Source organism: Struthio camelus, chromosome 3 (genome assembly GCF_040807025.1).
Source record: "Struthio camelus isolate bStrCam1 chromosome 3, bStrCam1.hap1, whole genome shotgun sequence".
Lineage (NCBI taxonomy): Eukaryota > Metazoa > Chordata > Aves > Struthioniformes > Struthionidae > Struthio > Struthio camelus.
The window spans coordinates 1-66,211 of record NC_090944.1 but is presented as its reverse complement, the minus strand read 5'-3'; the positions used below and the strand labels follow the sequence as shown (position 1 = coordinate 66,211).

At 58.2% G+C, this 66,211-nt stretch overlaps 3 long non-coding RNA genes across 4 annotated transcripts; all 3 read left to right on the top strand.

Annotated features, from left to right (window-relative positions):
- The first annotated feature begins 43,906 nt into the window (after positions 1-43,906).
- On the top strand, positions 43,907-46,404 carry LOC138066636 (uncharacterized). Of its 2 annotated transcripts, XR_011139919.1 has the most exons (7): positions 43,907-43,969; positions 44,064-44,116; positions 44,184-44,234; positions 44,334-45,463; positions 45,558-45,592; positions 45,677-45,727; positions 45,828-46,404. It is a non-coding gene; the product is annotated as an uncharacterized lncRNA (long non-coding RNA). The 2 variants fall into 2 exon arrangements; XR_011139918.1 differs by having other exon boundaries at positions 44,334-45,592.
- Positions 46,405-48,234: 1,830 nt separating this feature from the next.
- Positions 48,235-49,046, top strand: LOC138066637 (uncharacterized). The gene is made up of 4 exons (XR_011139920.1): positions 48,235-48,617; positions 48,695-48,747; positions 48,843-48,906; positions 48,996-49,046. It is a non-coding gene; the product is annotated as an uncharacterized lncRNA (long non-coding RNA).
- Positions 49,047-50,795: 1,749 nt separating this feature from the next.
- On the top strand, positions 50,796-53,305 carry LOC138066638 (uncharacterized). The gene is made up of 4 exons (XR_011139921.1): positions 50,796-50,847; positions 50,937-50,992; positions 51,085-51,125; positions 53,244-53,305. It is a non-coding gene; the product is annotated as an uncharacterized lncRNA (long non-coding RNA).
- The last annotated feature ends 12,906 nt before the right edge of the window (positions 53,306-66,211 follow it).

The following is a 66,211-nucleotide window of genomic DNA, read 5'->3' as shown; positions in this document are numbered from 1 at the left end:
GTCCCTTGCTCGTGCCGAGCCCTCAGGAAAGGTCTAGGTGGCCCAGACCCCCTCCAGAGGTCTTCCTTCTCCCCCAGAGTCTCCTTTTGGCCTGGCACACGCCTTGAGGGTCCCCTCTGGTGCCCTCGGCACTACTCTGGCAGGTTTCCCTGTGCCCCAGAGCTGTCTTCGGGCCCCCCACAGCTCTTAGCACTGCTCTCTCCACCTCAGAGCCCCTGCAGAGACCTTTGGGGTGCCCCAGAGCTGTCTTTTGGCTCTCCGGACCCCTTAGGCACTGTCTAGGTGGCCCAGACGCCGTCCTCAGCTCCTCCTCCTTCCCCAGACTTGTCTTTTGGCTAGGCACACGCCTTGAGGGCCCCCTCTGGGGCCCTCGGCACTACTCTGGCAGGTGTCCCTGTGCCCAGAGCTGGATCTTGGCTCCCTAGGCCCCTTCGCACTGCCCTAGAGCACTCCGCACCACACTCTGGCTCCTCCTTGCTAGCCAGAGCTGGCTCTTGCTCGTGCTGAGCCCTCAGGAACGGTCTAGGTGGCCCAGAGCCCCTCCTGAGCTCCTCCTCCTTCCCCAGAGTCTCTTTGTGGCCATGCAGAGCCCTTAGAAGCCCTCTCGTGACTTCTGAACTACAATTGCAGTACTCGTTGTGCCCCAGAGCTGTTTTTTGGCCCCCCAGATCCCTTAGGCACTGTCTAGGTGGCCCGGATCCCCTCCTGAGCTCCTCCTCCTTCCCCAGAGTGGTCTTTTGGCTAGGCACACGCCTTGAGGGCCCCCTCTGGGGCCCTCGGCACTACTCTGGCAGGTTTCCCTCTGCCCCAGAGCTGGATCTTGGCTCCCTAGGCCCCTTTGCACTGCTCTAGAGGGCTCTGCACCACTCTCTGGCTCTTCCTTGCTAGCCAGAGCTGTCCCTTGCTCGTGCCGAGCCCTCAGGAAAGGTCTAGGTGGCCCAGACCCCCTCCAGAGGTCTTCCTTCTCCCCCAGAGTCTCCTTTTGGCCTGGCACACGCCTTGAGGGTCCCCTCTGGTGCCCTCGGGACTACTCTGGCAGGTTTCCCTGTGCCCCAGAGCTGTCTTCGGCCCCCCCAGAACTCTTAGCACTGCTCTCTCCACCTCAGAGCCCCTGGGGAGACCTTTGGGGTGCCCCAGAGCTGTCTTTTGGCTCTCCAGACCCCTTAGGCACTGTCTAGGTGGCCCAGACGCCGTCCTCAGCTCCTCCTCCTTCCCCAGACTTGTCTTTTGGCTAGGCACACGCCTTGAGGGCCCCCTCTGGTGTCCTCGGGACTACTCTGGCAGGTGTTCCTGTGCCCCAGAGCTGGATCTTGGCTCCCTAGGCCCCTTCGCACTGCCCTAGAGCACTCCGCAGCACTCTCTGGCTCTTCCTTGCTAGCCAGAGCTGGCTCTTGCTCGTGCTGAGCCCTCAGGAACGGTCTAGGTGGCCCAGAGCCCCTCCTGAGCTCCTCCTCCTTCCCCAGAGTCTCTTTGTGGCCATGCAGAGCCCTTAGAAGCCCTCTCGTGACTTCTGAACTACAATTGCAGTACTCGTTGTGCCCCAGAGCTGTTTTTTGGCCCCCCAGATCCCTTAGGCACTGTCTAGGTGGCCCGGATCCCCTCCTGAGCTCCTCCTCCTTCCCCAGAGTGGTCTTTTGGCTAGGCACACGCCTTGAGGGCCCCCTCTGGTGTCCTCGGGACTACTCTGGCAGGTTTCCCTGTGCCCCAGATCTGTCTTCAGGCCCCCCACAGCTCTTAGCACTGCTCTCTCCACCTCAGAGCCCCTGGGGAGACCTTTGGGGTGCCCCAGAGCAGTCTTTTGGCTCTCCAGACCCCTTAGGCACTGTCTAGGTGGCCCAGACCCCTCCTCAGCTCCTCCTCCTTCCCCAGAGTGGGGTTTTGGGCCATGTAAACCCTTGAGGCCCCCCTCTGGGGCCCTCGGCACTACTCTGGCAGGTTTCCCTGTGCCCCAGAGCTGGATCTTGGCTCCCTAGGCCCCTTCGCAACTCTCTAGAGCACCCCGCAACACTCTTTGGCTCCTCCTTGCTAGCCAGAGCTGGCTCTTGCTCGTGCTGAGCCCTCAGGAACGGTCTAGGTGGCCCAGACCCCCTCCTCAGCTCCTCCTCCTTCCCCAGACTTGTCTTTTGGCTAGGCACACACCTTGAGGGCCCCCTCTGGTGCCCTCGGCACTACTCTGGCAGGTTTCCCTGTGCCCCAGAGCTGTCTTCGGGCCCCCCCAGAGCTCTTAGCAGTGTTCTATCCATCTCAGAGCCCCTGCGGAGACCTTTGGGGTGCCCCAGAGCAGTCTTTTGGCTCTCCGGACCCCTTAGGCACTGTCTAGGTGGCCCAGACGCCGTCCTCAGCTCCTCCTCCTTCCCCAGACTTGTCTTTTGGCTAGGCACACGCCTTGAGGGCCCCCTCTGGGGCCCTCGGCACTACTCTGGCAGGTGTCCCTGTGCCCAGAGCTGGATCTTGGCTCCCTAGGCCCCTTCGCAACTCTCTAGAGCACCCCGCAACACTCTTTGGCTCCTCCTTGCTAGCCAGAGCTGGCTCTTGCTCGTGCTGAGCCCTCAGGAACGGTCTAGGTGGCCCAGACCCCCTCCTGAGCTCCTCCTCCTTCCCCAGACTTGTCTTTTGGCTAGGCACACACCTTGAGGGCCCCCTCTGGTGCCCTCGGCACTACTCTGGCAGGTTTCCCTGTGCCCCAGAGCTGTCTTCGGCCCCCCCAGAGCTCTTAGCAGTGTTCTATCCATCTCAGAGCCCCTGCGGAGACCTTTGGGGTGCCCCAGAGCTGTCTTTTGGCTCTCCGGACCCCTTAGGCACTGTCTAGGTGGCCCAGACGCCGTCCTCAGCTCCTCCTCCTTCCCAGACTTGTCTTTTGGCTAGGCACACACCTTGAGGGACCCTCTGGTGCCCTCGGCACTACTCTGGCAGGTTTCCCTGTGCCCCAGAGCTGTCTTCGGCCCCCCCAGAGCTCTTAGCAGTGTTCTATCCATCTCAGAGCCCCTGCGGAGACCTTTGGCGTGCCCCAGAGCTGTCTTTTGGCTCTCCGGACCCCTTAGGCACTGTCTAGGTGGCCCAGACGCCGTCCTCAGCTCCTCCTCCTTCCCCAGACTTGTCTTTTGGCTAGGCACACGCCTTGAGGGCCCCCTCTGGTGCCCTCGGGACTACTCTGGCAGGTGTCCCTGTGCCCAGAGCTGGATCTTGGCTCCCTAGGCCCCTTTGCACTGCTCTAGAGCACCCCGCACCACACTCTGGCTCTTCCTTGCTAGCCAGAGCTGGCTCTTGCTCGTGCTGAGCCCTCAGGAACGGTCTAGGTGGCCCAGAGCCCCTCCTGAGCTCCTCCTCCTTCCCCAGACTTGTCTTTTGGCTAGGCACACACCTTGAGGGCCCCCTCTGGTGCCCTCGGCACTACTCTGGCAGGTTTCCCTGTGCCCCAGAGCTGTCTTCGGCCCCCCCAGAACTCTTAGCACTGCTCTCTCCACCTCAGAGCCCCTGGGGAGACCTTTGGGGTGCCCCAGAGCTGTCTTTTGGCTCTCCGGACCCCTTAGGCACTGTCTAGGTGGCCCAGACGCCGTCCTCAGCTCCTCCTCCTTCCCCAGACTTGTCTTTTGGCTAGGCACACGCCTTGAGGGCCCCCTCTGGTGCCCTCGGCACTACTCTGGCAGGTGTCCCTGTGCCCAGAGCTGGATCTTGGCTCCCTAGGCCCCTTCGCACTGCCCTAGAGCACTCCGCACCACACTCTGGCTCTTCCTTGCTAGCCAGAGCTGGCTCTTGCTCGTGCTGAGCCCTCAGGAACGGTCTAGGTGGCCCAGAGCCCCTCCTGAGCTCCTCCTCCTTCCCCAGAGTCTCTTTGTGGCCATGCAGAGCCCTTAGAAGCCCTCTCGTGACTTCTGAACTACAATTGCAGTACTCGTTGTGCCCCAGAGCTGTTTTTTGGCCCCCCAGATCCCTTAGGCACTGTCTAGGTGGCCCGGATCCCCTCCTGAGCTCCTCTTCCTTCCCCAGAGTGGTCTTTTGGCTAGGCACACGCCTTGAGGGCCCCCTCTGGTGTCCTCGGGACTACTCTGGCAGGTTTCCCTCTGCCCCAGAGCTGGATCTTGGCTCCCTAGGCCCCTTTGCACTGCTCTAGAGGGCTCTGCACCACTCTCTGGCTCTTCCTTGCTAGCCAGAGCTGTCCCTTGCTCGTGCCGAGCCCTCAGGAAAGGTCTAGGTGGCCCAGACCCCCTCCAGAGGTCTTCCTTCTCCCCCAGAGTCTCCTTTTGGCCTGGCACACGCCTTGAGGGTCCCCTCTGGTGCCCTCGGCACTACTCTGGCAGGTTTCCCTGTGCCCCAGAGCTGTCTTCAGGCCCCCCACAGCTCTTAGCACTGCTCTCTCCACGTCAGAGCCCCTGCAGAGACCTTTGGGGTGCCCCAGAGCTGTCTTTTGGCTCTCCGGACCCCTTAGGCACTGTCTAGGTGGCCCAGACGCCGTCCTCAGCTCCTCCTCCTTCCCCAGACTTGTCTTTTGGCTAGGCACACGCCTTGAGGGCCCCCTCTGGGGCCCTCGGCACTACTCTGGCAGGTGTCCCTGTGCCCAGAGCTGGATCTTGGCTCCCTAGGCCCCTTCGCAACTCTCTAGAGCACCCCGCAACACTCTTTGGCTCCTCCTTGCTAGCCAGAGCTGGCTCTTGCTCGTGCTGAGCCCTCAGGAACGGTCTAGGTGGCCCAGACCCCCTCCTCAGCTCCTCCTCCTTCCCCAGACTTGTCTTTTGGCTAGGCACACACCTTGAGGGCCCCCTCTGGTGCCCTCGGCACTACTCTGGCAGGTTTCCCTGTGCCCCAGAGCTGTCTTCAGCCCCCCCAGAACTCTTAGCACTGCTCTCTCCACCTCAGAGCCCCTGGGGAGACCTTTGGGGTGCCCCAGAGCAGTCTTTTGGCTCTCCGGACCCCTTAGGCACTGTCTAGGCGGCCCAGACCCCTCCTGAGCTCCTCCTCCTTCCCCAGAGTGGGGTTTTGGGCCATGTAAACCCTTGAGGGCCCCCTCTGGTGCCCTCGGCACTACTCTGGCAGGTTTCCCTGTGCCCCAGAGCTGGATCTTGGCTCCCTAGGCCCCTTCGCAACTCTCTAGAGCACCCCGCAACACTCTTTGGCTCCTCCTTGCTAGCCAGAGCTGGCTCTTGCTCGTGCTGAGCCCTCAGGAACGGTCCAGGTGGCCCAGACCCCCTCCTCAGCTCCTCCTCCTTCCCCAGACTTGTCTTTTGGCTAGGCACACACCTTGAGGGCCCCCTCTGGTGCCCTCGGCACTACTCTGGCAGGTTTCCCTGTGCCCCAGAGCTGTCTTCGGCCCCCCCACAGCTCTTAGCAGTGTTCTATCCATCTCAGAGCCCCTGCGGAGACCTTTGGCGTGCCCCAGAGCTGTCTTTTGGCTCTCCGGACCCCTTAGGCACTGTCTAGGTGGCCCAGACGCCGTCCTCAGCTCCTCCTCCTTCCCCAGACTTGTCTTTTGGCTAGGCACACGCCTTGAGGGCCCCCTCTGGGGCCCTCGGCACTACTCTGGCAGGTGTCCCTGTGCCCAGAGCTGGATCTTGGCTCCCTAGGCCCCTTCGCACTGCCCTAGAGCACTCCGCACCACACTCTGGCTCTTCCTTGCTAGCCAGAGCTGGCTCTTGCTCGTGCTGAGCCCTCAGGAACGGTCTAGGTGGCCCAGAGCCCCTCCTGAGCTCCTCCTCCTTCCCCAGAGTCTCTTTGTGGCCATGCAGAGCCCTTAGAAGCCCTCTCGTGACTTCTGAACTACAATTGCAGTACTCGTTGTGCTCCAGAGCTGTTTTTTGGCCCCCCGGATCCCTTAGGCACTGTCTAGGTGGCCCGGAACCCCTCCTAAGCTCCTCTTCCTTCCCCAGAGTGGTCTTTTGGCTAGGCACACGCCTTGAGGGCCCCCTCTGGTGCCCTCGGGACTACTCTGGCAGGTTTCCCTCTGCCCCAGAGCTGGATCTTGGCTCCCTAGGCCCCTTTGCACTGCTCTAGAGGGCTCTGCACCACTCTCTGGCTCTTCCTTGCTAGCCAGAGCTGTCCCTTGCTCGTGCCGAGCCCTCAGGAAAGGTCTAGGTGGCCCAGAGCCCCTCCAGAGGTCTTCCTTCTCCCCCAGAGTCTCCTTTTGGCCTGGCACACGCCTTGAGGGTCCCCTCTGGTGCCCTCGGCACTACTCTGGCAGGTTTCCCTGTGCCCCAGAGCTGTCTTCAGGCCCCCCACAGCTCTTAGCACTGCTCTCTCCACCTCAGAGCCCCTGGGGAGACCTTTGGGGTGCCCCAGAGCAGTCTTTTGGCTCTCCAGACCCCTTAGGCACTGTCTAGGTGGCCCAGACCCCTCCTCAGCTCCTCCTCCTTCCCCAGAGTGGGGTTTTGGGCCATGTAAACCCTTGAGGGCCCCCTCTGGTGCCCTCGGCACTACTCTGGCAGGTTTCCCTGTGCCCCAGAGCTGGATCTTGGCTCCCTAGGCCCCTTCGCAACTCTCTAGAGCACCCCGCAACACTCTTTGGCTCCTCCTTGCTAGCCAGAGCTGGCTCTTGCTCGTGCTGAGCCCTCAGGAACGGTCTAGGTGGCCCAGACCCCCTCCTCAGCTCCTCCTCCTTCCCCAGACTTGTCTTTTGGCTAGGCACACACCTTGAGGGCCCCCTCTGGTGCCCTCGGCACTACTCTGGCAGGTTTCCCTGTGCCCCAGAGCTGTCTTCGGCCCCCCCAGAGCTCTTAGCAGTGTTCTATCCATCTCAGAGCCCCTGCGGAGACCTTTGGCGTGCCCCAGAGCTGTCTTTTGGCTCTCCGGACCCCTTAGGCACTGTCTAGGTGGCCCAGACGCCGTCCTCAGCTCCTCCTCCTTCCCCAGACTTGTCTTTTGGCTAGGCACACGCCTTGAGGGCCCCCTCTGGGGCCCTCGGCACTACTCTGGCAGGTGTCCCTGTGCCCCAGAGCTGGATCTTGGCTCCCTAGGCCCCTTCGCAACTCTCTAGAGCACCCCGCAACACTCTTTGGCTCCTCCTTGCTAGCCAGAGCTGGCTCTTGCTCGTGCTGAGCCCTCAGGAACGGTCTAGGTGGCCCAGAGCCCCTCCAGAGCTCTTCCTTCTCCCCCAGAGTCTCCTTTTGGCCTGGCACACGCCTTGAGGGTCCCCTCTGGTGCCCTCGGGACTACTCTGGCAGGTTTCCCTGTGCCCCAGAGCTGTCTTCGGCCCCCCCAGAACTCTTAGCACTGCTCTCTCCACCTCAGAGCCCCTGCAGAGACCTTTGGGGTGCCCCAGAGCTGTCTTTTGGCTCTCCGGACCCCTTAGGCACTGTCTAGGTGGCCCAGACGCCGTCCTCAGCTCCTCCTCCTTCCCCAGACTTGTCTTTTGGCTAGGCACACGCCTTGAGGGCCCCCTCTGGTGTCCTCGGGACTACTCTGGCAGGTGTTCCTGTGCCCCAGAGCTGGATCTTGGCTCCCTAGGCCCCTTCGCACTGCCCTAGAGCACTCCGCAGCACTCTCTGGCTCTTCCTTACTAGCCAGAGCTGGCTCTTGCTCGTGCTGAGCCCTCAGGAACGGTCTAGGTGGCCCAGAGCCCCTCCTGAGCTCCTCCTCCTTCCCCAGAGTCTCTTTGTGGCCATGCAGAGCCCTTAGAAGCCCTCTCGTGACTTCTGAACTACAATTGCAGTACTCGTTGTGCCCCAGAGCTGTTTTTTGGCCCCCCAGATCCCTTAGGCACTGTCTAAGTGGCCCGGATCCCCTCCTGAGCTCCTCCTCCTTCCCCAGAGTGGTCTTTTGGCTAGGCACACGCCTTGAGGGCCCCCTCTGGTGTCCTCGGGACTACTCTGGCAGGTTTCCCTGTGCCCCAGAGCTGTCTTCAGGCCCCCCACAGCTCTTAGCACTGCTCTCTCCACCTCAGAGCCCCTGGGGAGACCTTTGGGGTGCCCCAGAGCAGTCTTTTGGCTCTCCAGACCCCTTAGGCACTGTCTAGGTGGCCCAGACCCCTCCTCAGCTCCTCCTCCTTCCCCAGAGTGGGGTTTTGGGCCATGTAAACCCTTGAGGGCCCCCTCTGGTGCCCTCGGCACTACTCTGGCAGGTTTCCCTGTGCCCCAGAGCTGGATCTTGGCTCCCTAGGCCCCTTCGCACTGCTCTAGAGCACCCCGCACCACACTCTGGCTCTTCCTTGCTAGCCAGAGCTGGCTCTTGCTCGTGCTGAGCCCTCAGGAACGGTCTAGGTGGCCCAGACCCCCTCCTGAGCTCCTCCTCCTTCCCCAGACTTGTCTTTTGGCTAGGCACACACCTTGAGGGCCCCCTCTGGTGCCCTCGGCACTACTCTGGCAGGTTTCCCTGTGCCCCAGAGCTGTCTTCGGCCCCCCCAGAGCTCTTAGCAGTGTTCTATCCATCTCAGAGCCCCTGCGGAGACCTTTGGCGTGCCCCAGAGCTGTCTTTTGGCTCTCCGGAACCCTTAGGCACTGTCTAGGTGGCCCAGACGCCGTCCTCAGCTCCTCCTCCTTCCCCAGACTTGTCTTTTGGCTAGGCACACGCCTTGAGGGCCCCCTCTGGGGCCCTCGGCACTACTCTGGCAGGTGTCCCTGTGCCCAGAGCTGGATCTTGGCTCCCTAGGCCCCTTCGCACTGCCCTAGAGCACTCCGCACCACACTCTGGCTCCTCCTTGCTAGCCAGAGCTGGCTCTTGCTCGTGCTGAGCCCTCAGGAACGGTCTAGGTGGCCCAGAGCCCCTCCTCCTTCCCCAGAGTCTCTTTGTGGCCATGCAGAGCCCTTAGAAGCCCTCTCGTGACTTCTGAACTACAATTGCAGTACTCGTTGTGCCCCAGAGCTGTTTTTTGGCCCCCCGGATCCCTTAGGCACTGTCTAGGTGGCCCGGATCCCCTCCTGAGCTCCTCTTCCTTCCCCAGAGTGGTCTTTTGGCTAGGCACACGCCTTGAGGGCCCCCTCTGGTGTCCTCGGGACTACTCTGGCAGGTTTCCCTGTGCCCCAGAGCTGTCTTCAGGCCCCCCACAGCTCTTAGCACTGCTCTCTCCACCTCAGAGCCCCTGGGGAGACCTTTGGGGTGCCCCAGAGCAGTCTTTTGGCTCTCCAGACCCCTTAGGCACTGTCTAGGTGGCCCAGACCCCTCCTCAGCTCCTCCTCCTTCCCCAGAGTGGGGTTTTGGGCCATGTAAACCCTTGAGGGCCCCCTCTGGTGCCCTCGGCACTACTCTGGCAGGTTTCCCTGTGCCCCAGAGCTGGATCTTGGCTCCCTAGGCCCCTTCGCAACTCTCTAGAGCACCCCGCAACACTCTTTGGCTCCTCCTTGCTAGCCAGAGCTGGCTCTTGCTCGTGCTGAGCCCTCAGGAACGGTCTAGGTGGCCCAGACCCCCTCCTCAGCTCCTCCTCCTTCCCCAGACTTGTCTTTTGGCTAGGCACACACCTTGAGGGCCCCCTCTGGTGCCCTCGGCACTACTCTGGCAGGTTTCCCTGTGCCCCAGAGCTGTCTTCGGCCCCCCCAGAACTCTTAGCACTGCTCTCTCCACCTCAGAGCCCCTGGGGAGACCTTTGGGGTGCCCCAGAGCTGTCTTTTGGCTCTCCGGACCCCTTAGGCACTGTCTAGGTGGCCCAGACGCCGTCCTCAGCTCCTCCTCCTTCCCCAGACTTGTCTTTTGGCTAGGCACACGCCTTGAGGGCCCCCTCTGGGGCCCTCGGCACTACTCTGGCAGGTGTCCCTGTGCCCAGAGCTGGATCTTGGCTCCCTAGGCCCCTTCGCAACTCTCTAGAGCACCCCGCAACACTCTTTGGCTCCTCCTTGCTAGCCAGAGCTGGCTCTTGCTCGTGCTGAGCCCTCAGGAACGGTCTAGGTGGCCCAGACCCCCTCCAGAGCTCTTCCTTCTCCCCCAGAGTCTCCTTTTGGCCTGGCACACGCCTTGAGGGTCCCCTCTGGTGCCCTCGGCACTACTCTGGCAGGTTTCCCTGTGCCCCAGAGCTGTCTTCGGCCCCCCCACAGCTCTTAGCACTGCTCTCTCCACCTCAGAGCCCCTGGGGAGACCTTTGGGGTGCCCCAGAGCTGTCTTTTGGCTCTCCGGACCCCTTAGGCACTGTCTAGGTGGCCCAGACGCCGTCCTCAGCTCCTCCTCCTTCCCCAGACTTGTCTTTTGGCTAGGCACACGCCTTGAGGGCCCCCTCTGGTGTCCTCGGGACTACTCTGGCAGGTGTTCCTGTGCCCCAGAGCTGGATCTTGGCTCCCTAGGCCCCTTCGCACTGCTCTAGAGCACTCCGCAGCACTCTCTGGCTCTTCCTTGCTAGCCAGAGCTGGCTCTTGCTCGTGCTGAGCCCTCAGGAACGGTCTAGGTGGCCCAGAGCCCCTCCTGAGCTCCTCCTCCTTCCCCAGAGTCTCTTTGTGGCCATGCAGAGCCCTTAGAAGCCCTCTCGTGACTTCTGAACTACAATTGCAGTACTCGTTGTGCCCCAGAGCTGTTTTTTGGCCCCCCAGATCCCTTAGGCACTGTCTAGGTGGCCCGGATCCCCTCCTGAGCTCCTCCTCCTTCCCCAGAGTGGTCTTTTGGCTAGGCACACGCCTTGAGGGCCCCCTCTGGTGTCCTCGGGACTACTCTGGCAGGTTTCCCTGTGCCCCAGAGCTGTCTTCAGGCCCCCCACAGCTCTTAGCACTGCTCTCTCCACCTCAGAGCCCCTGGGGAGACCTTTGGGGTGCCCCAGAGCAGTCTTTTGGCTCTCCGGACCCCTTAGGCACTGTCTAGGTGGCCCAGACCCCTCCTCAGCTCCTCCTCCTTCCCCAGAGTGGGGTTTTGGGCCATGTAAACCCTTGAGGGCCCCCTCTGGTGCCCTCGGCACTACTCTGGCAGGTTTCCCTGTGCCCCAGAGCTGGATCTTGGCTCCCTAGGCCCCTTCGCACTGCTCTAGAGCACCCCGCACCACACTCTGGCTCTTCCTTGCTAGCCAGAGCTGGCTCTTGCTCGTGCTGAGCCCTCAGGAACGGTCTAGGTGGCCCAGACCCCCTCCTGAGCTCCTCCTCCTTCCCCAGACTTGTCTTTTGGCTAGGCACACACCTTGAGGGCCCCCTCTGGTGCCCTCGGCACTACTCTGGCAGGTTTCCCTGTGCCCCAGAGCTGTCTTCGGCCCCCCCAGAGCTCTTAGCAGTGTTCTATCCATCTCAGAGCCCCTGCGGAGACCTTTGGCGTGCCCCAGAGCTGTCTTTTGGCTCTCCGGACCCCTTAGGCACTGTCTAGGTGGCCCAGACGCCGTCCTCAGCTCCTCCTCCTTCCCCAGACTTGTCTTTTGGCTAGGCACACGCCTTGAGGGCCCCCTCTGGGGCCCTCGGCACTACTCTGGCAGGTGTCCCTGTGCCCAGAGCTGGATCTTGGCTCCCTAGGCCCCTTCGCACTGCCCTAGAGCACTCCGCACCACACTCTGGCTCCTCCTTGCTAGCCAGAGCTGGCTCTTGCTCGTGCTGAGCCCTCAGGAACGGTCTAGGTGGCCCAGAGCCCCTCCTGAGCTCCTCCTCCTTCCCCAGAGTCTCTTTGTAGCCATGCAGAGCCCTTAGAAGCCCTCTCGTGACTTCTGAACTACAATTGCAGTACTCGTTGTGCCCCAGAGCTGTTTTTTGGCCCCCCGGATCCCTTAGGCACTGTCTAGGTGGCCCGGATCCCCTCCTGAGCTCCTCTTCCTTCCCCAGAGTGGTCTTTTGGCTAGGCACACGCCTTGAGGGCCCCCTCTGGTGTCCTCGGGACTACTCTGGCAGGTTTCCCTGTGCCCCAGAGCTGTCTTCAGGCCCCCCACAGCTCTTAGCACTGCTCTCTCCACCTCAGAGCCCCTGGGGAGACCTTTGGGGTGCCCCAGAGCAGTCTTTTGGCTCTCCAGACCCCTTAGGCACTGTCTAGGTGGCCCAGACCCCTCCTCAGCTCCTCCTCCTTCCCCAGAGTGGGGTTTTGGGCCATGTAAACCCTTGAGGGCCCCCTCTGGTGCCCTCGGCACTACTCTGGCAGGTTTCCCTGTGCCCCAGAGCTGGATCTTGGCTCCCTAGGCCCCTTCGCAACCCTCTAGAGCACCCCGCAACACTCTTTGGCTCCTCCTTGCTAGCCAGAGCTGGCTCTTGCTCGTGCTGAGCCCTCAGGAACGGTCTAGGTGGCCCAGACCCCCTCCTGAGCTCCTCCTCCTTCCCCAGACTTGTCTTTTGGCTAGGCACACACCTTGAGGGCCCCCTCTGGTGCCCTCGGCACTACTCTGGCAGGTTTCCCTGTGCCCCAGAGCTGTCTTCGGCCCCCCCAGAGCTCTTAGCAGTGTTCTATCCATCTCAGAGCCCCTGCGGAGACCTTTGGCGTGCCCCAGAGCTGTCTTTTGGCTCTCCGGAACCCTTAGGCACTGTCTAGGTGGCCCAGACGCCGTCCTCAGCTCCTCCTCCTTCCCCAGACTTGTCTTTTGGCTAGGCACACGCCTTGAGGGCCCCCTCTGGGGCCCTCGGCACTACTCTGGCAGGTGTCCCTGTGCCCAGAGCTGGATCTTGGCTCCCTAGGCCCCTTCGCACTGCCCTAGAGCACTCCGCACCACACTCTGGCTCTTCCTTGCTAGCCAGAGCTGGCTCTTGCTCGTGCTGAGCCCTCAGGAACGGTCTAGGTGGCCCAGAGCCCCTCCTGAGCTCCTCCTCCTTCCCCAGAGTCTCTTTGTGGCCATGCAGAGCCCTTAGAAGCCCTCTCGTGACTTCTGAACTACAATTGCAGTACTCGTTGTGCCCCAGAGCTGTTTTTTGGCCCCCCAGATCCCTTAGGCACTGTCTAGGTGGCCCGGATCCCCTCCTGAGCTCCTCCTCCTTCCCCAGAGTGGTCTTTTGGCTAGGCACACGCCTTGAGGGCCCCCTCTGGTGTCCTCGGGACTACTCTGGCAGGTTTCCCTGTGCCCCAGAGCTGTCTTCAGGCCCCCCCACAGCTCTTAGCACTGCTCTCTCCACCTCAGAGCCCCTGGGGAGACCTTTGGGGTGCCCCAGAGCTGTCTTTTGGCTCTCCAGACCCCTTAGGCACTGTCTAGGTGGCCCAGACGCCGTCCTCAGCTCCTCCTCCTTCCCCAGAGTGGGGTTTTGGGCCATGTAAACCCTTGAGGGCCCCCTCTGGTGCCCTCGGCACTACTCTGGCAGGTTTCCCTGTGCCCCAGAGCTGGATCTTGGCTCCCTAGGCCCCTTCGCAACTCTCTAGAGCACCCCGCAACACTCTTTGGCTCCTCCTTGCTAGCCAGAGCTGGCTCTTGCTCGTGCTGAGCCCTCAGGAACGGTCTAGGTGGCCCAGACCCCCTCCTCAGCTCCTCCTCCTTCCCCAGACTTGTCTTTTGGCTAGGCACACACCTTGAGGGCCCCCTCTGGTGCCCTCGGCACTACTCTGGCAGGTTTCCCTGTGCCCCAGAGCTGTCTTCGGCCCCCCCAGAACTCTTAGCAGTGTTCTATCCATCTCAGAGCCCCTGCGGAGACCTTTGGGGTGCCCCAGAGCTGTCTTTTGGCTCTCCGGACCCCTTAGGCACTGTCTAGGTGGCCCAGACGCCGTCCTCAGCTCCTCCTCCTTCCCAGACTTGTCTTTTGGCTAGGCACACGCCTTGAGGGCCCCCTCTGGGGCCCTCGGCACTACTCTGGCAGGTGTCCCTGTGCCCAGAGCTGGATATTGGCTCCCTAGGCCCCTTCGCACTGCCCTAGAGCACTCCGCACCACACTCTGGCTCTTCCTTGCTAGCCAGAGCTGGCTCTTGCTCGTGCTGAGCCCTCAGGAACGGTCTAGGTGGCCCAGAGCCCCTCCTGAGCTCCTCCTCCTTCCCCAGAGTCTCTTTGTGGCCATGCAGAGCCCTTAGAAGCCCTCTCGTGACTTCTGAACTACAATTGCAGTACTCGTTGTGCCCCAGAGCTGTTTTTTGGCCCCCCAGATCCCTTAGGCACTGTCTAGGTGGCCCGGATCCCCTCCTGAGCTCCTCTTCCTTCCCCAGAGTGGTCTTTTGGCTAGGCACACGCCTTGAGGGCCCCCTCTGGTGTCCTCGGGACTACTCTGGCAGGTTTCCCTGTGCCCCAGAGCTGTCTTCAGGCCCCCCACAGCTCTTAGCACTGCTCTCTCCACCTCAGAGCCCCTGGGGAGACCTTTGGGGTGCCCCAGAGCAGTCTTTTGGCTCTCCAGACCCCTTAGGCACTGTCTAGGTGGCCCAGACCCCTCCTGAGCTCCTCCTCCTTCCCCAGAGTGGGGTTTTGGGCCATGTAAACCCTTGAGGGCCCCCTCTGGTGCCCTCGGCACTACTCTGGCAGGTGTCCCTGTGCCCCAGAGCTGGATCTTGGCTCCCTAGGCCCCTTCGCAACTCTCTAGAGCACCCCGCAACACTCTTTGGCTCCTCCTTGCTAGCCAGAGCTGGCTCTTGCTCGTGCTGAGCCCTCAGGAACGGTCTAGGTGGCCCAGACCCCCTCCTGAGCTCCTCCTCCTTCCCCAGACTTGTCTTTTGGCTAGGCACACACCTTGAGGGCCCCCTCTGGTGCCCTCGGCACTACTCTGGCAGGTTTCCCTGTGCCCCAGAGCTGTCTTCGGCCCCCCCAGAGCTCTTAGCAGTGTTCTATCCATCTCAGAGCCCCTGCGGAGACCTTTGGGGTGCCCCAGAGCTGTCTTTTGGCTCTCCGGACCCCTTAGGCACTGTCTAGGTGGCCCAGACGCCGTCCTCAGCTCCTCCTCCTTCCCCAGACTTGTCTTTTGGCTAGGCACACGCCTTGAGGGCCCCCTCTGGGGCCCTCGGCACTACTCTGGCAGGTGTCCCTGTGCCCCAGAGCTGGATCTTGGCTCCCTAGGCCCCTTCGCAACTCTCTAGAGCACCCCGCAACACTCTTTGGCTCCTCCTTGCTAGCCAGAGCTGGCTCTTGCTCGTGCTGAGCCCTCAGGAACGGTCTAGGTGGCCCAGACCCCCTCCAGAGCTCTTCCTTCTCCCCCAGAGTCTCCTTTTGGCCTGGCACACGCCTTGAGGGTCCCCTCTGGTGCCCTCGGCACTACTCTGGCAGGTTTCCCTGTGCCCCAGAGCTGTCTTCGGCCCCCCCACAGCTCTTAGCACTGCTCTCTCCACCTCAGAGCCCCTGGGGAGACCTTTGGGGTGCCCCAGAGCTGTCTTTTGGCTCTCCGGACCCCTTAGGCACTGTCTAGGTGGCCCAGACGCCGTCCTCAGCTCCTCCTCCTTCCCCAGACTTGTCTTTTGGCTAGGCACACGCCTTGAGGGCCCCCTCTGGTGTCCTCGGGACTACTCTGGCAGGTGTTCCTGTGCCCCAGAGCTGGATCTTGGCTCCCTAGGCCCCTTCGCACTGCTCTAGAGCACTCCGCAGCACTCTCTGGCTCTTCCTTGCTAGCCAGAGCTGGCTCTTGCTCGTGCTGAGCCCTCAGGAACGGTCTAGGTGGCCCAGAGCCCCTCCTGAGCTCCTCCTCCTTCCCCAGAGTCTCTTTGTGGCCATGCAGAGCCCTTAGAAGCCCTCTCGTGACTTCTGAACTACAATTGCAGTACTCGTTGTGCCCCAGAGCTGTTTTTTGGCCCCCCAGATCCCTTAGGCACTGTCTAGGTGGCCCGGATCCCCTCCTGAGCTCCTCCTCCTTCCCCAGAGTGGTCTTTTGGCTAGGCACACGCCTTGAGGGCCCCCTCTGGTGTCCTCGGCACTACTCTGGCAGGTTTCCCTGTGCCCCAGAGCTGTCTTCGGGCCCCCCACAGCTCTTAGCACTGCTCTCTCCACCTCAGAGCCCCTGGGGAGACCTTTGGGGTGCCCCAGAGCTGTCTTTTGGCTCTCCGGACCCCTTAGGCACTGTCTAGGTGGCCCAGACGCCGTCCTCAGCTCCTCCTCCTTCCCCAGACTTGTCTTTTGGCTAGGCACACGCCTTGAGGGCCCCCTCTGGTGTCCTCGGGACTACTCTGGCAGGTGTTCCTGTGCCCCAGAGCTGGATCTTGGCTCCCTAGGCCCCTTCGCACTGCTCTAGAGCACTCCGCAGCACTCTCTGGCTCTTCCTTGCTAGCCAGAGCTGGCTCTTGCTCGTGCTGAGCCCTCAGGAACAGTCTAGGTGGCCCAGAGCCCCTCCTGAGCTCCTCCTCCTTCCCCAGACTTGTCTTTTGGCTAGGCACACACCTTGAGGGCCCCCTCTGGTGCCCTCGGCACTACTCTGGCAGGTTTCCCTGTGCCCCAGAGCTGTCTTCGGCCCCCCCACAGCTCTTAGCAGTGTTCTATCCATCTCAGAGCCCCTGGGGAGACCTTTGGCGTGCCCCAGAGCTGTCTTTTGGCTCTCCGGACCCCTTAGGCACTGTCTAGGTGGCCCAGACGCCGTCCTCAGCTCCTCCTCCTTCCCCAGACTTGTCTTTTGGCTAGGCACACGCCTTGAGGGCCCCCTCTGGGGCCCTCGGCACTACTCTGGCAGGTGTCCCTGTGCCCAGAGCTGGATCTTGGCTCCCTAGGCCCCTTCGCACTGCCCTAGAGCACTCCGCACCACACTCTGGCTCCTCCTTGCTAGCCAGAGCTGGCTCTTGCTCGTGCTGAGCCCTCAGGAACGGTCTAGGTGGCCCAGAGCCCCTCCTGAGCTCCTCCTCCTTCCCCAGAGTCTCTTTGTGGCCATGCAGAGCCCTTAGAAGCCCTCTCGTGACTTCTGAACTACAATTGCAGTACTCGTTGTGCCCCAGAGCTGTTTTTTGGCCCCCCGGATCCCTTAGGCACTGTCTAGGTGGCCCGGATCCCCTCCTGAGCTCCTCTTCCTTCCCCAGAGTGGTCTTTTGGCTAGGCACACGCCTTGAGGGCCCCCTCTGGTGTCCTCGGGACTACTCTGGCAGGTTTCCCTGTGCCCCAGAGCTGTCTTCAGGCCCCCCACAGCTCTTAGCACTGCTCTCTCCACCTCAGAGCCCCTGGGGAGACCTTTGGGGTGCCCCAGAGCAGTCTTTTGGCTCTCCAGACCCCTTAGGCACTGTCTAGGTGGCCCAGACCCCTCCTCAGCTCCTCCTCCTTCCCCAGAGTGGGGTTTTGGGCCATGTAAACCCTTGAGGGCCCCCTCTGGTGCCCTCGGCACTACTCTGGCAGGTTTCCCTGTGCCCCAGAGCTGGATCTTGCCTCCCTAGGCCCCTTCGCAACCCTCTAGAGCACCCCGCAACACTCTTTGGCTCCTCCTTGCTAGCCAGAGCTGGCTCTTGCTCGTGCTGAGCCCTCAGGAACGGTCTAGGTGGCCCAGACCCCCTCCTGAGCTCCTCCTCCTTCCCCAGACTTGTCTTTTGGCTAGGCACACACCTTGAGGGCCCCCTCTGGTGCCCTCGGCACTACTCTGGCAGGTTTCCCTGTGCCCCAGAGCTGTCTTCGGCCCCCCCACAGCTCTTAGCAGTATTCTATCCATCTCAGAGCCCCTGCGGAGACCTTTGGCGTGCCCCAGAGCTGTCTTTTGGCTCTCCGGACCCCTTAGGCACTGTCTAGGTGGCCCAGACGCCGTCCTCAGCTCCTCCTCCTTCCCCAGACTTGTCTTTTGGCTAGGCACACGCCTTGAGGGCCCCCTCTGGGGCCCTCGGCACTACTCTGGCAGGTGTCCCTGTGCCCAGAGCTGGATCTTGGCTCCCTAGGCCCCTTCGCACTGCCCTAGAGCACTCCGCACCACACTCTGGCTCTTCCTTGCTAGCCAGAGCTGGCTCTTGCTCGTGCTGAGCCCTCAGGAACGGTCTAGGTGGCCCAGAGCCCCTCCTGAGCTCCTCCTCCTTCCCCAGAGTCTCTTTGTGGCCATGCAGAGCCCTTAGAAGCCCTCTCGTGACTTCTGAACTACAATTGCAGTACTCGTTGTGCCCCAGAGCTGTTTTTTGGCCCCCCGGATCCCTTAGGCACTGTCTAGGTGGCCCGGATCCCCTCCTGAGCTCCTCCTCCTTCCCCAGAGTGGTCTTTTGGCTAGGCACACGCCTTGAGGGCCCCCTCTGGTGTCCTCGGGACTACTCTGGCAGGTTTCCCTGTGCCCCAGAGCTGTCTTCAGGCCCCCCCACAGCTCTTAGCACTGCTCTCTCCACCTCAGAGCCCCTGGGGAGACCTTTGGGGTGCCCCAGAGCTGTCTTTTGGCTCTCCAGACCCCTTAGGCACTGTCTAGGTGGCCCAGACGCCGTCCTCAGCTCCTCCTCCTTCCCCAGAGTGGGGTTTTGGGCCATGTAAACCCTTGAGGGCCCCCTCTGGTGCCCTCGGCACTACTCTGGCAGGTTTCCCTGTGCCCCAGAGCTGGATCTTGGCTCCCTAGGCCCCTTCGCAACTCTCTAGAGCACCCCGCAACACTCTTTGGCTCCTCCTTGCTAGCCAGAGCTGGCTCTTGCTCGTGCTGAGCCCTCAGGAACGGTCTAGGTGGCCCAGACCCCCTCCTGAGCTCCTCCTCCTTCCCCAGACTTGTCTTTTGGCTAGGCACACACCTTGAGGGCCCCCTCTGGTGCCCTCGGCACTACTCTGGCAGGTTTCCCTGTGCCCCAGAGCTGTCTTCGGCCCCCCCAGAACTCTTAGCACTGCTCTCTCCACCTCAGAGCCCCTGGGGAGACCTTTGGGGTGCCCCAGAGCAGTCTTTTGGCTCTCCGGACCCCTTAGGCACTGTCTAGGCGGCCCAGACCCCTCCTGAGCTCCTCCTCCTTCCCCAGAGTGGGGTTTTGGGCCATGTAAACCCTTGAGGGCCCCCTCTGGGGCCCTCGGCACTACTCTGGCAGGTTTCCCTGTGCCCCAGAGCTGGATCTTGGCTCCCTAGGCCCCTTCGCAACTCTCTAGAGCACCCCGCAACACTCTTTGGCTCCTCCTTGCTAGCCAGAGCTGGCTCTTGCTCGTGCTGAGCCCTCAGGAACGGTCTAGGTGGCCCAGACCCCCTCCTGAGCTCCTCCTCCTTCCCCAGACTTGTCTTTTGGCTAGGCACACACCTTGAGGGCCCCCTCTGGTGCCCTCGGCACTACTCTGGCAGGTTTCCCTGTGCCCCAGAGCTGTCTTCGGCCCCCCCAGAGCTCTTAGCAGTGTTCTATCCATCTCAGAGCCCCTGCGGAGACCTTTGGGGTGCCCCAGAGCTGTCTTTTGGCTCTCCGGACCCCTTAGGCACTGTCTAGGTGGCCCAGACGCCGTCCTCAGCTCCTCCTCCTTCCCAGACTTGTCTTTTGGCTAGGCACACGCCTTGAGGGCCCCCTCTGGGGCCCTCGGCACTACTCTGGCAGGTGTCCCTGTGCCCAGAGCTGGATCTTGGCTCCCTAGGCCCCTTCGCACTGCCCTAGAGCACTCCGCACCACACTCTGGCTCTTCCTTGCTAGCCAGAGCTGGCTCTTGCTCGTGCTGAGCCCTCAGGAATGGTCTAGGTGGCCCAGAGCCCCTCCTGAGCTCCTCCTCCTTCCCCAGAGTCTCTTTGTGGCCATGCAGAGCCCTTAGAAGCCCTCTCGTGACTTCTGAACTACAATTGCAGTACTCGTTGTGCCCCAGAGCTGTTTTTTGGCCCCCCAGATCCCTTAGGCACTGTCTAGGTGGCCCGGATCCCCTCCTGAGCTCCTCTTCCTTCCCCAGAGTGGTCTTTTGGCTAGGCACACGCCTTGAGGGCCCCCTCTGGTGCCCTCGGGACTACTCTGGCAGGTTTCCCTCTGCCCCAGAGCTGGATCTTGGCTCCCTAGGCCCCTTCGCAACTCTCTAGAGCACCCCGCAACACTCTTTGGCTCCTCCTTGCTAGCCAGAGCTGGCTCTTGCTCGTGCTGAGCCCTCAGGAACGGTCTAGGTGGCCCAGACCCCCTCCTCAGCTCCTCCTCCTTCCCCAGACTTGTCTTTTGGCTAGGCACACACCTTGAGGGCCCCCTCTGGTGCCCTCGGCACTACTCTGGCAGGTTTCCCTGTGCCCCAGAGCTGTCTTCGGCCCCCCCACAGCTCTTAGCACTGCTCTCTCCACCTCAGAGCCCCTGGGGAGACCTTTGGCGTGCCCCAGAGCTGTCTTTTGGCTCTCCGGACCCCTTAGGCACTGTCTAGGTGGCCCAGACGCCGTCCTCAGCTCCTCCTCCTTCCCCAGACTTGTCTTTTGGCTAGGCACACGCCTTGAGGGCCCCCTCTGGGGCCCTCGGCACTACTCTGGCAGGTGTCCCTGTGCCCAGAGCTGGATCTTGGCTCCCTAGGCCCCTTCGCAACTCTCTAGAGCACCCCGCAACACTCTTTGGCTCCTCCTTGCTAGCCAGAGCTGGCTCTTGCTCGTGCTGAGCCCTCAGGAACGGTCTAGGTGGCCCAGACCCCCTCCTCAGCTCCTCCTCCTTCCCCAGACTTGTCTTTTGCCTAGGCACACACCTTGAGGGCCCCCTCTGGTGCCCTCGGCACTACTCTGGCAGGTTTCCCTGTGCCCCAGAGCTGTCTTCGGCCCCCCCAGAGCTCTTAGCAGTGTTCTATCCATCTCAGAGCCCCTGCGGAGACCTTTGGCGTGCCCCAGAGCTGTCTTTTGGCTCTCCGGACCCCTTAGGCACTGTCTAGGTGGCCCAGACGCCGTCCTCAGCTCCTCCTCCTTCCCAGACTTGTCTTTTGGCTAGGCACACGCCTTGAGGGCCCCCTCTGGGGCCCTCGGCACTACTCTGGCAGGTGTCCCTGTGCCCAGAGCTGGATCTTGGCTCCCTAGGCCCCTTCGCACTGCCCTAGAGCACTCCGCACCACACTCTGGCTCTTCCTTGCTAGCCAGAGCTGGCTCTTGCTCGTGCTGAGCCCTCAGGAACGGTCTAGGTGGCCCAGAGCCCCTCCTGAGCTCCTCCTCCTTCCCCAGAGTCTCTTTGTGGCCATGCAGAGCCCTTAGAAGCCCTCTCGTGACTTCTGAACTACAATTGCAGTACTCGTTGTGCCCCAGAGCTGTTTTTTGGCCCCCCAGATCCCTTAGGCACTGTCTAGGTGGCCCGGATCCCCTCCTGAGCTCCTCCTCCTTCCCCAGAGTGGTCTTTTGGCTAGGCACACGCCTTGAGGGCCCCCTCTGGTGTCCTCGGCACTACTCTGGCAGGTTTCCCTGTGCCCCAGAGCTGTCTTCGGGCCCCCCACAGCTCTTAGCACTGCTCTCTCCACCTCAGAGCCCCTGGGGAGACCTTTGGGGTGCCCCAGAGCAGTCTTTTGGCTCTCCAGACCCCTTAGGCACTGTCTAGGTGGCCCAGACCCCTCCTCAGCTCCTCCTCCTTCCCCAGAGTGGGGTTTTGGGCCATGTAAACCCTTGAGGGCCCCCTCTGGTGCCCTCGGCACTACTCTGGCAGGTTTCCCTGTGCCCCAGAGCTGGATCTTGGCTCCCTAGGCCCCTTCGCAACTCTCTAGAGCACCCCGCAACACTCTTTGGCTCCTCCTTGCTAGCCAGAGCTGGCTCTTGCTCGTGCTGAGCCCTCAGGAACGGTCTAGGTGGCCCAGACCCCCTCCTCAGCTCCTCCTCCTTCCCCAGACTTGTCTTTTGGCTAGGCACACACCTTGAGGGCCCCCTCTGGTGCCCTCGGCACTACTCTGGCAGGTTTCCCTGTGCCCCAGAGCTGTCTTCGGGCCCCCCACAGCTCTTAGCACTGCTCTCTCCACCTCAGAGCCCCTGGGGAGACCTTTGGGGTGCCCTAGAGCTGTCTTTTGGCTCTCCGGACCCCTTAGGCACTGTCTAGGTGGCCCAGACGCCGTCCTCAGCTCCTCCTCCTTCCCCAGACTTGTCTTTTGGCTAGGCACACGCCTTGAGGGCCCCCTCTGGGGCCCTCGGCACTACTCTGGCAGGTGTCCCTGTGCCCCAGAGCTGGATCTTGGCTCCCTAGGCCCCTTCGCAACTCTCTAGAGCACCCCGCAACACTCTTTGGCTCTTCCTTGCTAGCCAGAGCTGGCTCTTGCTCGTGCTGAGCCCTCAGGAACAGTCTAGGTGGCCCAGAGCCCCTCCTGAGCTCCTCCTCCTTCCCCAGAGTCTCTTTGTGGCCATGCAGAGCCCTTAGAAGCCCTCTCGTGACTTCTGAACTACAATTGCAGTACTCGTTGTGCCCCAGAGCTGTTTTTTGGCCCCCCGGATCCCTTAGGCACTGTCTAGGTGGCCCGGATCCCCTCCTGAGCTCCTCCTCCTTCCCCAGAGTGGTCTTTTGGCTAGGCACACGCCTTGAGGGCCCCCTCTGGTGTCCTCGGGACTACTCTGGCAGGTTTCCCTGTGCCCCAGAGCTGTCTTCAGGCCCCCCACAGCTCTTAGCACTGCTCTCTCCACCTCAGAGCCCCTGGGGAGACCTTTGGGGTGCCCCAGAGCAGTCTTTTGGCTCTCCAGACCCCTTAGGCACTGTCTAGGTGGCCCAGACCCCTCCTCAGCTCCTCCTCCTTCCCCAGAGTGGGGTTTTGGGCCATGTAAACCCTTGAGGGCCCCCTCTGGTGCCCTCGGCACTACTCTGGCAGGTTTCCCTGTGCCCCAGAGCTGGATCTTGGCTCCCTAGGCCCCTTCGCAACTCTCTAGAGCACCCCGCAACACTCTTTGGCTCCTCCTTGCTAGCCAGAGCTGGCTCTTGCTCGTGCTGAGCCCTCAGGAACGGTCTAGGTGGCCCAGACCCCCTCCTGAGCTCCTCCTCCTTCCCCAGACTTGTCTTTTGGCTAGGCACACACCTTGAGGGCCCCCTCTGGTGCCCTCGGCACTACTCTGGCAGGTTTCCCTGTGCCCCAGAGCTGTCTTCGGCCCCCCCAGAACTCTTAGCACTGCTCTCTCCACCTCAGAGCCCCTGGGGAGACCTTTGGGGTGCCCCAGAGCAGTCTTTTGGCTCTCCGGACCCCTTAGGCACTGTCTAGGCGGCCCAGACCCCTCCTGAGCTCCTCCTCCTTCCCCAGAGTGGGGTTTTGGGCCATGTAAACCCTTGAGGGCCCCCTCTGGGGCCCTCGGCACTACTCTGGCAGGTTTCCCTGTGCCCCAGAGCTGGATCTTGGCTCCCTAGGCCCCTTCGCAACTCTCTAGAGCACCCCGCAACACTCTTTGGCTCCTCCTTGCTAGCCAGAGCTGGCTCTTGCTCGTGCTGAGCCCTCAGGAACGGTCTAGGTGGCCCAGACCCCCTCCTCAGCTCCTCCTCCTTCCCCAGACTTGTCTTTTGGCTAGGCACACACCTTGAGGGCCCCCTCTGGTGCCCTCGGCACTACTCTGGCAGGTTTCCCTGTGCCCCAGAGCTGTCTTCGGCCCCCCCAGAGCTCTTAGCAGTGTTCTATCCATCTCAGAGCCCCTGCGGAGACCTTTGGGGTGCCCCAGAGCTGTCTTTTGGCTCTCCGGACCCCTTAGGCACTGTCTAGGTGGCCCAGACGCCGTCCTCAGCTCCTCCTCCTTCCCAGACTTGTCTTTTGGCTAGGCACACGCCTTGAGGGCCCCCTCTGGGGCCCTCGGCACTACTCTGGCAGGTGTCCCTGTGCCCAGAGCTGGATCTTGGCTCCCTAGGCCCCTTCGCACTGCCCTAGAGCACTCCGCACCACACTCTGGCTCTTCCTTGCTAGCCAGAGCTGGCTCTTGCTCGTGCTGAGCCCTCAGGAATGGTCTAGGTGGCCCAGAGCCCCTCCTGAGCTCCTCCTCCTTCCCCAGAGTCTCTTTGTGGCCATGCAGAGCCCTTAGAAGCCCTCTCGTGACTTCTGAACTACAATTGCAGTACTCGTTGTGCCCCAGAGCTGTTTTTTGGCCCCCCAGATCCCTTAGGCACTGTCTAGGTGGCCCGGATCCCCTCCTGAGCTCCTCTTCCTTCCCCAGAGTGGTCTTTTGGCTAGGCACACGCCTTGAGGGCCCCCTCTGGTGCCCTCGGGACTACTCTGGCAGGTTTCCCTCTGCCCCAGAGCTGGATCTTGGCTCCCTAGGCCCCTTTGCACTGCTCTAGAGGGCTCTGCACCACTCTCTGGCTCTTCCTTGCTAGCCAGAGCTGTCCCTTGCTCGTGCCGAGCCCTCAGGAAAGGTCTAGGTGGCCCAGAGCCCCTCCAGAGGTCTTCCTTCTCCCCCAGAGTCTCCTTTTGGCCTGGCACACGCCTTGAGGGTCCCCTCTGGTGCCCTCGGCACTACTCTGGCAGGTTTCCCTGTGCCCCAGAGCTGTCTTCGGCCCCCCCACAGCTCTTAGCACTGCTCTCTCCACCTCAGAGCCCCTGGGGAGACCTTTGGCGTGCCCCAGAGCTGTCTTTTGGCTCTCCGGACCCCTTAGGCACTGTCTAGGTGGCCCAGACGCCGTCCTCAGCTCCTCCTCCTTCCCCAGACTTGTCTTTTGGCTAGGCACACGCCTTGAGGGCCCCCTCTGGGGCCCTCGGCACTACTCTGGCAGGTGTCCCTGTGCCCCAGAGCTGGATCTTGGCTCCCTAGGCCCCTTCGCAACTCTCTAGAGCACCCCGCAACACTCTTTGGCTCCTCCTTGCTAGCCAGAGCTGGCTCTTGCTCGTGCTGAGCCCTCAGGAACGGTCTAGGTGGCCCAGACCCCCTCCTGAGCTCCTCCTCCTTCCCCAGACTTGTCTTTTGCCTAGGCACACACCTTGAGGGCCCCCTCTGGTGCCCTCGGCACTACTCTGGCAGGTTTCCCTGTGCCCCAGAGCTGTCTTCGGCCCCCCCAGAGCTCTTAGCAGTGTTCTATCCATCTCAGAGCCCCTGCGGAGACCTTTGGCGTGCCCCAGAGCTGTCTTTTGGCTCTCCGGACCCCTTAGGCACTGTCTAGGTGGCCCAGACGCCGTCCTCAGCTCCTCCTCCTTCCCAGACTTGTCTTTTGGCTAGGCACACGCCTTGAGGGCCCCCTCTGGGGCCCTCGGCACTACTCTGGCAGGTGTCCCTGTGCCCAGAGCTGGATCTTGGCTCCCTAGGCCCCTTCGCACTGCCCTAGAGCACTCCGCACCACACTCTGGCTCTTCCTTGCTAGCCAGAGCTGGCTCTTGCTCGTGCTGAGCCCTCAGGAACGGTCTAGGTGGCCCAGAGCCCCTCCTGAGCTCCTCCTCCTTCCCCAGAGTCTCTTTGTGGCCATGCAGAGCCCTTAGAAGCCCTCTCGTGACTTCTGAACTACAATTGCAGTACTCGTTGTGCCCCAGAGCTGTTTTTTGGCCCCCCGGATCCCTTAGGCACTGTCTAGGTGGCCCGGATCCCCTCCTGAGCTCCTCCTCCTTCCCCAGACTTGTCTTTTGGCTAGGCACACGCCTTGAGGGCCCCCTCTGGTGTCCTCGGCACTACTCTGGCAGGTTTCCCTGTGCCCCAGAGCTGTCTTCGGGCCCCCCACAGCTCTTAGCACTGCTCTCTCCACCTCAGAGCCCCTGGGGAGACCTTTGGGGTGCCCCAGAGCAGTCTTTTGGCTCTCCAGACCCCTTAGGCACTGTCTAGGTGGCCCAGACCCCTCCTCAGCTCCTCCTCCTTCCCCAGAGTGGGGTTTTGGGCCATGTAAACCCTTGAGGGCCCCCTCTGGTGCCCTCGGCACTACTCTGGCAGGTTTCCCTGTGCCCCAGAGCTGGATCTTGGCTCCCTAGGCCCCTTCGCAACTCTCTAGAGCACCCCGCAACACTCTTTGGCTCCTCCTTGCTAGCCAGAGCTGGCTCTTGCTCGTGCTGAGCCCTCAGGAACGGTCTAGGTGGCCCAGACCCCCTCCTCAGCTCCTCCTCCTTCCCCAGACTTGTCTTTTGGCTAGGCACACACCTTGAGGGCCCCCTCTGGTGCCCTCGGCACTACTCTGGCAGGTTTCCCTGTGCCCCAGAGCTGTCTTCGGGCCCCCCACAGCTCTTAGCACTGCTCTCTCCACCTCAGAGCCCCTGGGGAGACCTTTGGGGTGCCCCAGAGCTGTCTTTTGGCTCTCCGGACCCCTTAGGCACTGTCTAGGTGGCCCAGACGCCGTCCTCAGCTCCTCCTCCTTCCCCAGACTTGTCTTTTGGCTAGGCACACGCCTTGAGGGCCCCCTCTGGGGCCCTCGGCACTACTCTGGCAGGTGTCCCTGTGCCCAGAGCTGGATCTTGGCTCCCTAGGCCCCTTCGCAACTCTCTAGAGCACCCCGCAACACTCTTTGGCTCCTCCTTGCTAGCCAGAGCTGGCTCTTGCTCGTGCTGAGCCCTCAGGAACGGTCTAGGTGGCCCAGACCCCCTCCTGAGCTCCTCCTCCTTCCCCAGACTTGTCTTTTGGCTAGGCACACACCTTGAGGGCCCCCTCTGGTGCCCTCGGGACTACTCTGGCAGGTTTCCCTGTGCCCCAGAGCTGTCTTCGGCCCCCCCAGAACTCTTAGCACTGCTCTCTCCACCTCAGAGCCCCTGCGGAGACCTTTGGCGTGCCCCAGAGCTGTCTTTTGGCTCTCCGGACCCCTTAGGCACTGTCTAGGTGGCCCAGACGCCGTCCTCAGCTCCTCCTCCTTCCCCAGACTTGTCTTTTGGCTAGGCACACGCCTTGAGGGCCCCCTCTGGTGTCCTCGGGACTACTCTGGCAGGTGTTCCTGTGCCCCAGAGCTGGATCTTGGCTCCCTAGGCCCCTTCGCACTGCTCTAGAGCACTCCGCAGCACTCTCTGGCTCTTCCTTGCTAGCCAGAGCTGGCTCTTGCTCGTGCTGAGCCCTCAGGAACAGTCTAGGTGGCCCAGAGCCCCTCCTGAGCTCCTCCTCCTTCCCCAGAGTCTCTTTGTGGCCATGCAGAGCCCTTAGAAGCCCTCTCGTGACTTCTGAACTACAATTGCAGTACTCGTTGTGCCCCAGAGCTGTTTTTTGGCCCCCCGGATCCCTTAGGCACTGTCTAGGTGGCCCGGATCCCCTCCTGAGCTCCTCCTCCTTCCCCAGAGTGGTCTTTTGGCTAGGCACACGCCTTGAGGGCCCCCTCTGGTGTCCTCGGGACTACTCTGGCAGGTTTCCCTGTGCCCCAGAGCTGTCTTCAGGCCCCCCACAGCTCTTAGCACTGCTCTCTCCACCTCAGAGCCCCTGGGGAGACCTTTGGGGTGCCCCAGAGCAGTCTTTTGGCTCTCCAGACCCCTTAGGCACTGTCTAGGTGGCCCAGACCCCTCCTCAGCTCCTCCTCCTTCCCCAGAGTGGGGTTTTGGGCCATGTAAACCCTTGAGGGCCCCCTCTGGTGCCCTCGGCACTACTCTGGCAGGTTTCCCTGTGCCCCAGAGCTGGATCTTGGCTCCCTAGGCCCCTTCGCAACTCTCTAGAGCACCCCGCAACACTCTTTGGCTCCTCCTTGCTAGCCAGAGCTGGCTCTTGCTCGTGCTGAGCCCTCAGGAACGGTCTAGGTGGCCCAGACCCCCTCCTCAGCTCCTCCTCCTTCCCCAGAGTTGTCTTTTGGCTAGGCACACACCTTGAGGGCCCCCTCTGGTGCCCTCGGCACTACTCTGGCAGGTTTCCCTGTGCCCCAGAGCTGTCTTCGGCCCCCCCAGAGCTCTTAGCAGTGTTCTATCCATCTCAGAGCCCCTGCGGAGACCTTTGGCGTGCCCCAGAGCTGTCTTTTGGCTCTCCGGACCCCTTAGGCACTGTCTAGGTGGCCCAGACGCCGTCCTCAGCTCCTCCTCCTTCCCCAGACTTGTCTTTTGGCTAGGCACACGCCTTGAGGGCCCCCTCTGGTGTCCTCGGCACTACTCTGGCAGGTGTCCCTGTGCCCAGAGCTGGATCTTGGCTCCCTAGGCCCCTTCGCAACTCTCTAGAGCACCCCGCAACACTCTTTGGCTCCTCCTTGCTAGCCAGAGCTGGCTCTTGCTCGTGCTGAGCCCTCAGGAACGGTCTAGGTGGCCCAGACCCCCTCCTGAGCTCCTCCTCCTTCCCCAGACTTGTCTTTTGGCTAGGCACACACCTTGAGGGCCCCCTCTGGTGCCCTCGGCACTACTCTGGCAGGTTTCCCTGTGCCCCAGAGCTGTCTTCGGCCCCCCCACAGCTCTTAGCACTGCTCTCTCCACCTCAGAGCCCCTGGGGAGACCTTTGGGGTGCCCCAGAGCAGTCTTTTGGCTCTCCGGACCCCTTAGGCACTGTCTAGGCGGCCCAGACCCCTCCTGAGCTCCTCCTCCTTCCCCAGAGTGGGGTTTTGGGCCATGTAAACCCTTGAGGGCCCCCTCTGGTGCCCTCGGCACTACTCTGGCAGGTTTCCCTGTGCCCCAGAGCTGGATCTTGGCTCCCTAGGCCCCTTCGCAACTCTCTAGAGCACCCCGCAACACTCTTTGGCTCCTCCTTGCTAGCCAGAGCTGGCTCTTGCTCGTGCTGAGCCCTCAGGAACGGTCCAGGTGGCCCAGACCCCCTCCTCAGCTCCTCCTCCTTCCCCAGAGTTGTCTTTTGGCTAGGCACACGCCTTGAGGGCCCCCTCTGGGGCCCTCGGCACTACTCTGGCAGGTGTCCCTGTGCCCAGAGCTGGATCTTGGCTCCCTAGGCCCCTTCGCACTGCCCTAGAGCACTCCGCACCACACTCTGGCTCTTCCTTGCTAGCCAGAGCTGGCTCTTGCTCGTGCTGAGCCCTCAGGAACGGTTTAGGTGGCCCAGAGCCCCTCCTGAGCTCCTCCTCCTTCCCCAGAGTCTCTTTGTGGCCATGCAGAGCCCTTAGAAGCCCTCTCGTGACTTCTGAACTACAATTGCAGTACTCGTTGTGCCCCAGAGCTGTTTTTTGGCCCCCCAGATCCCTTAGGCACTGTCTAGGTGGCCCGGATCCCCTCCTGAGCTCCTCTTCCTTCCCCAGAGTGGTCTTTTGGCTAGGCACACGCCTTGAGGGCCCCCTCTGGTGCCCTCGGGACTACTCTGGCAGGTTTCCCTCTGCCCCAGAGCTGGATCTTGGCTCCCTAGGCCCCTTTGCACTGCTCTAGAGGGCTCTGCACCACTCTCTGGCTCTTCCTTGCTAGCCAGAGCTGTCCCTTGCTCGTGCCGAGCCCTCAGGAAAGGTCTAGGTGGCCCAGAGCCCCTCCAGAGGTCTTCCTTCTCCCCCAGAGTCTCCTTTTGGCCTGGCACACGCCTTGAGGGTCCCCTCTGGTGCCCTCGGCACTACTCTGGCAGGTTTCCCTGTGCCCCAGAGCTGTCTTCAGGCCCCCCACAGCTCTTAGCACTGCTCTCTCCACCTCAGAGCCCCTGGGGAGACCTTTGGGGTGCCCCAGAGCAGTCTTTTGGCTCTCCAGACCCCTTAGGCACTGTCTAGGTGGCCCAGACCCCTCCTCAGCTCCTCCTCCTTCCCCAGAGTGGGGTTTTGGGCCATGTAAACCCTTGAGGGCCCCCTCTGGTGCCCTCGGCACTACTCTGGCAGGTTTCCCTGTGCCCCAGAGCTGGATCTTGGCTCCCTAGGCCCCTTCGCAACTCTCTAGAGCACCCCGCAACACTCTTTGGCTCCTCCTTGCTAGCCAGAGCTGGCTCTTGCTCGTGCTGAGCCCTCAGGAACGGTCTAGGTGGCCCAGACCCCCTCCTCAGCTCCTCCTCCTTCCCCAGACTTGTCTTTTGGCTAGGCACACACCTTGAGGGCCCCCTCTGGTGCCCTCGGCACTACTCTGGCAGGTTTCCCTGTGCCCCAGAGCTGTCTTCGGCCCCCCCAGAGCTCTTAGCAGTGTTCTATCCATCTCAGAGCCCCTGCGGAGACCTTTGGCGTGCCCCAGAGCTGTCTTTTGGCTCTCCGGACCCCTTAGGCACTGTCTAGGTGGCCCAGACGCCGTCCTCAGCTCCTCCTCCTTCCCCAGACTTGTCTTTTGGCTAGGCACACGCCTTGAGGGCCCCCTCTGGTGTCCTCGGCACTACTCTGGCAGGTGTCCCTGTGCCCAGAGCTGGATCTTGGCTCCCTAGGCCCCTTCGCAACTCTCTAGAGCACCCCGCAACACTCTTTGGCTCCTCCTTGCTAGCCAGAGCTGGCTCTTGCTCGTGCTGAGCCCTCAGGAACGGTCTAGGTGGCCCAGACCCCCTCCTGAGCTCCTCCTCCTTCCCCAGACTTGTCTTTTGGCTAGGCACACACCTTGAGGGCCCCCTCTGGTGCCCTCGGCACTACTCTGGCAGGTTTCCCTGTGCCCCAGAGCTGTCTTCGGCCCCCCCAGAACTCTTAGCACTGCTCTCTCCACCTCAGAACCCCTGGGGAGACCTTTGGGGTGCCCCAGAGCAGTCTTTTGGCTCTCCGGACCCCTTAGGCACTGTCTAGGCGGCCCAGACCCCTCCTGAGCTCCTCCTCCTTCCCCAGAGTGGGGTTTTGGGCCATGTAAACCCTTGAGGGCCCCCTCTGGTGCCCTCGGCACTACTCTGGCAGGTTTCCCTGTGCCCCAGAGCTGGATCTTGGCTCCCTAGGCCCCTTCGCAACTCTCTAGAGCACCCCGCAACACTCTTTGGCTCCTCCTTGCTAGCCAGAGCTGGCTCTTGCTCGTGCTGAGCCCTCAGGAACGGTCCAGGTGGCCCAGACCCCCTCCTCAGCTCCTCCTCCTTCCCCAGAGTTGTCTTTTGGCTAGGCACACGCCTTGAGGGCCCCCTCTGGGGCCCTCGGCACTACTCTGGCAGGTGTCCCTGTGCCCAGAGCTGGATCTTGGCTCCCTAGGCCCCTTCGCACTGCCCTAGAGCACTCCGCACCACACTCTGGCTCTTCCTTGCTAGCCAGAGCTGGCTCTTGCTCGTGCTGAGCCCTCAGGAACGGTTTAGGTGGCCCAGAGCCCCTCCTGAGCTCCTCCTCCTTCCCCAGAGTCTCTTTGTGGCCATGCAGAGCCCTTAGAAGCCCTCTCGTGACTTCTGAACTACAATTGCAGTACTCGTTGTGCCCCAGAGCTGTTTTTTGGCCCCCCAGATCCCTTAGGCACTGTCTAGGTGGCCCGGATCCCCTCCTGAGCTCCTCTTCCTTCCCCAGAGTGGTCTTTTGGCTAGGCACACGCCTTGAGGGCCCCCTCTGGTGCCCTCGGGACTACTCTGGCAGGTTTCCCTCTGCCCCAGAGCTGGATCTTGGCTCCCTAGGCCCCTTTGCACTGCTCTAGAGGGCTCTGCACCACTCTCTGGCTCTTCCTTGCTAGCCAGAGCTGTCCCTTGCTCGTGCCGAGCCCTCAGGAAAGGTCTAGGTGGCCCAGAGCCCCTCCAGAGGTCTTCCTTCTCCCCCAGAGTCTCCTTTTGGCCTGGCACACGCCTTGAGGGTCCCCTCTGGTGCCCTCGGCACTACTCTGGCAGGTTTCCCTGTGCCCCAGAGCTGTCTTCAGGCCCCCCACAGCTCTTAGCACTGCTCTCTCCACCTCAGAGCCCCTGGGGAGACCTTTGGGGTGCCCCAGAGCAGTCTTTTGGCTCTCCAGACCCCTTAGGCACTGTCTAGGTGGCCCAGACCCCTCCTCAGCTCCTCCTCCTTCCCCAGAGTGGGGTTTTGGGCCATGTAAACCCTTGAGGGCCCCCTCTGGTGCCCTCGGCACTACTCTGGCAGGTTTCCCTGTGCCCCAGAGCTGGATCTTGGCTCCCTAGGCCCCTTCGCAACTCTCTAGAGCACCCCACAACACTCTTTGGCTCCTCCTTGCTAGCCAGAGCTGGCTCTTGCTCGTGCTGAGCCCTCAGGAACGGTCTAGGTGGCCCAGACCCCCTCCTGAGCTCCTCCTCCTTCCCCAGACTTGTCTTTTGGCTAGGCACACACCTTGAGGGCCCCCTCTGGTGCCCTCGGGACTACTCTGGCAGGTTTCCCTGTGCCCCAGAGCTGTCTTCGGCCCCCCCAGAACTCTTAGCACTGCTCTCTCCACCTCAGAGCCCCTGCGGAGACCTTTGGCGTGCCCCAGAGCTGTCTTTTGGCTCTCCGGACCCCTTAGGCACTGTCTAGGTGGCCCAGACGCCGTCCTCAGCTCCTCCTCCTTCCCCAGACTTGTCTTTTGGCTAGGCACACGCCTTGAGGGCCCCCTCTGGGGCCCTCGGCACTACTCTGGCAGGTGTCCCTGTGCCCAGAGCTGGATCTTGGCTCCCTAGGCCCCTTCGCAACTCTCTAGAGCACCCCGCAACACTCTTTGGCTCCTCCTTGCTAGCCAGAGCTGGCTCTTGCTCGTGCTGAGCCCTCAGGAACGGTCTAGGTGGCCCAGACCCCCTCCTGAGCTCCTCCTCCTTCCCCAGACTTGTCTTTTGGCTAGGCACACACCTTGAGGGCCCCCTCTGGTGCCCTCGGCACTACTCTGGCAGGTTTCCCTGTGCCCCAGAGCTGTCTTCGGCCCCCCCAGAGCTCTTAGCAGTGTTCTATCCACCTCAGAGCCCCTGGGGAGACCTTTGGCGTGCCCCAGAGCTGTCTTTTGGCTCTCCGGACCCCTTAGGCACTGTCTAGGTGGCCCAGACGCCGTCCTCAGCTCCTCCTCCTTCCCAGACTTGTCTTTTGGCTAGGCACACGCCTTGAGGGCCCCCTCTGGGGCCCTCGGCACTACTCTGGCAGGTGTCCCTGTGCCCAGAGCTGGATCTTGGCTCCCTAGGCCCCTTCGCACTGCCCTAGAGCACTCCGCACCACACTCTGGCTCTTCCTTGCTAGCCAGAGCTGGCTCTTGCTCGTGCTGAGCCCTCAGGAACGGTCTAGGTGGCCCAGAGCCCCTCCTGAGCTCCTCCTCCTTCCCCAGAGTCTCTTTGTGGCCATGCAGAGCCCTTAGAAGCCCTCTCGTGACTTCTGAACTACAATTGCAGTACTCGTTGTGCCCCAGAGCTGTTTTTTGGCCCCCCAGATCCCTTAGGCACTGTCTAGGTGGCCCGGATCCCCTCCTGAGCTCCTCCTCCTTCCCCAGACTTGTCTTTTGGCTAGGCACACGCCTTGAGGGCCCCCTCTGGTGTCCTCGGCACTACTCTGACAGGTTTCCCTGTGCCCCAGAGCTGTCTTCGGGCCCCCCACAGCTCTTAGCACTGCTCTCTCCACCTCAGAGCCCCTGGGGAGACCTTTGGGGTGCCCCAGAGCAGTCTTTTGGCTCTCCAGACCCCTTAGGCACTGTCTAGGTGGCCCAGACCCCTCCTCAGCTCCTCCTCCTTCCCCAGAGTGGGGTTTTGGGCCATGTAAACCCTTGAGGGCCCCCTCTGGTGCCCTCGGCACTACTCTGGCAGGTTTCCCTGTGCCCCAGAGCTGGATCTTGGCTCCCTAGGCCCCTTCGCAACTCTCTAGAGCACCCCGCAACACTCTTTGGCTCCTCCTTGCTAGCCAGAGCTGGCTCTTGCTCGTGCTGAGCCCTCAGGAACGGTCTAGGTGGCCCAGACCCCCTCCTCAGCTCCTCCTCCTTCCCCAGACTTGTCTTTTGGCTAGGCACACACCTTGAGGGCCCCCTCTGGTGCCCTCGGCACTACTCTGGCAGGTTTCCCTGTGCCCCAGAGCTGTCTTCGGCCCCCCCAGAACTCTTAGCACTGCTCTCTCCACCTCAGAGCCCCTGGGGAGACCTTTGGGGTGCCCCAGAGCAGTCTTTTGGCTCTCCGGACCCCTTAGGCACTGTCTAGGTGGCCCAGACGCCGTCCTCAGCTCCTCCTCCTTCCCCAGACTTGTCTTTTGGCTAGGCACACGCCTTGAGGGCCCCCTCTGGTGTCCTCGGGACTACTCTGGCAGGTGTTCCTGTGCCCCAGAGCTGGATCTTGGCTCCCTAGGCCCCTTCGCACTGCTCTAGAGCACTCCGCAGCACTCTCTGGCTCTTCCTTGCTAGCCAGAGCTGGCTCTTGCTCGTGCTGAGCCCTCAGGAACAGTCTAGGTGGCCCAGACCCCCTCCTGAGCTCCTCCTCCTTCCCCAGAGTCTCTTTGTGGCCATGCAGAGCCCTTAGAAGCCCTCTCGTGACTTCTGAACTACAATTGCAGTACTCGTTGTGCCCCAGAGCTGTTTTTTGGCCCCCCGGATCCCTTAGGCACTGTCTAGGTGGCCCGGATCCCCTCCTGAGCTCCTCCTCCTTCCCCAGAGTGGTCTTTTGGCTAGGCACACACCTTGAGGGCCCCCTCTGGTGTCCTCGGGACTACTCTGGCAGGTTTCCCTGTGCCCCAGAGCTGTCTTCAGGCCCCCCACAGCTCTTAGCACTGCTCTCTCCACCTCAGAGCCCCTGGGGAGACCTTTGGGGTGCCCCAGAGCAGTCTTTTGGCTCTCCAGACCCCTTAGGCACTGTCTAGGTGGCCCAGACCCCTCCTCAGCTCCTCCTCCTTCCCCAGAGTGGGGTTTTGGGCCATGTAAACCCTTGAGGGCCCCCTCTGGTGCCCTCGGCACTACTCTGGCAGGTTTCCCTGTGCCCCAGAGCTGGATCTTGGCTCCCTAGGCCCCTTCGCAACTCTCTAGAGCACCCCGCAACACTCTTTGGCTCCTCCTTGCTAGCCAGAGCTGGCTCTTGCTCGTGCTGAGCCCTCAGGAACGGTCTAGGTGGCCCAGACCCCCTCCTCAGCTCCTCCTCCTTCCCCAGACTTGTCTTTTGGCTAGGCACACACCTTGAGGGCCCCCTCTGGTGCCCTCGGCACTACTCTGGCAGGTTTCCCTGTGCCCCAGAGCTGTCTTCGGCCCCCCCAGAGCTCTTAGCAGTGTTCTATCCATCTCAGAGCCCCTGCGGAGACCTTTGGCGTGCCCCAGAGCTGTCTTTTGGCTCTCCGGACCCCTTAGGCACTGTCTAGGTGGCCCAGACGCCGTCCTCAGCTCCTCCTCCTTCCCCAGACTTGTCTTTTGGCTAGGCACACGCCTTGAGGGCCCCCTCTGGTGTCCTCGGCACTACTCTGGCAGGTGTCCCTGTGCCCAGAGCTGGATCTTGGCTCCCTAGGCCCCTTCGCAACTCTCTAGAGCACCCCGCAACACTCTTTGGCTCCTCCTTGCTAGCCAGAGCTGGCTCTTGCTCGTGCTGAGCCCTCAGGAACGGTCTAGGTGGCCCAGACCCCCTCCTCAGCTCCTCCTCCTTCCCCAGACTTGTCTTTTGGCTAGGCACACACCTTGAGGGCCCCCTCTGGTGCCCTCGGCACTACTCTGGCAGGTTTCCCTGTGCCCCAGAGCTGTCTTCGGCCCCCCCAGAACTCTTAGCACTGCTCTCTCCACCTCAGAGCCCCTGGGGAGACCTTTGGGGTGCCCCAGAGCAGTCTTTTGGCTCTCCGGACCCCTTAGGCACTGTCTAGGCGGCCCAGACCCCTCCTGAGCTCCTCCTCCTTCCCCAGAGTGGGGTTTTGGGCCATGTAAACCCTTGAGGGCCCCCTCTGGTGCCCTCGGCACTACTCTGGCAGGTTTCCCTGTGCCCCAGAGCTGGATCTTGGCTCCCTAGGCCCCTTCGCAACTCTCTAGAGCACCCCGCAACACTCTTTGGCTCCTCCTTGCTAGCCAGAGCTGGCTCTTGCTCGTGCTGAGCCCTCAGGAACGGTCCAGGTGGCCCAGACCCCCTCCTCAGCTCCTCCTCCTTCCCCAGAGTTGTCTTTTGGCTAGGCACACGCCTTGAGGGCCCCCTCTGGTGCCCTCGGCACTACTCTGGCAGGTGTCCCTGTGCCCAGAGCTGGATCTTGGCTCCCTAGGCCCCTTCGCACTGCCCTAGAGCACTCCGCACCACACTCTGGCTCTTCCTTGCTAGCCAGAGCTGGCTCTTGCTCGTGCTGAGCCCTCAGGAACGGTTTAGGTGGCCCAGAGCCCCTCCTGAGCTCCTCCTCCTTCCCCAGAGTCTCTTTGTGGCCATGCAGAGCCCTTAGAAGCCCTCTCGTGACTTCTGAACTACAATTGCAGTACTCGTTGTGCCCCAGAGCTGTTTTTTGGCCCCCCAGATCCCTTAGGCACTGTCTAGGTGGCCCGGATCCCCTCCTGAGCTCCTCTTCCTTCCCCAGAGTGGTCTTTTGGCTAGGCACACGCCTTGAGGGCCCCCTCTGGTGCCCTCGGGACTACTCTGGCAGGTTTCCCTCTGCCCCAGAGCTGGATCTTGGCTCCCTAGGCCCCTTTGCACTGCTCTAGAGGGCTCTGCACCACTCTCTGGCTCTTCCTTGCTAGCCAGAGCTGTCCCTTGCTCGTGCCGAGCCCTCAGGAAAGGTCTAGGTGGCCCAGAGCCCCTCCAGAGGTCTTCCTTCTCCCCCAGAGTCTCCTTTTGGCCTGGCACACGCCTTGAGGGTCCCCTCTGGTGCCCTCGGCACTACTCTGGCAGGTTTCCCTGTGCCCCAGAGCTGTCTTCAGGCCCCCCACAGCTCTTAGCACTGCTCTCTCCACCTCAGAGCCCCTGGGGAGACCTTTGGGGTGCCCCAGAGCAGTCTTTTGGCTCTCCAGACCCCTTAGGCACTGTCTAGGTGGCCCAGACCCCTCCTCAGCTCCTCCTCCTTCCCCAGAGTGGGGTTTTGGGCCATGTAAACCCTTGAGGGCCCCCTCTGGTGCCCTCGGCACTACTCTGGCAGGTTTCCCTGTGCCCCAGAGCTGGATCTTGGCTCCCTAGGCCCCTTCGCAACTCTCTAGAGCACCCCACAACACTCTTTGGCTCCTCCTTGCTAGCCAGAGCTGGCTCTTGCTCGTGCTGAGCCCTCAGGAACGGTCTAGGTGGCCCAGACCCCCTCCTCAGCTCCTCCTCCTTCCCCAGACTTGTCTTTTGGCTAGGCACACACCTTGAGGGCCCCCTCTGGTGCCCTCGGCACTACTCTGGCAGGTTTCCCTGTGCCCCAGAGCTGTCTTCGGCCCCCCCAGAACTCTTAGCACTGCTCTCTCCACCTCAGAGCCCCTGCGGAGACCTTTGGCGTGCCCCAGAGCTGTCTTTTGGCTCTCCGGACCCCTTAGGCACTGTCTAGGTGGCCCAGACGCCGTCCTCAGCTCCTCCTCCTTCCCCAGACTTGTCTTTTGGCTAGGCACACGCCTTGAGGGCCCCCTCTGGGGCCCTCGGCACTACTCTGGCAGGTGTCCCTGTGCCCAGAGCTGGATCTTGGCTCCCTAGGCCCCTTCGCACTGCCCTAGAGCACTCCGCACCACACTCTGGCTCTTCCTTGCTAGCCAGAGCTGGCTCTTGCTCGTGCTGAGCCCTCAGGAACGGTCTAGGTGGCCCAGACCCCCTCCTGAGCTCCTCCTCCTTCCCCAGAGTCTCTTTGTGGCCATGCAGAGCCCTTAGAAGCCCTCTCGTGACTTCTGAACTACAATTGCAGTACTCGTTGTGCCCCAGAGCTGTTTTTTGGCCCCCCAGATCCCTTAGGCACTGTCTAGGTGGCCCGGATCCCCTCCTGAGCTCCTCCTCCTTCCCCAGAGTGGTCTTTTGGCTAGGCACACGCCTTGAGGGCCCCCTCTGGTGTCCTCGGGACTACTCTGGCAGGTTTCCCTCTGCCCCAGAGCTGGATCTTGGCTCCCTAGGCCCCTTTGCACTGCTCTAGAGGGCTCTGCACCACTCTCTGGCTCTTCCTTGCTAGCCAGAGCTGTCCCTTGCTCGTGCCGAGCCCTCAGGAAAGGTCTAGGTGGCCCAGACCCCCTCCAGAGGTCTTCCTTCTCCCCCAGAGTCTCCTTTTGGCCTGGCACACGCCTTGAGGGTCCCCTCTGGTGCCCTCGGGACTACTCTGGCAGGTTTCCCTGTGCCCCAGAGCTGTCTTCGGCCCCCCCAGAACTCTTAGCACTGCTCTCTCCACCTCAGAGCCCCTGGGGAGACCTTTGGGGTGCCCCAGAGCTGTCTTTTGGCTCTCCGGACCCCTTAGGCACTGTCTAGGTGGCCCAGACGCCGTCCTCAGCTCCTCCTCCTTCCCCAGACTTGTCTTTTGGCTAGGCACACGCCTTGAGGGCCCCCTCTGGTGTCCTCGGGACTACTCTGGCAGGTGTTCCTGTGCCCCAGAGCTGGATCTTGGCTCCCTAGGCCCCTTCGCACTGCTCTAGAGCACTCCGCAGCACTCTCTGGCTCTTCCTTGCTAGCCAGAGCTGGCTCTTGCTCGTGCTGAGCCCTCAGGAACGGTCTAGGTGGCCCAGAGCCTCTCCTGAGCTCCTCCTCCTTCCCCAGAGTCTCTTTGTGGCCATGCAGAGCCCTTAGAAGCCCTCTCGTGACTTCTGAACTACAATTGCAGTACTCGTTGTGCCCCAGAGCTGTTTTTTGGCGCCCCAGATCCCTTAGGCACTGTCTAGGTGGCCCGGATCCCCTCCTGAGCTCCTCCTCCTTCCCCAGAGTGGTCTTTTGGCTAGGCACACGCCTTGAGGGCCCCCTCTGGTGTCCTCGGGACTACTCTGGCAGGTTTCCCTGTGCCCCAGATCTGTCTTCAGGCCCCCCACAGCTCTTAGCACTGCTCTCTCCACCTCAGAGCCCCTGGGGAGACCTTTGGGGTGCCCCAGAGCAGTCTTTTGGCTCTCCGGACCCCTTAGGCACTGTCTAGGTGGCCCAGACCCCTCCTCAGCTCCTCCTCCTTCCCCAGAGTGGGGTTTTGGGCCATGTAAACCCTTGAGGGCCCCCTCTGGGGCCCTCGGCACTACTCTGGCAGGTGTCCCTGTGCCCCAGAGCTGGATCTTGGCTCCCTAGGCCCCTTCGCAACTCTCTAGAGCACCCCGCAACACTCTTTGGCTCCTCCTTGCTAGCCAGAGCTGGCTCTTGCTCGTGCTGAGCCCTCAGGAACGGTCTAGGTGGCCCAGACCCCCTCCTGAGCTCCTCCTCCTTCCCCAGACTTGTCTTTTGGCTAGGCACACACCTTGAGGGCCCCCTCTGGTGCCCTCGGCACTACTCTGGCAGGTTTCCCTGTGCCCCAGAGCTGTCTTCGGCCCCCCCAGAGCTCTTAGCAGTGTTCTATCCACCTCAGAGCCCCTGCGGAGACCTTTGGCGTGCCCCAGAGCTGTCTTTTGGCTCTCCGGACCCCTTAGGCACTGTCTAGGTGGCCCAGACGCCGTCCTCAGCTCCTCCTCCTTCCCCAGACTTGTCTTTTGGCTAGGCACACACCTTGAGGGCCCCCTCTGGGGCCCTCGGCACTACTCTGGCAGGTGTCCCTGTGCCCAGAGCTGGATCTTGGCTCCCTAGGCCCCTTCGCAACTCTCTAGAGCACCCCGCAACACTCTTTGGCTCCTCCTTGCTAGCCAGAGCTGGCTCTTGCTCGTGCTGAGCCCTCAGGAACGGTCCAGGTGGCCCAGACCCCCTCCTCAGCTCCTCCTCCTTCCCCAGACTTGTCTTTTGGCTAGGCACACACCTTGAGGGCCCCCTCTGGTGCCCTCGGCACTACTCTGGCAGGTTTCCCTGTGCCCCAGAGCTGTCTTCGGCCCCCCCAGAGCTCTTAGCAGTGTTCTATCCATCTCAGAGCCCCTGGGGAGACCTTTGGGGTGCCCCAGAGCTGTCTTTTGGCTCTCCGGACCCCTTAGGCACTGTCTAGGTGGCCCAGACGCCGTCCTCAGCTCCTCCTCCTTCCCAGACTTGTCTTTTGGCTAGGCACACACCTTGAGGGCCCCCTCTGGTGCCCTCGGCACTACTCTGGCAGGTTTCCCTGTGCCCCAGAGCTGTCTTCGGCCCCCCCACAGCTCTTAGCAGTGTTCTATCCACCTCAGAGCCCCTGCGGAGACCTTTGGCGTGCCCCAGAGCTGTCTTTTGGCTCTCCGGACCCCTTAGGCACTGTCTAGGTGGCCCAGACGCCGTCCTCAGCTCCTCCTCCTTCCCCAGACTTGTCTTTTGGCTAGGCACACGCCTTGAGGGCCCCCTCTGGGGCCCTCGGCACTACTCTGGCAGGTGTCCCTGTGCCCAGAGCTGGATCTTGGCTCCCTAGGCCCCTTTGCACTGCTCTAGAGCACCCCGCAACACTCTTTGGCTCCTCCTTGCTAGCCAGAGCTGGCTCTTGCTCGTGCTGAGCCCTCAGGAACGGTCTAGGTGGCCCAGACCCCCTCCTCAGCTCCTCCTCCTTCCCCAGACTTGTCTTTTGGCTAGGCACACACCTTGAGGGCCCCCTCTGGTGCCCTCGGCACTACTCTGGCAGGTTTCCCTGTGCCCCAGAGCTGTCTTCGGCCCCCCCACAGCTCTTAGCACTGCTCTCTCCACCTCAGAGCCCCTGGGGAGACCTTTGGCGTGCCCCAGAGCTGTCTTTTGGCTCTCCGGACCCCTTAGGCACTGTCTAGGTGGCCCAGACGCCGTCCTCAGCTCCTCCTCCTTCCCCAGACTTGTCTTTTGGCTAGGCACACGCCTTGAGGGCCCCCTCTGGGGCCCTCGGCACTACTCTGGCAGGTGTCCCTGTGCCCAGAGCTGGATCTTGGCTCCCTAGGCCCCTTTGCACTGCTCTAGAGCACTCCGCACCACACTCTGGCTCTTCCTTGCTAGCCAGAGCTGGCTCTTGCTCGTGCTGAGCCCTCAGGAACGGTCTAGGTGGCCCAGAGCCCCTCCTGAGCTCCTCCTCCTTCCCCAGAGTCTCTTTGTGGCCATGCAGAGCCCTTAGAAGCCCTCTCGTGACTTCTGAACTACAATTGCAGTACTCGTTGTGCCCCAGAGCTGTTTTTTGGCCCCCCAGATCCCTTAGGCACTGTCTAGGTGGCCCGGATCCCCTCCTGAGCTCCTCTTCCTTCCCCAGAGTGGTCTTTTGGCTAGGCACACGCCTTGAGGGCCCCCTCTGGTGCCCTCGGGACTACTCTGGCAGGTGTCCCTGTGCCCAGAGCTGGATCTTGGCTCCCTAGGCCCCTTTGCACTGCTCTAGAGGGCTCCGCACCACTCTCTGGCTCCTCCTTGCTAGCCAGAGCTGTCCCTTGCTCGTGCCGAGCCCTCAGGAAAGGTCTAGGTGGCCCAGACCCCCTCCAGAGGTCTTCCTTCTCCCCCAGAGTCTCCTTTTGGCCTGGCACACGCCTTGAGGGTCCCCTCTGGTGCCCTCGGCACTACTCTGGCAGGTTTCCCTGTGCCCCAGAGCTGTCTTCAGGCCCCCCACAGCTCTTAGCACTGCTCTCTCCACCTCAGAGCCCCTGGGGAGACCTTTGGGGTGCCCCAGAGCAGTCTTTTGGCTCTCCAGACCCCTTAGGCACTGTCTAGGTGGCCCAGACCCCTCCTCAGCTCCTCCTCCTTCCCCAGAGTGGGGTTTTGGGCCATGTAAACCCTTGAGGGCCCCCTCTGGTGCCCTCAGCACTACTCTGGCAGGTTTCCCTGTGCCCCAGAGCTGGATCTTGGCTCCCTAGGCCCCTTCGCAACTCTCTAGAGCACCCCGCAACACTCTTTGGCTCCTCCTTGCTAGCCAGAGCTGGCTCTTGCTCGTGCTGAGCCCTCAGGAACGGTCTAGGTGGCCCAGACCCCCTCCTGAGCTCCTCCTCCTTCCCCAGACTTGTCTTTTGGCTAGGCACACACCTTGAGGGCCCCCTCTGGTGCCCTCGGCACTACTCTGGCAGGTTTCCCTGTGCCCCAGAGCTGTCTTCGGCCCCCCCAGAGCTCTTAGCAGTGTTCTATCCATCTCAGAGCCCCTGCGGAGACCTTTGGCGTGCCCCAGAGCTGTCTTTTGGCTCTCCGGACCCCTTAGGCACTGTCTAGGTGGCCCAGACGCCGTCCTCAGCTCCTCCTCCTTCCCCAGACTTGTCTTTTGGCTAGGCACACGCCTTGAGGGCCCCCTCTGGGGCCCTCGGCACTACTCTGGCAGGTGTCCCTGTGCCCAGAGCTGGATCTTGGCTCCCTAGGCCCCTTCGCACTGCCCTAGAGCACTCCGCACCACTCTCTGGCTCCTCCTTGCTAGCCAGAGCTGTCTTTTGCTTGTGCTGAGCTCTCTGAAACTGTGTAGGTGGCCCAGAATCCCTCCTGAGCTCCTCCTCCTTCCCCAGAGTCTCTTTGTGGCCATGCAGAGCCCTTAGAAGCCCTCTCGTGTCTTCTGAATCAGTCTTGCTGTAGTTTTTGTACCTCAGAGCGGTCTTCTGGTCCTCCAGACCCCTTTGGCACTGTCTAGGTCCTCCAGAACCCCTCCGCAGGTTTCTCGTGTTCCCCAGAGGCTTTTTTGCGGTTAGGCCCACCCGTCTAGTTCCCTCCGGACTACTCTGGAACGTTTCCCTTTTGGGGCTCCCCAGAGCTCTTAGAACTCCTGTGTTCACATCAGGAGCCCTCTGGAGACCTTTGGGTTCCCAGAGCCATGTGTTAGTTCTCTGTCCCTGTTGACAGCCCTCTGTTCTTGCCTGGCCTTTCCTCTTTTATCTTTCCCTGCAAACGTATGTTGGCTTCTTGGGCCCCTCAGTACCTTTCTAGTGTGATATGCACTCCTTTTCCAGCCTTCCTAGTGCTACAGAGCTCTGTTTTGGACTTCTAGCTCATGTAGTCCCTCCCAAAGCCCTCTGCAGGTCTTTCTTGGATCATAGAGCCCTCATTTGGCCCTGCAGCTGTCTTTGCAGCTCTGCAGTCTGTTGTGGAACCCTCTTTTGGCTGTAATTGTGCTCTAGAAGTTTTTTGTGCTTGTTGCTCTTGTATTTGGGACCTCTCTTTGTCTTTCTTTGTTCCCCAGAGCTGTCTTCTGGCCCTCTAGACCCCTCTTGAGCCATGTAGTCACTTCTGAACTCCTCTTGAGGGCTTCCTTGCACCTCAGACTCTCTTTTTGGCCATGTAGACCCCTTACAACCCCTGTAGTGTGCTCTGGAGTCTCTTTTTGGCTTTCCTCATTTCTCAGAGCTGTATCTTGACCCTCTAGACTGATTTAGGACCCCTGTAATGGCCTCAAAATGTTTCTGGAGTCTTTTGTCGCAACATGGAGCTCTGTGTTGGCCCTCCAGCCCTTTCAGTAGCTCTCAATTTTTCTCCCCTCCCCCCCCACCCACATTTTTGGCCTTTTATCTTTCCCCCACAGACCTCTGTTGGCCGTCTAGGCTTTTTAGCACCCCTCTAGTGAACTCTGGAGTTCTCTTTCAGCTTTCCTTTTTTCCCAGAGCCATCTTTTGGCTCTGTCAATCCTTTAAGATTGTTGTAGTGTCCTCAGAACTTTTCTGAACAGTGCTCTCTGTTCATCATCTAGCGGTCTTAGCAGCCTTGTTTTCCCTTGGACCCCTTGGGGAAACTCTAGTTATTCTCTACTGGCTTTTTTTTTTTATTGTTCTCTAGTCTGCATTGGAAATGTGTAATCCAATCTGGAGTCCTCTGTAGAGCTTTGTTGTGTTGCATAGACTTCCATTGGTCCTGCAGACTTGTGAGGAGCCCCTTTATTTTATTCTGGATTATTCTTTGTTGTGCCCCAGAATGCTGCATTGGTCTTTCAGCCCTCTTAACATCCCTGTTGTGCCCTCTGGAGCCATCCTGAGATCTCCTTGTGTCAGTTCTCCAGTTAGTGATACAGAGATAGTATTCTCCTGGACAACTAGTCATTCCAGCCACTGACTTTTTTTCTCATCATTTTAGGTACTATAGAAGACCCATTCCTCTTAGGAAGTGTTCCTATTACAGCAGAGGGCTTGTTCCCGGAGTTCATTTTGATATCCTGGTTTGCCCTTCAGGAAATGTTGCCCTGCCAGAGCAGCTGTAATCTATGCAGACCTGAACCCATTAGAGGACTATGGTATAGCATTCCCTTTGTAGGCGCTGTGGAATGTTGTAGTTTTTTTCCTAAGTATAACCAGAACTCATTTGTAGTTTTTAATTTGAAGGCTTGTGCTAGTTAAGGTAAAAAGGAGTTTAATGACCTACCTCTTGATAATGTAGATACTATATGAAGTCTCAGTAACAAAACAGATGTTCTGTTTCATAGAAGAGGTCTCTTTATCCCTTCTGTCCTCTCTGTTCTAGATGCTGAGTGGAAGAAGAATTGCTTCTGCCTAGCCCTATGTATTTATGGTTGCTGTTTGTTTGCCCCTCCCCTCCAAAGGGTTTCTGGGTAGGGCAGTGGGTGGGGCCTAGGGTTATATAAAGTGGGGGTCTCTCTTCCCTGAGTTCATTCTGCCTTTGATCTGCTGTAGGAGTGGTAGGCTGTAATGGGCTTAGCAAATAACAGCATTTGAGGATGTACAACTATCCTGGAAGACCTATTTGTACGCTTGGAGATGCGAAGGTCATTGAACAATAGAAGAGCAATGAGGCAGCTTGAGCTGGAGCTGTGATTATGAGAGGGAAGTGTTTGTAGGAGATAGGGTTTTTTCTTGGGTAGCATCTCGGTGTGGGTTGTTTGGGCTGAAAAAGGGCTTCTGAATATCCTGTTGTATCTTTTGTTGACGGTCACTGTTGTTTTCTGGTGTTTTTGAGTTTATTGTGGAAGGGATGCAGCTTCTTCACTGGGCTCTTCTGAGATGATGAGAGTTGGGGAATTGTTTGTTGCTCAGCAGGACTGCAGAAAAGAAGAGGCAGGAGGGGTTCAGGGAAAACATTTTTTCCTAGTTTTGTACCCTAGTTTTTTTTGCATTGGGTGCAGTTGTGGTGTGGTGAAGCCAAGCGCTGAGTCGGAGGCTGAGCAGGTAAGAGGGGGAGCTGTTTGGGTTAGGGCTCTACTGTGCCGTGGGGCTGGTGCTGGGCTGCCTCTCAGTGATGTCTTTTGTTGTGCTTTTTCAGGTGCTGTGTGGGCCTTTTCTGGGGTGGCTGAGGGTGTGAGCTGCAGTAGAAAGGTGTGTCCTTTGTTGTAGGGCTGTTGGGCGTTGCCTGGCAGAATAGTAACTGTGTTGCCTTTCCTAGGTGCCGCAGGTGTCCGCCCAGCCACAATGTTGGAGTTTGGACAGGCCGCAGGTGAGCGGAGGGACCGTGGTGTTTGGGAGGAGGGTGTTTTTGGTGAAGAGGCTGGAGGCATCTGGCGTGCAGGTGACCGCTTGTGTTGTGTTTTGGTAGGTGGTGAAGGTGAAGGTTTGTGACTGAAGGAAGAGCAGAACAGATGTGCCTGGCATCGAGGCTGGTTCTTGAGGACGGCGCAGCAGTGCCCAAGCTAAGTTGGGAGGGCCAAGGGTGTTGGCTTGTCTTGGGGTGTGTGTGTGTGCGTGTGCTGCCAGTCATTACAGTGCAGAGTCCTCCTGAGGATGAGTGCTGTGTGTGAGGCAGAGGGAGAGGGGGGTGTGCTAGGCCGGGCAGCTCCAGCCTGTATCTGTGTTGTTGTGTGCTGTGTTCGGTGTGTGTTGTAGGTGTCCTGTGTTTTGCTGAGGTGTTGATGTTGCTCTTGTCCTTTGTGCTCATGGAGCACGATGCAGACTTTGCAGGGCTAGCACGGTAGGCGTCTGCAGGTTTTTGGAGTGGCCTGAGCACTCAGTGTTGTGCGAAGAGTTTGCATCTCCTCCTGTGTCGCCCGTGAAAAGGGGCGTTGTGTCGTGCCAGATTTGAATTGTAGCATCTGTGGCTCGCCTCGGGCGGCCGCGCTTCTTCGCCTCGGGCGGCCGCGCTTCTTCGCCTCGGGCGGCCGCGCTTCTTCGCCTCGGGCGGCCGCGCTTCTTCGCCTCGGGCGGCCGCGCTTCTTCGCCTCGGGCGGCCGCGCTTCTTCGCCTCGGGGGCTCCCTTTCAGGGTTTTCTTCCCTGTGTGATCATGGCCTTGCTTCTTTCTGGCTGGCCTCTTGTCCAGTGATGGTCCTGGCTTTGCTGACCCCTTTCCATCCCAGGCCATGGTGTTTGACTCTTTCGTGGGCTTTTCCTGAGCCTCAAAGCTGCACGGTTGTGGTCTTGTCAGGCTTTGTGCCCGGCAGGGTCTTATGTGTGAGAATTGTTCTTTGTGCCTAGGGCTTTCTGGTGTGTTTGTGTCTGCTGTTTGTGTGTGCACGTTTGTTTGGGGCTGGAGGTGCCTTGCCTGTGGATTTTTAGCAATGGCAGCGTGCAGAGTGGAGCGGCACAGGTGAAGGTGTGGGAGGAAAGGGTGGGTGCTGAAGGACTTTGGTTTTGTGGGCATGCCCTCAAGGTGTGGTGTTTTCTGTGTTTTTGCAGGCATTGTGTGAAGTTGTGGCGTAGAGAAGCTGAGTGCCGAGACGGAGGCTGAGCAGGTGTGAGGGGCAGCTTGTCATTGAGCGCTTTATTCTGTGACTGGGGGGTGTTGGACTGGTTCTTGGTGATGTCTTCTGTTGTGCTTTTTTTCAGGTGCTGTGGGGGGGCCTTTTGCCAGAGGATTTGGGGTGAGTGGAACGGTGAGTTCTTTGTTGTAGGGCTATTGGGCGTTGCCTGGCAGAAGAGTAACTGTGTTGTGTTGCCTTTCCCAGGTGCTGCGGGTGTCCGCCCGGCCACGATGTTGGGGTTTGGACGGGGCACAGGTAAGCGGAGGGACCGTGGTGTTTGGGAGGAGGGTGTTTTTGGAGGAAGAGGCTGGTGCTGCGTGGTGTGTGGGTGACAGCTTGTGCTCTGTTTTGGCAGGTGATGAGGGTGAAGGTTTGTGACTGAAGGCAGATCAGAGAGGAGGTGCCTGGCATCGAGGCTGGCTCTTGAGGATGGATGGTGATGCATGGCAGTGCCCAAGCTAAGTGGAGGGGTCAAGGGTTGGCTTGTCCTGGGGGTAGGGGTGTGTGTGTGTGTTTGCTGACCATGAGTGTAGTGCTTTAGGATGATTGTTTTCGGTGAGGTCAAGGCCGTGGGGTTGTGCTTGGGGCCGGGCACCTCCAGCCTGTGTCTGTGTTGTTGTGTGCTGTATGTTGTGTGTTGTAAGTGTCCTGTCTTTTGCTTAGGTGTTGCTGTTGCTCTTGTCCTTTGTGTTCCTGGAGCACAAAGGATGAGTTTGCAGGGCTAGCACAGTAGTCATCTGTAGGCTTTGGGACTGGCCTCAGCGCTCAGTGTTGTGCAAAGGGATTGTATCTGCTGTGCCGCCCGTGAAAAGGGGCATTGTGTTGTTGCAGATTTGCAACATAGCTTCTTCGCCTCTTCTTCGGCGGCCGCGCTTCTTCGCCTCTTCTTCGGCGGCCGCGCTTCTTCGCCTCTTCTTCGGCGGCCGCGCTTCTTCGCCTCTTCTTCGGCGGCCGCGCTTCTTCGCCTCTTCTTCGGCGGCCGCGCTTCTTCGCCTCTTCTTCGGCGGCCGCGCTTCTTCGCCTCTTCTTCGGCGGCCGCGCTTCTTCGCCTCTTCTTCGGCGGCCGCGCTTCTTCGCCTCTTCTTCGGCGGCCGCGCTTCTTCGCCTCTTCTTCGGCGGCCGCGCTTCTTCGCCTCTTCTTCGGCGGCCGCGCTTCTTCGCCTCTTCTTCGGCGGCCGCGCTTCTTCGCCTCTTCTTCGGCGGCCGCGCTTCTTCGCCTCTTCTTCGGCGGCCGCGCTTCTTCGCCTCTTCTTCGGCGGCCGCGCTTCTTTGCCTTTGGGGCTCCCTTTCAGGGTTTTCTTCCCTGTGTGATCATGGCCTTGCTTCTTTCTGGCTGGCCTCTTGTCCAGTGATGGTCTTGGCTTTGCTGGCCCCTTTCTGTCACAGGCCATGGTGTTTGACTCTTTCGTGGGCTTTTCCTGAGCTTTGAAGCTGCACGGTTGTGGTGTCATAGGGCTTTGTGCCCGGCAGGGTCTTATGTGTGAGAATTGTTCTTTGTGCCTAGGGCTTTCTGCTGTGTTTGTGTCTGCTGTTTGTGTGTGCACGTTTGTTTGGGGCTGGAGGTGCCTTGCCTGTGGATTTTTAGCAATGGCAGCGTGCAGAGTGGAGCGGCATAGGTGAAGGTGTGGGAGGAAAGGGTGGGTGCCGAAGGACTTTGGTTTTGTGGGCATGCCCTCAAGGTGTGGTGTTTTCTGTGTTTTTGCAGGCATTGTGTGAAGTGGTGGCGTAGAGAAGCTGAGTGCCGAGACGGAGGCTGAGCAGGTGTGAGGGGCAGCTTGTCATTGAGCGCTTTATTCTGTGACTGGGGGGTGTTGGGCTGGCTCTTGGTGATGTCTTCTGTTGTGCTTTTTTTCAGGTGCTGTGGGGGGGCCTTTTGCCAGAGGATTTGGGGTGAGTGGAATGGTGAGTTCTTTGTTGTAGGGCTATTGGGCGTTTTCTGGCGGAAGAGTAACTGTGTTGTGTTGCCTTTCCCAGGTGTTGTGGGTGTCCGCCCGGCCACGATGTTGGGGTTTGGACGGGGCACAGGTAAGCGGAGGGACCGTGGTGTTTGGGAGGAGGGTGTTTTTGGAGGAAGAGTTTGGTGCTGCGTGGTGTGCGGGTGACAGCTTGTGCTCTGTTTTGGCAGGTGATGAGGGTGAAGGTTTGTGACTGAAGGCAGATCAGAGAGAGGAGGTGCCTGGCATCGAGGCTGGCTGTTGAGGATGGACAGTGACGCACAGCTGTGCCCAAGCTAAGTGGAGGGGTCAAGCGTGTTGGCTTGTCCTGGGGGTAGGGGTGTGTGTGTGTGTGTTTGCTGACCATGAGTGTAGTGCTTTAGGATGATTGTTTTTGGTGAGGTCGAGGCCGTGGGGTTGTGCTTGGGGCCAGGCAGCTCCAGCCTGTGTCTGTGTTGTTGTGTGCTGTGTGTTGTGTGTTGTAGGTGTCCTGTCTTTTGCTTAGGTCTTGATGTTGCTCTTGTCCTTTGTGTTCCTGGAGCACAAAGGACGACTTTGCAGGGCTAGCACAGTAGTCATCTGTAGGCTTTGGGACTGGCCTCAGCGCTCAGTGTTGTGCAAAGGGATTGTATCTCCTGTGCCGCCTGTGAAAAGGGGCATTGTGTTGTGCCAGATTTGCAACATAGCTTCTTCGCCTCTTCTTCGGCGGCCGCGCTTCTTCGCCTCTTCTTTGGCGGCCGTGCTTCTTTGCCTTTGGGGCTCCCTTTCAGGGTTTTCTTCCCTGTGTTATTGTGGCCTTGCTTCTTTCTGGCTGGCCTCTTGTCCAGTGATGGTCTTGGCTTTGCTGGCCCCTTTCTGTCACAGGCCATGGCATTTGAGTCTTTCCTGGGCTTCTCCTGAGCCTGAAAGGCACAGGGTTGTGGTGTTGTAGGGCTTTGTGCCTGGCAGGGTCTTATGCGTGAGAACTGTTTTTTGTGCCTAGGGCTTTCCTTTGTGTTTGTGTGTGCTGTTTGTGTGTGTGCATGTTTGTTTGGAGCTGGAGGTGCCTGTGGGTTTTAGCGATGGCAGCGTGCAGAGTGGAGTGGTGATGGGGAGTGGAATGGGGATAGGTCTGCCTTTGGGTGCTGCAGTTTGTGTTGCTTTTGCAGATGCAGAGCAGTGTTCCAGGTACTCAAGGGAGACGGAGGAAGACCGAGATGTGCACTAAGGAGGTGAGCTTGTGAGTGCTGTTTGCAGGAGGGTGTCTTGGGCAGCGGTTCCCTGAACAATGTTTGTTTTGTGTTTGTAGGTGGGAAGCCGTGAGGCAAGTGGGTTGCTTGTGCCTAGGAGGAGGCTGGCCAGGTGAGTGTTGGTGTGAGAGATGGAGCAGAGCGTGGAGTGGGGCTGTTGTGTTGTTGGTGCTGTGCCTGTTGCCCAGTGGTGTTCTGGTTTTGCAGGTGGCGTGGCAGAGCTTGGCGTGGCCTCCTGTAGCCTGACAGTGGGGAAGGGTGAGCAGCACAGGTAAAGGTGTGGGAGCAAGGGGTGGGTGTGGACGGGGTGTGGTTTTGCAAACATCCCCTCAAGGTGTGGTGTTTTCTCTGGTTCTGCAGGTGTAGGATGCAGTTGTGGTGTGGAGAAGCTGAGGCAGAGGCTGAGCAGGTAAGAGGGGGCAGCTTGTTGTTGAGAGCTTTATCATGTGGTTGGGTGGTGTCGGGCTGCCTCTCAGTAATGTCTTTTGTTGTGGTTTTTTCAAGTGCTGTGGGGGGTGTCTTCCCGGATGGCTGAGGATTTGAGGTGAGTGGCACGGTGTGCTGTTTGTAGTAGGGCTGTTGGGTGCTGCCTGGCAGAAGAGTAACTTTGTGTTGTTTTTCCCAGGTGCTGTGGGTGTCCTAGTGTTGGGCAGGATGTCTGAGTTTGGAACGGACGTGTTTCAGGTGAGCGGAGGGACCGTGTTGTTTTGGAGGAGGGTGTTTTTTGGGGAAGAGGCTGGAGCTGTGTGGCATGCAGGTAATGGTTTGTGCTCTGTTTTGGCAGGTGGTGAGGGCGAAGGTTTGTGAGTGAAGGAAGGTCAGAGAGGAGGTGCCTGGCATTGAGGCTGGCTGTTGAGGATGGACGGTGATGCACGGCAGTGCCCAAGCTAAGTGGAGGGGGCCAAGGGTGTTGGTGTGTCTTGGGTGGTGTGGGTGTGTGGGTGGGTGTGTGCCTGGGCTGCCAGTCATTACAGTGTGAAGGCCTCGTGAGGGTGGGTGCTGTGTGTGAGGTAGAGGGAGAGGGGGGTGTGGTAGTCCGGGCAGCTCCAGCCTGTGTCTGTGTTGTTGTGTGCTGTGTTCTGTGTGTGTTGTAGGTGTCCTGTGTTTTGCTGAGGTGTTGATGTTGCTCTTGTTCTTTGTGCTCATGGAGCATGGCACAGATGTTGCATCGGTAGCATGGTAGGCATCCGGAGGCTTTTGAGTGGCCCGAGTGCTCAGCATTGTGCCAATGGATCATATCTCCTTCTGTGCTGCCTGTGAGAAGGGCTGGTGTGTTGCACTGAATTAGCATCATAGCTGTCTGTGGCTGGCCATCTTTGTGGTGATGTTTGAGCGCTTGTCGGCCGCTCTTCGCTCGTCTTCTGCGGCGGCCGCTCTTCGCTCGTCTTCTGCGGCGGCCGCTCTTCGCTCGTCTTCTGCGGCGGCCGCTCTTCGCTCGTCTTCTGCGGCGGCCGCTCTTCGCTCGTCTTCTGCGGCATCCTTTCAGGGTTTTCTTGCCTGCATGGTCGCAGCCTTGGGTCCTTTTGGCCAGCCTCTTGTGCTTCCGTAGTCCTGGCTTTGCTGGCCCCTTGCTGTCACAGCTTGTGGCATTTGACTCTTTCTTAGGCCTCTCCTGAGCCTCTGAGGTGCACGGTTGTGCTGTTGTAGGGCTTTGTGGCCAGCAGGGTCTTATGCATGGGAATCGTTCTTTCTGCCTAGGGCTTTGCTCTGTGTTTGTGTGTGCTGTTTGTGTGTGTGCGTGTTTGTTTGGAGCTGGAGGTGCCTTGCCTGTGGGTTTTAGTGATGACAGCGTGCAGAGTGGAGTGGTGATGGGGAGTGGAATGGGGATAGGTCTGCCTTTGGGTGTTCCCTTTTGTGTTGCTTTTGCAGATGCAGAGCAGTGTTCCAGGTACTTGAGGGAGATGGAGGAAGACCGAGACGTGCTCTAAGGAGGTGAGCTTGTGAGTACTGTTTGCAGGAGGGTGTCTTGGGCAGCGGTTCCCTGAACAATGTTTGTTTTGTGTTTGTAGGTGGGAAGGCATGAGGCAAGTGGGTTGTTTGTGCCTAGGAGGAGGCTGGCCAGGTGAGTGTTGGTCTGCGAGATGGAGCAGAGCATAGTGTGGGGTTGTTGGTGCTGTGCCTGTTGCCCAGTGGTGTTCTGGTTTTGCAGGTGCGTGGCAGAGCTTGGCGTGGCCTCCTGTAGCCTGACAGTGGGGAAGGGTGAGCAGCACAGGTAAAGGTGTGGGAGCAAGGGGTGGGTGTGGACGGGGTGTGGTTTTGCAAACATCCCCTCAAGGTGTGGTGTTTTCTCTGGTTCTGCAGGTGTAGGATGCAGTTGTGGCGTGGAGGAGCCGAGTGCTGAGATGGAGGCAGAGGACGTGAGAGGGGCAGCTTGTTGTTGAGAGCTTTATCATTTGGTTGGGTGGTGTCGGGCTGCCTCTCAGTAATGTCTTTTGTTGTGCTTTTTCAGGTGCTGTGGGGGGCCTCTTCCCGGATGGCTGAGGATTTGAGGTGAGTGGCACGGTGTGCTGTTTGTAGTAGGGCTGTTGGGTGCTGCCTGGCGGAAGAGTGACTTTTGTGTTGTTTTTCCCAGGTGCTGTGGGTGTGCGCGCACTGGGCAGGATGTCTGAGTTTGGAACGGACGTGTTTCAGGTGAGCGGAGGGACCATGTTGTTTTGGAGGAGGGTGTTTTTTGGGGAAGAGGCTGGAGCTGTGTGGCATGCAGGTGATGGTTTGTGCTCTGTTTTGGCAGGTGGTGAGGGTGAAGGTTTGTGAGTGAAGGAAGGTCAGAGAGGGTGTGCCTGGCATTGAGGCTGGCTGTTGAGGATGGACGGTGATGCACGGCAGTGCCCAAGCTAAGTGGAGGGGGCCAAGGGTGTTGGTGTGTCTTGGGTGGTGTGTGTGGGTGGGTGGGTGTGTGCGTGGGCTGCCAGTCATTACAGTGTGGAGGCCTCCTGAGGGTGGGTGCTGTGTGTGAGGTAGAGGGAGAGGTGGGTGTGGTAGTCCGGGCAGCTCCAGCCAGTGTCTGTGTTGTTGTGTGCTGTGTTCTGTGTGTGTTGTAGGTGTCCTGTGTTTTGCTGAGGTGTTGATGTTGCTCTTGTCCTTTGTGCTCATGGAGCATGGCACAGATGTTGCATCGGTAGCATGGTAGGCATCCGGAGGCTTTTGAGTGGCCCGAGTGCTCAGCATTGTGCCAATGGATCATATCTCCTTCTGTGCTGCCTGTGAGAAGGGCTGGTGTGTTGCACTGAATTAGCATCATAGCTGTCTGTGGCTGGCCATCTTTGTGGTGATGTTTGAGCGCTTGTCGGCCGCTCTTCGCTCGTCTTCTGCGGCGGCCGCTCTTCGCTCGTCTTCTGCGGCGGCCGCTCTTCGCTCGTCTTCTGCGGCGGCCGCTCTTCGCTCGTCTTCTGCGGCGGCCGCTCTTCGCTCGTCTTCTGCGGCGGCCGCTCTTCGCTCGTCTTCTGCGGCGGCCGCTCTTCGCTCGTCTTCTGCGGCGGCCGCTCTTCGCTCGTCTTCTGCGGCATCCTTTCAGGGTTTTCTTGCCTGCATGGTCGCAGCCTTGGGTCCTTTTGGCCAGCCTCTTGTGCTTCCGTAGTCCTGGCTTTGCTGGCCCCTTGCTGTCACAGCTTGTGGCATTTGACTCTTTCTTAGGCCTCTCCTGAGCCTCTGAGGTGCACGGTTGTGCTGTTGTAGGGCTTTGTGGCCAGCAGGGTCTTATGCATGGGAATTGTTCTTTCTGCCTAGGGCTTTGCTCTGTGTTTGTGTGTGCTGTTTGTGTGTGTGCGTGTTTGTTTGGAGCTGGAGGTGCCTTGCCTGTGGGTTTTAGTGATGACAACGTGCAGAGTGGAGTGGTGATGGGGAGCAGATGATGATTGATCAGGCTTTGGGTCCTGCATTTTTCTGTTTTTTGCAGATGTGGAGCAGTCGTGGGTGCCCGAGGGAGACGGAGGACGAGCAGGGCCTGTGCAAAGCAGGTGAGCGTGTGAGTGTTGTTGGTAGGAGGGTGTCTTGGGCAGCGGTTCCCTGAACAATGTTTGTTTTGTGTTTGTAGGTGGAAGCCGTGAGGCAAGTGGGTTGCTTGTGCCTAGGAGGAGGCTGGCCAGGTGAGTGTTGGTGTGAGAGATGGAGCAGAGCGTGGAGTGGGGCTGTTGTGTTGTTGGTGCTGTGCCTGTTGCCCAGTGGTGTTCTGGTTTTGCAGGTGGCGTGGCAGAGCTTGGCGTGGCCTCCTGTAGCCTGACAGTGGGGAAGGGTGAGCAGCACAGGTAAAAGTGTGGGAGCAAGGGGTGGGTGTGGATGGGGTGTGGTTTTGTGGCCATCCCCTCAAGGTGTGGTATTGTCTCTGACTTTGCAGGTGTAGGATGCAGTTGTGGCGTGGAGAAGTTGAGTGCTGAGGCGGAGGCTGAGCAGGTAAGAGGGGGCAGCTTGTCGTTGAGAGCTTTATTCTGTCGTTGGGTGGTGTCGGGCTGCCTCTCAGTAATGTCTTTTGTTGTGCTTTTTTTCAGGTGCTGTGGGGGGCCTCTTCCCGGATGGCTGAGGATCTGAGATCCAGTAGAATGGTGAGTCCTTTGTAGTAGGGCTGTTGAGTGCTGCCTGGCGGAAGAGTGACTTTTGTGTTGTTTTTCCCAGGTGCTGTGGGTGTGCGCGCACTGGGCACGATGTGTGAGTTTGGAACGGACGTGTTTCAGGTGAGCGGAGGGACCGTGTTGTTTTGGAGGAGGGTGTTTTTTGGGGAAGAGGCTGGAGGTGTGTGGCATGCAGGTGATGGCTTGTGCTCTGTTTTGGCAGGTGGTGAGGGTGAAGGTTTGCGACTGAAGGAAGATCAGAGAGGGTGTGCCTGGCATCGAGGCTGGCTGTTGAGGATGGATGGTGACGCATGGCAGTGCCCAAGCTAAGTGGAGGGGGCCAAGGGTGTTGGTGTGTCTTGGGTGGTGTGGGTGTGTGGGTGTGTGTGTGTGTGTGGACAATCAGTGTGTTGTGTGGAGGCTTCCTCAGGATGAGTGCTGCGTGTGAGGTAGAGGGAGAGGTGGGTGAGGTAGGCCAGGCAGCTCCAGCCTGTGTCTGTGTTGTTGTGTGCTGTGTTCTGTGTGTGTTGTAGGTGTCCTGTGTTTTGCTGAGGTCTTGACGTTGCTCTTGTCCTGTGTGATGGTGGAGCATGGTGTAAACTTTGCAGGGCTAGGGTGTTAGGCATCCGGAGGCTTTTGAGTGGCCTGAGCGCTCAGCGTTGCGTCGAGGGATGGTGTCTCCTTGTGTGCCGCCCACCAAAAGGGTTGGTGTGTTGCGCTGAATTTGCATCGTAGCTGTCTGTGGCCGCTCATCTCTGTGGCAATACTGCTCACCTTCCGTGGCCGTTCATCTTTGTGGCGATGCTCCTCGCCTTCCGCGGCTGCTCTTCCTCGCCTTCCGCGGCCGCTCATCTTTGTGGCGATGCTCTTCCTCGCCTTCTGTTGGCTGCTCATCTTTGTGGTGATGCTCTTCCTTGCCTTCTGTGGCTGCTCTTCCTTGCATTCCGTGGCCGTTCATCTTTGCGGCGATGTTCTTCCTTGCCTTCCACGGCTGCTCTTCCTTGCCTTCTGCAGCCATTCATCTTTGTGGCGATGCTCTTCCTTGCCTTCTGCGGCCACTCTTCCTTGCCTTCGTGGCATCCTTTCAGGGTGGTCTTCCCTGTGTGGTTTCAGCCTTGGATCTTTCTGGCTGGCCTCTTGTGTGTTCAGGGTCCTGGCTTTGCCAGCTGCTTGCCATTATGGGCTTCTCCTGTGCCTGTGAGCTGCAGGGATGTGTTGTTGTAGGGCTTTCTGGCTGAGAGTGTTGTTTGTGTTGTGATTGTTGTTGTGTCTGTGTGTTTGTGTCTTTGTGTGTGGAGCTGGAGCTGCCTTGCCTGTGGGTGTAGTCGAGGGTGTGGGCTGTGCTAAGTACTGTATCCATGGGGCCTTGTTAGGGTTTCTGTGAGAGTGAAACTGTAAGGCAAAGCATAGTTTTATTTTTTGTATATTTATTTATTGATGGATAGGAATGATGTTTTTGGTGGGAGCCTGTTCATGGCAGTGCAGTGTTCCCTTTTAAATGGGTGGAAATTGGCTGTGTTAGTAGAGGTGAGGAATGGCTGCGGTGGGAGGGTGTGGGTAATTGTGTGGTTGTTGGTTGGGTTTGGTATTGAGTGTATCTAAGTCTGTATGCATGTGTTTGGTTTGTTTTCTGATTGTACTTAGCATTTAGTTTTTTTTTTTTTTTAATGGAAACCCCCAGGTGGTTGAAATTTTTTTTTTCCCCCTGACTTTTTTTTCCTGTGGTGTTGTTCACTGCCTGAGGTGATTTGATCATTGCCAATGTTGCTGTGCAGGGTGGGCTGGGTTTTTTTTTAGGCAGGGTGGTACGTGGAAACGCTTGGTAATGCTGTTTCTGTGAGTGGTCCTAAAAACTGGTGCTGTTTGCCATGTAGTGCAGGGAGGCAGAGTGCCTGTGGTGGGAATGAGTGGACAGTTGTGTGGATGTTGGGTGGTTTTTGGTATGGAATATGTCTAACCTTGTATGCACCTTTTGTTCTTACAGGCTGTAGTTAGCAAGTAAAATTTTTTTCCATTTTTATTTTTAAAAAAAAAAACCCAGCCGGGGGATTTTTTTTTTTTGCTTCCCCTGGCTGGGTTTTTTTTTTCCCCTGGTCCTGGTCACTCTGTGAGGCGATGATCATCGCCAATGTTGGTGCGGAGCTGTGGCTCGGGGCCGGGGTTTTCTAGGCAGGGTGGTATTTGGAAGCGCTCGGTAATGTTGTTACCGAGAGCTGTCCCAGAAGCTGCTGGTGTTTCCTTGTAAGTGCAGGGAGGTAGTGTATGCTGCTGGATGGGCGTAGCATTGGTGTGATTGTAGAGAAGGTTGGTGACGAGTGTGTGCAGCTGCTGTGGATGGTGGGCTGGTATGTTATGTTGTTGGGGTGGTTTTGTTTAGTGTTTTGTAACTGACATGTCTTTCCCCCCTCCCTTTTTTTTTTTTGCAGGTGCAGAAGCAGCTGTCATGTAGTGTGGAGATGAGCATGCTTATGTAGTGAGGAATGAAGGTGGAGGTGTTTCTGATGCTGTTGGAATAAGGAGATTGTTGTGGGTTTTTTTCTTTTTGGAGCAATAAAGATGATAGAGGTGGCTGTGTTTGTGTCTCCTTTCAAATAAAGAGGATTTTGTTGTTTGTTTCTGTTGTGTTATTTCCAGTACATGTTGCACGGAAGTCCTTTGCTCTTGTTCATCTTCCCGTTTCAAGTCAAAGTAGGAGAGAAAATTTATCCTGGTTCTTATTTGTATGGTGGTCTTTCTATGGCCTCCTAAGAAAGAAAGAGCGGGACAAATTTTTTCTCTTATTTTGTCTCTCATTGACCTTCTTTGTTTCTTTCTGCCTCCTGCCTTGTTGTCTTCCTTTGCTTTCCCCCTCTTGCTTTGTGCTTACTTTTGCTTTCTCCCTCTGTGTTCTTTCCTGTAGCTTTTCTATTTTATCTCTACTGTGATAATGTTAGCTTTATGTTGATTATTCTATTTCTCCTTATTTCAGTATATCTCCTTTTTTTTTTCCTTTTCCTCTGTGGTTAGATTCCCCCCTCTGGGCTCTTTTTTTATTTTATGATTTTTGTCCACTTCAATTTTGTCTATCTCTTGCTCTTTCCCTCTCTTTGCTCTTTCCCTCTCTTTGCTCTTTCCCTCTCTTTGCTCTTTCCCTCTCTTTGCTCTTTCCCTCTCTTTGCTCTTTCCCTCTCTTTGCTCTTTCCCTCTCTTTGCTCTTTCCCTCTCTTTGCTCTTTCCCTCTCTTTGCTCTTTCCCTCTCTTTGCTCTTTCCCTCTCTTTGCTCTTTCCCTCTCTTTGCTCTTTCCCTCTCTTTGCTCTTTCCCTCTCTTTGCTCTTTCCCTCTCTTTGCTCTTTCCCTCTCTTTGCTCTTTCCCTCTCTTTGCTCTTTCCCTCTCTTTGCTCTTTCCCTCTCTTTGCTCTTTCCCTCTCTTTGCTCTTTCCCTCTCTTTGCTCTTTCCCTCTCTTTGCTCTTTCCCTCTCTTTGCTCTTTCCCTCTCTTTGCTCTTTCCCTCTCTTTGCTCTTTCCCTCTCTTTGCTCTTTCCCTCTCTTTGCTCTTTCCCTCTCTTTGCTCTTTCCCTCTCTTTGCTCTTTCCCTCTCTTTGCTCTTTCCCTCTCTTTGCTCTTTCCCTCTCTTTGCTCTTTCCCTCTCTTTGCTCTTTCCCTCTCTTTGCTCTTTCCCTCTCTTTGCTCTTTCCCTCTCTTTGCTCTTTCCCTCTCTTTGCTCTTTCCCTCTCTTTGCTCTTTCCCTCTCTTTGCTCTTTCCCTCTCTTTGCTCTTTCCCTCTCTTTGCTCTTTCCCTCTCTTTGCTCTTTCCCTCTCTTTGCTCTTTCCCTCTCTTTGCTCTTTCCCTCTCTTTGCTCTTTCCCTCTCTTTGCTCTTTCCCTCTCTTTGCTCTTTCCCTCTCTTTGCTCTTTCCCTCTCTTTGCTCTTTCCCTCTCTTTGCTCTTTCCCTCTCTTTGCTCTTTCCCTCTCTTTGCTCTTTCCCTCTCTTTGCTCTTTCCCTCTCTTTGCTCTTTCCCTCTCTTTGCTCTTTCCCTCTCTTTGCTCTTTCCCTCTCTTTGCTCTTTCCCTCTCTTTGCTCTTTCCCTCTCTTTGCTCTTTCCCTCTCTTTGCTCTTTCCCTCTCTTTGCTCTTTCCCTCTCTTTGCTCTTTCCCTCTCTTTGCTCTTTCCCTCTCTTTGCTCTTTCCCTCTCTTTGCTCTTTCCCTCTCTTTGCTCTTTCCCTCTCTTTGCTCTTTCCCTCTCTTTGCTCTTTCCCTCTCTTTGCTCTTTCCCTCTCTTTGCTCTTTCCCTCTCTTTGCTCTTTCCCTCTCTTTGCTCTTTCCCTCTCTTTGCTCTTTCCCTCTCTTTGCTCTTTCCCTCTCTTTGCTCTTTCCCTCTCTTTGCTCTTTCCCTCTCTTTGCTCTTTCCCTCTCTTTGCTCTTTCCCTCTCTTTGCTCTTTCCCTCTCTTTGCTCTTTCCCTCTCTTTGCTCTTTCCCTCTCTTTGCTCTTTCCCTCTCTTTGCTCTTTCCCTCTCTTTGCTCTTTCCCTCTCTTTGCTCTTTCCCTCTCTTTGCTCTTTCCCTCTCTTTGCTCTTTCCCTCTCTTTGCTCTTTCCCTCTCTTTGCTCTTTCCCTCTCTTTGCTCTTTCCCTCTCTTTGCTCTTTCCCTCTCTTTGCTCTTTCCCTCTCTTTGCTCTTTCCCTCTCTTTGCTCTTTCCCTCTCTTTGCTCTTTCCCTCTCTTTAGCATGCTAATTGGGAGTAATCAATTATTATCCCAATTTATTCAAATAATAATTCTTTACTCCCAATTAGCATCCTAACCCTGCCACTCATTTCATTCAATATGCAAATTATTTTCCATTCTCTTATTATTTTTATTTCTTTTTATATACTATATATACACAACCCTAACCCACCCACCACCAGGGGGAGCCCCACCACACTAGGGTTACAGGAGGCACTCTACACTCAGGCCCCCAGGGTTAACCACTAGGGACCACACCCTCACTCTAGGGTTAGAGCCACTTACGGCACAAGCAGCCTAGGGGTTACAGGGTCAGACTCAGGGGGGTGGAGGGTTAGGGTCTGGCTCCAGGGAGGGGTTAGGCTCAAGGAGTGAGGGCCACCCAGGGTTAGGGGGTTAGCATTAGGGGGTCACAGGTCAGGGAGCACCACTTAGGGGTTGGGGTTAGGGGAGCACATCACTAGGGGTTACGGTTAGAGGGTCAGGGTTACAGGGTAGGGGTGGGGCTGGGGGTGGCAGTGCAGTTAGGGGTAGGGTCAGGGGGTTAGAGATCAGGGGTCAGGGTCTAGGGTTAGAGTGCAGCAGATCAGGGTCAGGGGTCAGGTAGGGGTCAGGTGGTTGGGGGTTAGGGTTAGGGTTAGGGTTAGGGTTAGGGTTAGGGTTAGGGTTAGGGTTAGGGTTAGGGTTAGGGTTAGGGTTAGGGTTAGGGTTAGGGTTAGGGTTAGGGTTAGGGTTAGGGTTAGGGTTAGGGTTAGGGTTAGGGTTAGGGTTAGGGTTAGGGTTAGGGTTAGGGTTAGGGTTAGGGTTAGGGTTAGGGTTAGGGTTAGGGTTAGGGTTAGGGTTAGGGTTAGGGTTAGGGTTAGGGTTAGGGTTAGGGTTAGGGTTAGGGTTAGGGTTAGGGTTAGGGTTAGGGTTAGGGTTAGGGTTAGGGTTAGGGTTAGGGTTAGGGTTAGGGTTAGGGTTAGGGTTAGGGTTAGGGTTAGGGTTAGGGTTAGGGTTAGGGTTAGGGTTAGGGTTAGGGTTAGGGTTAGGGTTAGGGTTAGGGTTAGGGTTAGGGTTAGGGTTAGGGTTAGGGTTAGGGTTAGGGTTAGGGTTAGGGTTAGGGTTAGGGTTAGGGTTAGGGTTAGGGTTAGGGTTAGGGTTAGGGTTAGGGTTAGGGTTAGGGTTAGGGTTAGGGTTAGGGTTAGGGTTAGGGTTAGGGTTAGGGTTAGGGTTAGGGTTAGGGTTAGGGTTAGGGTTAGGGTTAGGGTTAGGGTTAGGGTTAGGGTTAGGGTTAGGGTTAGGGTTAGGGTTAGGGTTAGGGTTAGGGTTAGGGTTAGGGTTAGGGTTAGGGTTAGGGTTAGGGTTAGGGTTAGGGTTAGGGTTAGGGTTAGGGTTAGGGTTAGGGTTAGGGTTAGGGTTAGGGTTAGGGTTAGGGTTAGGGTTAGGGTTAGGGTTAGGGTTAGGGTTAGGGTTAGGGTTAGGGTTAGGGTTAGGGTTAGGGTTAGGGTTAGGGTTAGGGTTAGGGTTAGGGTTAGGGTTAGGGTTAGGGTTAGGGTTAGGGTTAGGGTTAGGGTTAGGGTTAGGGTTAGGGTTAGGGTTAGGGTTAGGGTTAGGGTTAGGGTTAGGGTTAGGGTTAGGGTTAGGGTTAGGGTTAGGGTTAGGGTTAGGGTTAGGGTTAGGGTTAGGGTTAGGGTTAGGGTTAGGGTTAGGGTTAGGGTTAGGGTTAGGGTTAGGGTTAGGGTTAGGGTTAGGGTTAGGGTTAGGGTTAGGGTTAGGGTTAGGGTTAGGGTTAGGGTTAGGGTTAGGGTTAGGGTTAGGGTTAGGGTTAGGGTTAGGGTTAGGGTTAGGGTTAGGGTTAGGGTTAGGGTTAGGGTTAGGGTTAGGGTTAGGGTTAGGGTTAGGGTTAGGGTTAGGGTTAGGGTTAGGGTTAGGGTTAGGGTTAGGGTTAGGGTTAGGGTTAGGGTTAGGGTTAGGGTTAGGGTTAGGGTTAGGGTTAGGGTTAGGGTTAGGGTTAGGGTTAGGGTTAGGGTTAGGGTTAGGGTTAGGGTTAGGGTTAGGGTTAGGGTTAGGGTTAGGGTTAGGGTTAGGGTTAGGGTTAGGGTTAGGGTTAGGGTTAGGGTTAGGGTTAGGGTTAGGGTTAGGGTTAGGGTTAGGGTTAGGGTTAGGGTTAGGGTTAGGGTTAGGGTTAGGGTTAGGGTTAGGGTTAGGGTTAGGGTTAGGGTTAGGGTTAGGGTTAGGGTTAGGGTTAGGGTTAGGGTTAGGGTTAGGGTTAGGGTTAGGGTTAGGGTTAGGGTTAGGGTTAGGGTTAGGGTTAGGGTTAGGGTTAGGGTTAGGGTTAGGGTTAGGGTTAGGGTTAGGGTTAGGGTTAGGGTTAGGGTTAGGGTTAGGGTTAGGGTTAGGGTTAGGGTTAGGGTTAGGGTTAGGGTTAGGGTTAGGGTTAGGGTTAGGGTTAGGGTTAGGGTTAGGGTTAGGGTTAGGGTTAGGGTTAGGGTTAGGGTTAGGGTTAGGGTTAGGGTTAGGGTTAGGGTTAGGGTTAGGGTTAGGGTTAGGGTTAGGGTTAGGGTTAGGGTTAGGGTTAGGGTTAGGGTTAGGGTTAGGGTTAGGGTTAGGGTTAGGGTTAGGGTTAGGGTTAGGGTTAGGGTTAGGGTTAGGGTTAGGGTTAGGGTTAGGGTTAGGGTTAGGGTTAGGGTTAGGGTTAGGGTTAGGGTTAGGGTTAGGGTTAGGGTTAGGGTTAGGGTTAGGGTTAGGGTTAGGGTTAGGGTTAGGGTTAGGGTTAGGGTTAGGGTTAGGGTTAGGGTTAGGGTTAGGGTTAGGGTTAGGGTTAGGGTTAGGGTTAGGGTTAGGGTTAGGGTTAGGGTTAGGGTTAGGGTTAGGGTTAGGGTTAGGGTTAGGGTTAGGGTTAGGGTTAGGGTTAGGGTTAGGGTTAGGGTTAGGGTTAGGGTTAGGGTTAGGGTTAGGGTTAGGGTTAGGGTTAGGGTTAGGGTTAGGGTTAGGGTTAGGGTTAGGGTTAGGGTTAGGGTTAGGGTTAGGGTTAGGGTTAGGGTTAGGGTTAGGGTTAGGGTTAGGGTTAGGGTTAGGGTTAGGGTTAGGGTTAGGGTTAGGGTTAGGGTTAGGGTTAGGGTTAGGGTTAGGGTTAGGGTTAGGGTTAGGGTTAGGGTTAGGGTTAGGGTTAGGGTTAGGGTTAGGGTTAGGGTTAGGGTTAGGGTTAGGGTTAGGGTTAGGGTTAGGGTTAGGGTTAGGGTTAGGGTTAGGGTTAGGGTTAGGGTTAGGGTTAGGGTTAGGGTTAGGGTTAGGGTTAGGGTTAGGGTTAGGGTTAGGGTTAGGGTTAGGGTTAGGGTTAGGGTTAGGGTTAGGGTTAGGGTTAGGGTTAGGGTTAGGGTTAGGGTTAGGGTTAGGGTTAGGGTTAGGGTTAGGGTTAGGGTTAGGGTTAGGGTTAGGGTTAGGGTTAGGGTTAGGGTTAGGGTTAGGGTTAGGGTTAGGGTTAGGGTTAGGGTTAGGGTTAGGGTTAGGGTTAGGGTTAGGGTTAGGGTTAGGGTTAGGGTTAGGGTTAGGGTTAGGGTTAGGGTTAGGGTTAGGGTTAGGGTTAGGGTTAGGGTTAGGGTTAGGGTTAGGGTTAGGGTTAGGGTTAGGGTTAGGGTTAGGGTTAGGGTTAGGGTTAGGGTTAGGGTTAGGGTTAGGGTTAGGGTTAGGGTTAGGGTTAGGGTTAGGGTTAGGGTTAGGGTTAGGGTTAGGGTTAGGGTTAGGGTTAGGGTTAGGGTTAGGGTTAGGGTTAGGGTTAGGGTTAGGGTTAGGGTTAGGGTTAGGGTTAGGGTTAGGGTTAGGGTTAGGGTTAGGGTTAGGGTTAGGGTTAGGGTTAGGGTTAGGGTTAGGGTTAGGGTTAGGGTTAGGGTTAGGGTTAGGGTTAGGGTTAGGGTTAGGGTTAGGGTTAGGGTTAGGGTTAGGGTTAGGGTTAGGGTTAGGGTTAGGGTTAGGGTTAGGGTTAGGGTTAGGGTTAGGGTTAGGGTTAGGGTTAGGGTTAGGGTTAGGGTTAGGGTTAGGGTTAGGGTTAGGGTTAGGGTTAGGGTTAGGGTTAGGGTTAGGGTTAGGGTTAGGGTTAGGGTTAGGGTTAGGGTTAGGGTTAGGGTTAGGGTTAGGGTTAGGGTTAGGGTTAGGGTTAGGGTTAGGGTTAGGGTTAGGGTTAGGGTTAGGGTTAGGGTTAGGGTTAGGGTTAGGGTTAGGGTTAGGGTTAGGGTTAGGGTTAGGGTTAGGGTTAGGGTTAGGGTTAGGGTTAGGGTTAGGGTTAGGGTTAGGGTTAGGGTTAGGGTTAGGGTTAGGGTTAGGGTTAGGGTTAGGGTTAGGGTTAGGGTTAGGGTTAGGGTTAGGGTTAGGGTTAGGGTTAGGGTTAGGGTTAGGGTTAGGGTTAGGGTTAGGGTTAGGGTTAGGGTTAGGGTTAGGGTTAGGGTTAGGGTTAGGGTTAGGGTTAGGGTTAGGGTTAGGGTTAGGGTTAGGGTTAGGGTTAGGGTTAGGGTTAGGGTTAGGGTTAGGGTTAGGGTTAGGGTTAGGGTTAGGGTTAGGGTTAGGGTTAGGGTTAGGGTTAGGGTTAGGGTTAGGGTTAGGGTTAGGGTTAGGGTTAGGGTTAGGGTTAGGTTAGGGTTAGGGTTAGGGTTAGGGTTAGGGTTAGGGTTAGGGTTAGGGTTAGGGTTAGGGTTAGGGTTAGGGTTAGGGTTAGGGTTAGGGTTAGGGTTAGGGTTAGGGTTAGGGTTAGGGTTAGGGTTAGGGTTAGGGTTAGGGTTAGGGTTAGGGTTAGGGTTAGGGTTAGGGTTAGGGTTAGGGTTAGGGTTAGGGTTAGGGTTAGGGTTAGGGTTAGGGTTAGGGTTAGGGTTAGGGTTAGGGTTAGGGTTAGGGTTAGGGTTAGGGTTAGGGTTAGGGTTAGGGTTAGGGTTAGGGTTAGGGTTAGGGTTAGGGTTAGGGTTAGGGTTAGGGTTAGGGTTAGGTTAGGGTTAGGGTTAGGGTTAGGGTTAGGGTTAGGGTTAGGGTTAGGGTTAGGGTTAGGGTTAGGGTTAGGGTTAGGGTTAGGGTTAGGGTTAGGGTTAGGGTTAGGGTTAGGGTTAGGGTTAGGGTTAGGGTTAGGGTTAGGGTTAGGGTTAGGGTTAGGGTTAGGGTTAGGGTTAGGGTTAGGGTTAGGGTTAGGGTTAGGGTTAGGGTTAGGGTTAGGGTTAGGGTTAGGGTTAGGGTTAGGGTTAGGGTTAGGGTTAGGGTTAGGGTTAGGGTTAGGGTTAGGGTTAGGGTTAGGGTTAGGGTTAGGGTTAGGGTTAGGGTTAGGGTTAGGGTTAGGGTTAGGGTTAGGGTTAGGGTTAGGGTTAGGGTTAGGGTTAGGGTTAGGGTTAGGGTTAGGGTTAGGGTTAGGGTTAGGGTTAGGGTTAGGGTTAGGGTTAGGGTTAGGGTTAGGGTTAGGGTTAGGGTTAGGGTTAGGGTTAGGGTTAGGGTTAGGGTTAGGGTTAGGGTTAGGGTTAGGGTTAGGGTTAGGGTTAGGGTTAGGGTTAGGGTTAGGGTTAGGGTTAGGGTTAGGGTTAGGGTTAGGGTTAGGGTTAGGGTTAGGGTTAGGGTTAGGGTTAGGGTTAGGGTTAGGGTTAGGGTTAGGGTTAGGGTTAGGGTTAGGGTTAGGGTTAGGGTTAGGGTTAGGGTTAGGGTTAGGGTTAGGGTTAGGGTTAGGGTTAGGGTTAGGGTTAGGGTTAGGGTTAGGGTTAGGGTTAGGGTTAGGGTTAGGGTTAGGGTTAGGGTTAGGGTTAGGGTTAGGGTTAGGGTTAGGGTTAGGGTTAGGGTTAGGGTTAGGGTTAGGGTTAGGGTTAGGGTTAGGGTTAGGGTTAGGGTTAGGGTTAGGGTTAGGGTTAGGGTTAGGGTTAGGGTTAGGGTTAGGGTTAGGGTTAGGGTTAGGGTTAGGGTTAGGGTTAGGGTTAGGGTTAGGGTTAGGGTTAGGGTTAGGGTTAGGGTTAGGGTTAGGGTTAGGGTTAGGGTTAGGGTTAGGGTTAGGGTTAGGGTTAGGGTTAGGGTTAGGGTTAGGGTTAGGGTTAGGGTTAGGGTTAGGGTTAGGGTTAGGGTTAGGGTTAGGGTTAGGGTTAGGGTTAGGGTTAGGGTTAGGGTTAGGGTTAGGGTTAGGGTTAGGGTTAGGGTTAGGGTTAGGGTTAGGGTTAGGGTTAGGGTTAGGGTTAGGGTTAGGGTTAGGGTTAGGGTTAGGGTTAGGGTTAGGGTTAGGGTTAGGGTTAGGGTTAGGGTTAGGGTTAGGGTTAGGGTTAGGGTTAGGGTTAGGGTTAGGGTTAGGGTTAGGGTTAGGGTTAGGGTTAGGGTTAGGGTTAGGGTTAGGGTTAGGGTTAGGGTTAGGGTTAGGGTTAGGGTTAGGGTTAGGGTTAGGGTTAGGGTTAGGGTTAGGGTTAGGGTTAGGGTTAGGGTTAGGGTTAGGGTTAGGGTTAGGGTTAGGGTTAGGGTTAGGGTTAGGGTTAGGGTTAGGGTTAGGGTTAGGGTTAGGGTTAGGGTTAGGGTTAGGGTTAGGGTTAGGGTTAGGGTTAGGGTTAGGGTTAGGGTTAGGGTTAGGGTTAGGGTTAGGGTTAGGGTTAGGGTTAGGGTTAGGGTTAGGGTTAGGGTTAGGGTTAGGGTTAGGGTTAGGGTTAGGGTTAGGGTTAGGGTTAGGGTTAGGGTTAGGGTTAGGGTTAGGGTTAGGGTTAGGGTTAGGGTTAGGGTTAGGGTTAGGGTTAGGGTTAGGGTTAGGGTTAGGGTTAGGGTTAGGGTTAGGGTTAGGGTTAGGGTTAGGGTTAGGGTTAGGGTTAGGGTTAGGGTTAGGGTTAGGGTTAGGGTTAGGGTTAGGGTTAGGGTTAGGGTTAGGGTTAGGGTTAGGGTTAGGGTTAGGGTTAGGGTTAGGGTTAGGGTTAGGGTTAGGGTTAGGGTTAGGGTTAGGGTTAGGGTTAGGGTTAGGGTTAGGGTTAGGGTTAGGGTTAGGGTTAGGGTTAGGGTTAGGGTTAGGGTTAGGGTTAGGGTTAGGGTTAGGGTTAGGGTTAGGGTTAGGGTTAGGGTTAGGGTTAGGGTTAGGGTTAGGGTTAGGGTTAGGGTTAGGGTTAGGGTTAGGGTTAGGGTTAGGGTTAGGGTTAGGGTTAGGGTTAGGGTTAGGGTTAGGGTTAGGGTTAGGGTTAGGGTTAGGGTTAGGGTTAGGGTTAGGGTTAGGGTTAGGGTTAGGGTTAGGGTTAGGGTTAGGGTTAGGGTTAGGGTTAGGGTTAGGGTTAGGGTTAGGGTTAGGGTTAGGGTTAGGGTTAGGGTTAGGGTTAGGGTTAGGGTTAGGGTTAGGGTTAGGGTTAGGGTTAGGGTTAGGGTTAGGGTTAGGGTTAGGGTTAGGGTTAGGGTTAGGGTTAGGGTTGGGGTTAGGGTTAGGGTTAGGGTTAGGGTTAGGGTTAGGGTTAGGGTTAGGGTTAGGGTTAGGGTTAGGGTTAGGGTTAGGGTTAGGGTTAGGGTTAGGGTTAGGGTTAGGGTTAGGGTTAGGGTTAGGGTTAGGGTTAGGGTTAGGGTTAGGGTTAGGGTTAGGGTTAGGGTTAGGGTTAGGGTTAGGGTTAGGGTTAGGGTTAGGGTTAGGGTTAGGGTTAGGGTTAGGGTTAGGGTTAGGGTTAGGGTTAGGGTTAGGGTTAGGGTTAGGGTTAGGGTTAGGGTTAGGGTTAGGGTTAGGGTTAGGGTTAGGGTTAGGGTTAGGGTTAGGGTTAGGGTTAGGGTTAGGGTTAGGGTTAGGGTTAGGGTTAGGGTTAGGGTTAGGGTTAGGGTTAGGGTTAGGGTTAGGGTTAGGGTTAGGGTTAGGGTTAGGGTTAGGGTTAGGGTTAGGGTTAGGGTTAGGGTTAGGGTTAGGGTTAGGGTTAGGGTTAGGGTTAGGGTTAGGGTTAGGGTTAGGGTTAGGGTTAGGGTTAGGGTTAGGGTTAGGGTTAGGGTTAGGGTTAGGGTTAGGGTTAGGGTTAGGGTTAGGGTTAGGGTTAGGGTTAGGGTTAGGGTTAGGGTTAGGGTTAGGGTTAGGGTTAGGGTTAGGGTTAGGGTTAGGGTTAGGGTTAGGGTTAGGGTTAGGGTTAGGGTTAGGGTTAGGGTTAGGGTTAGGGTTAGGGTTAGGGTTAGGGTTAGGGTTAGGGTTAGGGTTAGGGTTAGGGTTAGGGTTAGGGTTAGGGTTAGGGTTAGGGTTAGGGTTAGGGTTAGGGTTAGGGTTAGGGTTAGGGTTAGGGTTAGGGTTAGGGTTAGGGTTAGGGTTAGGGTTAGGGTTAGGGTTAGGGTTAGGGTTAGGGTTAGGGTTAGGGTTAGGGTTAGGGTTAGGGTTAGGGTTAGGGTTAGGGTTAGGGTTAGGGTTAGGG